Source organism: Phyllobates terribilis, unplaced genomic scaffold, assembly GCF_046119375.1.
Source record: "Phyllobates terribilis strain yellow unplaced genomic scaffold, ASM4611937v1 Scaffold_1__5_contigs__length_1240528914, whole genome shotgun sequence".
Classification (NCBI taxonomy): domain Eukaryota; kingdom Metazoa; phylum Chordata; class Amphibia; order Anura; family Dendrobatidae; genus Phyllobates; species Phyllobates terribilis.
The window spans coordinates 752,852,745-752,923,383 of record NW_027362761.1 but is presented as its reverse complement, the minus strand read 5'-3'; positions in this window follow the sequence as shown (position 1 = coordinate 752,923,383).

The window sequence follows — 70,639 nt, the reverse complement described above, 5'->3', positions numbered from 1 at the left end:
CCCTTGGAAGAGCCGTGGAGGTCACAGTAGCTTAACAAGACAGTTTTAATGCCCCTTGGAAGAGTGGTGGAGGTCACAGTAGCTTAACAAGACGGTTTTAATGCCCTTGGAAGAGACGTGGAGGTCACAGTAGCTTAACAAGATGGTTTTAATGCCCCTTGGAAGAGACATGGAGGTCACAGTAGCTTAACAAGACAGTTTTAATGCCCCTTGGAAGAGTGGTGGAGGTCACAGTAGCTTAACAAGACAGTTTAAATGTCCCTTGGAAGAGCTGTGGAGTTCAGAGTGGTTTAACAAGACAGTTTTAATGCCCCTTGGAAGAGACGTGGAGGTCACAGTAGCTTAACAAGACAGTTTTAATGCCCCTTGGAAGAGTGGTGGAGGTCACAGTAGCTTAAAAAGACGGATTTAATGCCCCTTGGAAGAGTGGTGGAGGTCATAGTAGCTTAACAGGACAGTTTTAAAGCCCCTTGGAAGAGTGGTGGAGGTCATAGTAGCTTAACAAGACAGTTTTAATGCCCCTTGGAAGAGCTGTGGAGTTCAGAGTGGTTTAACAAGATGGTTTTAATGCCCCTTGGAAAAGACGTGGAGGTGACAGTAGCTAAACAAGACAGTTTTAATGCCCCTTGGAAGAGCTGTGGAGTACAGAGTGGTTAAACAAGACGGTTTTAATGCCCCTTTGAAGAGACGTGGAGGTCACAGTAGCTTAACAAGACAGTTTTAATGCCCCTTAGAAGAGTGGTGGAGGTCATAGTAGCTTAACAAGACAGTTTTAATGCCCCTTGTAAAAGCTGTGGAGTTCAGAGTGGTTTAACAAGACGGTTTTAATGCCCCTTGGAAGAGACGTGGAGGTCACAGTAGCTTAACAAGACGATTTTAATGCCCCTTGGAAGAGACGTGGAGGTCACAGTAGCTTAACAAGACGGTTTTAATGCCCCTTGGAAGAGACGTGGAGGTCACAGTAGCTTAACAAAATGGTTTTAATGCCCCTTGGAAGAGACGTGGAGGTCACAGTAGCTTAACAAGACAGTTTTAATGCCCCTTGGAAGAGTGGTGGAGGTCACAGTAGCTTAACAAGACAGTTTTAATGTCCCTTGGAAGAGCTGTGGAGTACAGAGTGGTTAAACAAGACGGTTTTAATGCCACTTGGAAGAGACGTGGAAGCCACAGTAGCTTCACAAGACAGTTTTAATGCCCCTTGGAAGAGTGTTGGAGGTCACAGTAGCTTAACAAGACAGTTTTAATGCCCCTTTGGAAGAGACGTGGAGGTCACAGTAGCTTAACAAGATGGTTTTAATGCCCCTTGGAAGAGACGTGGAGGTAACAGTAGCTTAACAAGACAGTTTTAATGCCCCATGGAAGAGCTGAGGAGTTCAGAGTGGTTTAACAACACAGTTTTAATGCCCCTTGGAAAAGTGGTGGAGGTCACAGTAGCTTAACAAGATATGTTTAATGCCCCTTGGAAGAGTATTGGAGGTCACAGTAGCTTAACAAGACAGTTTTAATGCCCCTTGGAAGAGACGTGGAGGTCACAGCAGCTTAACAAGATGATTTTAATGCCCCTTGGAAGAGACATGGAGGTCACAGTAGCTTAACAAGACAGTTTTAATGCCCCTTGGAAGAGTGGTGGAGGTCATAGTAGCTTAACAAGACAGTTTTAATGCCCCTTGGAAGAGCTGTGGAGTTCAGAGTGGTTTAACAAGACGGTTTTAATGCCCCTTGGAAGAGACGTGGAGGTCACAGTAGCTTAACAAGACAATTGTAATGCCCCTTGGAAGAGTGGTGGAGGTCACAGTAGCTTAACAAGATGGTTTTAATGCCCCTTGGAAGAGACGTGAAGGTCACAGTAGCTTAACAGGACAGTTTTAATGCCCCTTGGAAGAGACGTGGAGGTCACAGTAGCTTAACAAGATGGTTTTAATGCCCCTTGGAAGAGACGTGGAGGTCACAGTAGCTTAACAAGACAGTTTTAATGCCCCTTGGAAGAGCTGAGGAGTTCAGAGTGGTTTAACAAGACGGTTTTAATGCCCATTGGAAGAGTGGTGGAGGTCACAGTAGCTTAACAAGATGGTTTTAATGCCCCTTGGAAGAGTGTTGGAGGTCACAGTAGCTTAACAAGACAGTTTTAATGCCCCTTGGAAGAGACTTGGAGGTCACAGTGGCTTAACAAGATGGTTTTAATGCCCCTTGGAAGAGACGTGGAGGTCACAGTAGCTTAACAAGACAATTGTAATGCCCCTTGGAAGAGTGGTGGAGGTCACAGTAGCTTAACAAGATGGTTTTAATGCCCCTTGGAAGAGACGTGGAGGTCACAGTAGGTTAACAAAACGGTTTTAATGCCCCTTGAAAGAGACGTGGAGGTCACAGTAGCTTAACAAGACAGTTTTAATGCCCCTTGGAAGAGTGGTGAAGGTGACAGTAGCTTAACAAGACAGTTTTAATGTCCCTTGGAAGAGCTGTGGAGTTCAGAGTGGTTTAACAAAATGGTTTTAATGCCCCTTGGAAGAGACGTGGAGGTCACAATATCTTAACAAGACAATTTTAATGCCCCAAGGAAGAGTGGTGGAGGTCACAGTAGCTAAACAAGATGGTTTTAATTCCCCTTGGAAGAGTGGTGGAGGTCACAGTAGCTTAACAAGACAGTTTTAATGCCCCTTGGAAGAGCTGTGGAGTTCAGAGTGGTTTAACAAGACGGTTTTAATGCCCCTTGGAAGAGCCGTGGAGGTCACAGTAGCTTAACCAGACAGTTTTAATGCCCCTTGGAAGAGTGGTGGAGGTCACAGTAGCTTAACAAGACGGTTTTAATGCCCTTGGAAGAGACGTGGAGGTCACAGTAGCTTAACAAGATGGTTTTAATGCCCCTTGGAAGAGACGTGGAGGTCACAGTAGCTTAACAAGACAGTTTTAATGCCCCTTGGAAGAGTGGTGGAGGTCACAGTAGCTTAACAAGACAGTTTAAATGTCCCTTGGAAGAGCTGTGGAGTTCAGAGTGGTTTAACAAGACAGTTTTAATGCCCCTTGGAAGAGACGTGGAGGTCACAGTAGCTTAACAAGACAGTTTTAATGCCCCTTGGAAGAGTGGTGGAGGTCACAGTAGCTTAAAAAGACGGATTTAATGCCCCTTGGAAGAGTGGTTGAGGTCATAGTAGCTTAACAGGACAGTTTTAAAGCCCCTTGGAAGAGTGGTGGAGGTCATAGTAGCTTAACAAGACAGTTTTAATGCCCCTTGGAAGAGCTGTGGAGTTCAGAGTGGTTTAACAAGATGGTTTTAATGCCCCTTGGAAAAGACGTGGAGGTGACAGTAGCTAAACAAGACAGTTTTAATGCCCCTTGGAAGAGACGTGGAGGTCACAGTAGCTTAACAAGATGGTTTTAATGCCCCTTGGAAGAGACGTGGAGGTCACAGTAGCTTAACAAGACAGTTTTAATGCCCCTTGGAAGAGCTGAGGTGTTCAGAGTGGTTTAACAAGACGGTTTTAATGCCTATTGGAAGAGTGGTGGAGGTCACAGTAGCTTAACAAGATGGTTTTAATGCCCCTTGGAAGAGTGTTGGAGGTCACAGTAGCTTAACAAGACAGTTTTAATGCCCCTTGGAAGAGACTTGGAGGTCACAGTGGCTTAACAAGATGGTTTTAATGCCCCTTGGAAGAGACGTGGAGGTCACAGTAGCTTAACAAGACAATTGTAATGCCCCTTGGAAGAGTGGTGGAGGTCACAGTAGCTTAACAAGATGGTTTTAATGCCCCTTGGAAGAGACGTGGAGGTCACAGTAGCTTAACAAAACGGTTTTAATGCCCCTTGAAAGAGACGTGGAGGTCACAGTAGCTTAACAAGACAGTTTTAATGCCCCTTGGAAGAGTGGTGAAGGTGACAGTAGCTTAACAAGACAGTTTTAATGTCCCTTGGAAGAGCTGTGGAGTTCAGAGTGGTTTAACAAAATGGTTTTAATGCCCCTTGGAAGAGACGTGGAGGTCACAATATCTTAACAAGACAATTTTAATGCCCCAAGGAAGAGTGGTGGAGGTCACAGTAGCTAAACAAGATGGTTTTAATTCCCCTTGGAAGAGTGGTGGAGGTCACAGTAGCTTAACAAGACAGTTTTAATGTCCCTTGGAAGAGCTGTGGAGTACAGAGTGGTTAAACAAGACGGTTTTAATGCCACTTGGAAGAGACGTGGAAGCCACAGTAGCTTCACAAGACAGTTTTAATGCCCCTTGGAAGAGTGTTGGAGGTCACAGTAGCTTAACAAGACAGTTTTAATGCCCCTTTGGAAGAGACGTGGAGGTCACAGTAGCTTAACAAGATGGTTTTAATGCCCCTTGGAAGAGACGTGGAGGTAACAGTAGCTTAACAAGACAGTTTTAATGCCCCATGGAAGAGCTGAGGAGTTCAGAGTGGTTTAACAACACAGTTTTAATGCCCCTTGGAAAAGTGGTGGAGGTCACAGTAGCTTAACAAGATATGTTTAATGCCCCTTGGAAGAGTATTGGAGGTCACAGTAGCTTAACAAGACAGTTTTAATGCCCCTTGGAAGAGACGTGGAGGTCACAGCAGCTTAACAAGATGATTTTAATGCCCCTTGGAAGAGACATGGAGGTCACAGTAGCTTAACAAGACAGTTTTAATGCCCCTTGGAAGAGTGGTGGAGGTCATAGTAGCTTAACAAGACAGTTTTAATGCCCCTTGGAAGAGCTGTGGAGTTCAGAGTGGTTTAACAAGACGGTTTTAATGCCCCTTGGAAGAGACGTGGAGGTCACAGTAGCTTAACAAGACAATTGTAATGCCCCTTGGAAGAGTGGTGGAGGTCACAGTAGCTTAACAAGATGGTTTTAATGCCCCTTGGAAGAGACGTGAAGGTCACAGTAGCTTAACAGGACAGTTTTAATGCCCCTTGGAAGAGACGTGGAGGTCACAGTAGCTTAACAAGATGGTTTTAATGCCCCTTGGAAGAGACGTGGAGGTCACAGTAGCTTAACAAGACAGTTTTAATGCCCCTTGGAAGAGCTGAGGAGTTCAGAGTGGTTTAACAAGACGGTTTTAATGCCCATTGGAAGAGTGGTGGAGGTCACAGTAGCTTAACAAGATGGTTTTAATGCCCCTTGGAAGAGTGTTGGAGGTCACAGTAGCTTAACAAGACAGTTTTAATGCCCCTTGGAAGAGACTTGGAGGTCACAGTGGCTTAACAAGATGGTTTTAATGCCCCTTGGAAGAGACGTGGAGGTCACAGTAGCTTAACAAGACAATTGTAATGCCCCTTGGAAGAGTGGTGGAGGTCACAGTAGCTTAACAAGATGGTTTTAATGCCCCTTGGAAGAGACGTGGAGGTCACAGTAGGTTAACAAAACGGTTTTAATGCCCCTTGAAAGAGACGTGGAGGTCACAGTAGCTTAACAAGACAGTTTTAATGCCCCTTGGAAGAGTGGTGAAGGTGACAGTAGCTTAACAAGACAGTTTTAATGTCCCTTGGAAGAGCTGTGGAGTTCAGAGTGGTTTAACAAAATGGTTTTAATGCCCCTTGGAAGAGACGTGGAGGTCACAATATCTTAACAAGACAATTTTAATGCCCCAAGGAAGAGTGGTGGAGGTCACAGTAGCTAAACAAGATGGTTTTAATTCCCCTTGGAAGAGTGGTGGAGGTCACAGTAGCTTAACAAGACAGTTTTAATGCCCCTTGGAAGAGCTGTGGAGTTCAGAGTGGTTTAACAAGACGGTTTTAATGCCCCTTGGAAGAGCCGTGGAGGTCACAGTAGCTTAACCAGACAGTTTTAATGCCCCTTGGAAGAGTGGTGGAGGTCACAGTAGCTTAACAAGACGGTTTTAATGCCCTTGGAAGAGACGTGGAGGTCACAGTAGCTTAACAAGATGGTTTTAATGCCCCTTGGAAGAGACGTGGAGGTCACAGTAGCTTAACAAGACAGTTTTAATGCCCCTTGGAAGAGTGGTGGAGGTCACAGTAGCTTAACAAGACAGTTTAAATGTCCCTTGGAAGAGCTGTGGAGTTCAGAGTGGTTTAACAAGACAGTTTTAATGCCCCTTGGAAGAGACGTGGAGGTCACAGTAGCTTAACAAGACAGTTTTAATGCCCCTTGGAAGAGTGGTGGAGGTCACAGTAGCTTAAAAAGACGGATTTAATGCCCCTTGGAAGAGTGGTTGAGGTCATAGTAGCTTAACAGGACAGTTTTAAAGCCCCTTGGAAGAGTGGTGGAGGTCATAGTAGCTTAACAAGACAGTTTTAATGCCCCTTGGAAGAGCTGTGGAGTTCAGAGTGGTTTAACAAGATGGTTTTAATGCCCCTTGGAAAAGACGTGGAGGTGACAGTAGCTAAACAAGACAGTTTTAATGCCCCTTGGAAGAGACGTGGAGGTCACAGTAGCTTAACAAGATGGTTTTAATGCCCCTTGGAAGAGACGTGGAGGTCACAGTAGCTTAACAAGACAGTTTTAATGCCCCTTGGAAGAGCTGAGGTGTTCAGAGTGGTTTAACAAGACGGTTTTAATGCCTATTGGAAGAGTGGTGGAGGTCACAGTAGCTTAACAAGATGGTTTTAATGCCCCTTGGAAGAGTGTTGGAGGTCACAGTAGCTTAACAAGACAGTTTTAATGCCCCTTGGAAGAGACTTGGAGGTCACAGTGGCTTAACAAGATGGTTTTAATGCCCCTTGGAAGAGACGTGGAGGTCACAGTAGCTTAACAAGACAATTGTAATGCCCCTTGGAAGAGTGGTGGAGGTCACAGTAGCTTAACAAGATGGTTTTAATGCCCCTTGGAAGAGACGTGGAGGTCACAGTAGCTTAACAAAACGGTTTTAATGCCCCTTGAAAGAGACGTGGAGGTCACAGTAGCTTAACAAGACAGTTTTAATGCCCCTTGGAAGAGTGGTGAAGGTGACAGTAGCTTAACAAGACAGTTTTAATGTCCCTTGGAAGAGCTGTGGAGTTCAGAGTGGTTTAACAAAATGGTTTTAATGCCCCTTGGAAGAGACGTGGAGGTCACAATATCTTAACAAGACAATTTTAATGCCCCAAGGAAGAGTGGTGGAGGTCACAGTAGCTAAACAAGATGGTTTTAATTCCCCTTGGAAGAGTGGTGGAGGTCACAGTAGCTTAACAAGACAGTTTTAATGCCCCTTGGAAGAGCTGTGGAGTTCAGAGTGGTTTAACAAGACGGTTTTAATGCCCCTTGGAAGAGCCGTGGAGGTCACAGTAGCTTAACAAGACAGTTTTAATGCCCCTTGGAAGAGTGGTGGAGGTCACAGTAGCTTAACAAGACGGTTTTAATGCCCTTGGAAGAGACGTGGAGGTCACAGTAGCTTAACAAGATGGTTTTAATGCCCCTTGGAAGAGACGTGGAGGTCACAGTAGCTTAACAAGACAGTTTTAATGCCCCTTGGAAGAGTGGTGGAGGTCACAGTAGCTTAACAAGACAGTTTAAATGTCCCTTGGAAGAGCTGTGGAGTTCAGAGTGGTTTAACAAGACAGTTTTAATGCCCCTTGGAAGAGACGTGGAGGTCACAGTAGCTTAACAAGACAGTTTTAATGCCCCTTGGAAGAGTGGTGGAGGTCACAGTAGCTTAAAAAGACGGATTTAATGCCCCTTGGAAGAGTGGTGGAGGTCATAGTAGCTTAACAGGACAGTTTTAAAGCCCCTTGGAAGAGTGGTGGAGGTCATAGTAGCTTAACAAGACAGTTTTAATGCCCCTTGGAAGAGCTGTGGAGTTCAGAGTGGTTTAACAAGATGGTTTTAATGCCCCTTGGAAAAGACGTGGAGGTGACAGTAGCTAAACAAGACAGTTTTAATGCCCCTTGGAAGAGCTGTGGAGTACAGAGTGGTTAAACAAGACGGTTTTAATGCCCCTTTGAAGAGACGTGGAGGTCACAGTAGCTTAACAAGACAGTTTTAATGCCCCTTAGAAGAGTGGTGGAGGTCATAGTAGCTTAACAAGACAGTTTTAATGCCCCTTGTAAAAGCTGTGGAGTTCAGAGTGGTTTAACAAGACGGTTTTAATGCCCCTTGGAAGAGACGTGGAGGTCACAGTAGCTTAACAAGACGATTTTAATGCCCCTTGGAAGAGACGTGGAGGTCACAGTAGCTTAACAAGACGGTTTTAATGCCCCTTGGAAGAGACGTGGAGGTCACAGTAGCTTAACAAAATGGTTTTAATGCCCCTTGGAAGAGACGTGGAGGTCACAGTAGCTTAACAAGACAGTTTTAATGCCCCTTGGAAGAGTGGTGGAGGTCACAGTAGCTTAACAAGACAGTTTTAATGTCCCTTGGAAGAGCTGTGGAGTACAGAGTGGTTAAACAAGACGGTTTTAATGCCACTTGGAAGAGACGTGGAAGCCACAGTAGCTTCACAAGACAGTTTTAATGCCCCTTGGAAGAGTGTTGGAGGTCACAGTAGCTTAACAAGACAGTTTTAATGCCCCTTTGGAAGAGACGTGGAGGTCACAGTAGCTTAACAAGATGGTTTTAATGCCCCTTGGAAGAGACGTGGAGGTAACAGTAGCTTAACAAGACAGTTTTAATGCCCCATGGAAGAGCTGAGGAGTTCAGAGTGGTTTAACAACACAGTTTTAATGCCCCTTGGAAAAGTGGTGGAGGTCACAGTAGCTTAACAAGATATGTTTAATGCCCCTTGGAAGAGTATTGGAGGTCACAGTAGCTTAACAAGACAGTTTTAATGCCCCTTGGAAGAGACGTGGAGGTCACAGCAGCTTAACAAGATGATTTTAATGCCCCTTGGAAGAGACATGGAGGTCACAGTAGCTTAACAAGACAGTTTTAATGCCCCTTGGAAGAGTGGTGGAGGTCATAGTAGCTTAACAAGACAGTTTTAATGCCCCTTGGAAGAGCTGTGGAGTTCAGAGTGGTTTAACAAGACGGTTTTAATGCCCCTTGGAAGAGACGTGGAGGTCACAGTAGCTTAACAAGACAATTGTAATGCCCCTTGGAAGAGTGGTGGAGGTCACAGTAGCTTAACAAGATGGTTTTAATGCCCCTTGGAAGAGACGTGAAGGTCACAGTAGCTTAACAGGACAGTTTTAATGCCCCTTGGAAGAGACGTGGAGGTCACAGTAGCTTAACAAGATGGTTTTAATGCCCCTTGGAAGAGACGTGGAGGTCACAGTAGCTTAACAAGACAGTTTTAATGCCCCTTGGAAGAGCTGAGGAGTTCAGAGTGGTTTAACAAGACGGTTTTAATGCCCATTGGAAGAGTGGTGGAGGTCACAGTAGCTTAACAAGATGGTTTTAATGCCCCTTGGAAGAGTGTTGGAGGTCACAGTAGCTTAACAAGACAGTTTTAATGCCCCTTGGAAGAGACTTGGAGGTCACAGTGGCTTAACAAGATGGTTTTAATGCCCCTTGGAAGAGACGTGGAGGTCACAGTAGCTTAACAAGACAATTGTAATGCCCCTTGGAAGAGTGGTGGAGGTCACAGTAGCTTAACAAGATGGTTTTAATGCCCCTTGGAAGAGACGTGGAGGTCACAGTAGGTTAACAAAACGGTTTTAATGCCCCTTGAAAGAGACGTGGAGGTCACAGTAGCTTAACAAGACAGTTTTAATGCCCCTTGGAAGAGTGGTGAAGGTGACAGTAGCTTAACAAGACAGTTTTAATGTCCCTTGGAAGAGCTGTGGAGTTCAGAGTGGTTTAACAAAATGGTTTTAATGCCCCTTGGAAGAGACGTGGAGGTCACAATATCTTAACAAGACAATTTTAATGCCCCAAGGAAGAGTGGTGGAGGTCACAGTAGCTAAACAAGATGGTTTTAATTCCCCTTGGAAGAGTGGTGGAGGTCACAGTAGCTTAACAAGACAGTTTTAATGCCCCTTGGAAGAGCTGTGGAGTTCAGAGTGGTTTAACAAGACGGTTTTAATGCCCCTTGGAAGAGCCGTGGAGGTCACAGTAGCTTAACCAGACAGTTTTAATGCCCCTTGGAAGAGTGGTGGAGGTCACAGTAGCTTAACAAGACGGTTTTAATGCCCTTGGAAGAGACGTGGAGGTCACAGTAGCTTAACAAGATGGTTTTAATGCCCCTTGGAAGAGACGTGGAGGTCACAGTAGCTTAACAAGACAGTTTTAATGCCCCTTGGAAGAGTGGTGGAGGTCACAGTAGCTTAACAAGACAGTTTAAATGTCCCTTGGAAGAGCTGTGGAGTTCAGAGTGGTTTAACAAGACAGTTTTAATGCCCCTTGGAAGAGACGTGGAGGTCACAGTAGCTTAACAAGACAGTTTTAATGCCCCTTGGAAGAGTGGTGGAGGTCACAGTAGCTTAAAAAGACGGATTTAATGCCCCTTGGAAGAGTGGTTGAGGTCATAGTAGCTTAACAGGACAGTTTTAAAGCCCCTTGGAAGAGTGGTGGAGGTCATAGTAGCTTAACAAGACAGTTTTAATGCCCCTTGGAAGAGCTGTGGAGTTCAGAGTGGTTTAACAAGATGGTTTTAATGCCCCTTGGAAAAGACGTGGAGGTGACAGTAGCTAAACAAGACAGTTTTAATGCCCCTTGGAAGAGCTGTGGAGTACAGAGTGGTTAAACAAGACGGTTTTAATGCCCCTTTGAAGAGACGTGGAGGTCACAGTAGCTTAACAAGACAGTTTTAATGCCCCTTAGAAGAGTGGTGGAGGTCATAGTAGCTTAACAAGACAGTTTTAATGCCCCTTGTAAAAGCTGTGGAGTTCAGAGTGGTTTAACAAGACGGTTTTAATGCCCCTTGGAAGAGACGTGGAGGTCACAGTAGCTTAACAAGACGATTTTAATGCCCCTTGGAAGAGACGTGGAGGTCACAGTAGCTTAACAAGACGGTTTTAATGCCCCTTGGAAGAGACGTGGAGGTCACAGTAGCTTAACAAAATGGTTTTAATGCCCCTTGGAAGAGACGTGGAGGTCACAGTAGCTTAACAAGACAGTTTTAATGCCCCTTGGAAGAGTGGTGGAGGTCACAGTAGCTTAACAAGACAGTTTTAATGTCCCTTGGAAGAGCTGTGGAGTACAGAGTGGTTAAACAAGACGGTTTTAATGCCACTTGGAAGAGACGTGGAAGCCACAGTAGCTTCACAAGACAGTTTTAATGCCCCTTGGAAGAGTGTTGGAGGTCACAGTAGCTTAACAAGACAGTTTTAATGCCCCTTTGGAAGAGACGTGGAGGTCACAGTAGCTTAACAAGATGGTTTTAATGCCCCTTGGAAGAGACGTGGAGGTCACAGTAGCTTAACAAGACAGTTTTAATGCCCCATGGAAGAGCTGAGGAGTTCAGAGTGGTTTAACAACACAGTTTTAATGCCCCTTGGAAAAGTGGTGGAGGTCACAGTAGCTTAACAAGATGGGTTTAATGCCCCTTGGAAGAGTATTGGAGGTCACAGTAGCTTAACAAGACAGTTTTAATGCCCCTTGGAAGAGACGTGGAGGTCACAGCAGCTTAACAAGATGATTTTAATGCCCCTTGGAAGAGACATGGAGGTCACAGTAGCTTAACAAGACAGTTTTAATGCCCCTTGGAAGAGTGGTGGAGGTCATAGTAGCTTAACAAGACAGTTTTAATGCCCCTTGAAAGAGCTGTGGAGTTCAGAGTGGTTTAACAAGACGGTTTTAATGCCCCTTGGAAGAGACGTGGAGGTCACAGTAGCTTAACAAGACAATTGTAATGCCCCTTGGAAGAGTGGTGGAGGTCACAGTAGCTTAACAAGATGGTTTTAATGCCCCTTGGAAGAGACGTGGAGGTCACAGTAGCTTAACAAAACGGTTTTAATGCCCCTTGAAAAAGACGTGGAGGTCACAGTAGCTTAACAAGACAGTTTTAATGCCCCTTGGAAGAGTGGTGAAGGTGACAGTAGCTTAACAAGACAGTTTTAATGTCCCTTGGAAGAGCTGTGGAGTTCAGAGTGGTTTAACAAGATGGTTTTAATGCCCCTTGGAAGAGACGTGGAGGTCACAGTAGCTTAACAAGACGGTTTTAATGCCCCTTGGAAGAGACGTGGAGGTCACAGTAACTTAACAAGACGGTTTTAATGCGCCTTGGAAGAGTGGTGGAGGTCACAGTAGCTTAACAAGACGGTTTTAATGCCCCTTGGAAGAGACGTGGAGGTGACCGTAGCTTAACAAGACAGTTTTAATGCCCCTTGGAAGAGCTGTGGAGTACAGAGTGGTTAAACAAGACGGTTTTAATGCCCCTTGGAAGAGACGTGGAGGCCACAGTAGCTTCACAAGACAGTTTTAATACCCCTTGGAAGAGACGTGGAGGTCACAGTAGCTTAACAAGATGGTTTTAATGCCTCTTGGAAGAGACGTGGAGGTCACAGTAGCTTAACAAGACAGTTTTAATGCCCCTTGGAAGAGTGGTGGAGGTCAAAGTAGCTTAACAAGACAGTTTTATTGCCCCTTGGAAGAGCTGTGGAGTTCAGAGTGGTTTAACAAGACGGTTTTAATGCCCCTTGGAAGAGACGTGGAGGTCACAGTAGCTTAACAAGACAATTGTAATGCCCCTCGGAAAAGTGGTGGAGGTCACAGTAGCTTAACAAGATGGTTTTAATGCCTCTTGGAAGAGACGTGGAGGTCACAGTAGCTTAACAAAACGGTTTTAATGCCCCTTGAAAGAGACTTGGAGGTCACAGTAGCTTAACAAGACAGTTTTAATGCCCCTTGGAAGAGTGGTGGAGGTGACAGTAGCTTAAAAAGACAGTTTTAATGTCCCTTGGAAGAGCTGTGGAGTTCAGAGTGGTTTAACAAGATGGTTTTAATGCCCCTTGGAAGAGCCGTGGAGGTCACAGTAGCTTAACAGGACAGTTTTAATGCACCTTGGAAGAGTGGTGGAGGTCACAGTAGCTAAACAAGATGGTTTTAATGCCCCTTGGAAGAGTGGTGAAGGTCACAGTAGCTTAACAAGATGGTTTTAATGCCCCTTGGAAGAGACGAGGAGGTGACAGTAGCTTAACAAAACAGTTTTAATGCCCCTTGAAAGAGCTGTGGAGTACAGAGTGGTTAAACAAGACAGTTTTAATGCCCCTTGGAAGAGCTGTGGAGTACAGAGTGGTTAAACAAGACGGTTTTAATGCCCCTTGGAAGAGTGGTGGAGGTGACAGTAGCTTAAAAAGACAGTTTAATGTCCCTTGGAAGAGCTGTGGAGTTCAGAGTGGTTAAACAAGACGGTTTTTAAGCCCCTTGGAAGAGACGTTGAGGCCACAGTAGCTTCACAAGACAGTTTTAATGCCCCTTGGAAGAGTGTTGGAGGTCACAGTAGCTTAACAAGACAGTTTTAATGCCCCTTGGAAGAGACGTGGAGGCCACAGTAGCTTCATAAGACAGTTTTAATGCCCCTTGGAAGAGTGTTGGAGGTCACAGTAGCTTAACAAGACAGTTCTAATGCCCCTTGGAAGAGACGTGGAGGTCACAGTAGCTTAACAAGATTGTTTTAATGCCCCTTGGAAAAGACGTGGAGGTCACAGTAGCTTAACAAGACAGTTTTAATGCCCCTTGGAAGAGCTTAGGACTTCAGAGTGGTTTAACAAGACGGTTTTAATGCCCCTTGGAAGAGTGGTGGAGGTCACAGTAGCTTGACAAGACGGTTTTAATGCCCCTTGGAAGAGACGTGGAGGTCACAGTAGCTTAACAAGACGGTTTTAATGCCCCTTGGAAGAGATGTTGAGGTGACAGTAGCTTAACAAGACAGTTTTAATGCCCATTGGAAGAGCTGTGGAGTTCAGAGTGTTTTAACAAGACGGTTTTAATGCCCCTTGGAAGAGATGTGGAGGTCACAGTAGCTTAACAAGACAGTTTTAATGCCCCTTGGAAGAGTGTTGGAGGTCACAGTAGCTTAACAAGACAGTTTTAATGCCTCTTGGAAGAGCTGTGAACTTCAGAGTGGTTTAACAAGATGGTTTCAATGCCCCTTGGAAGAGACGTGGAGGTCACAGTAACTTAACAAGACGGTTTTAATGCGCCTTGGAAGAGTGGTGGAGGTCACAGTAGCTTAACAAGATGGTTTTAATGCCCCTTGGAAGAGACGTGGAGGTGACAGTAGCTTAACAAGACAGTTTTAATGCCCCTTGGAAGAGCTGTGGAGTACAGAGTGGTTAAACAAGACGGTTTTAATGCCCCTTGGAAAAGATGTGGAGGCCACAGTAGCTTCACAAGACAGTTTTAATGCCCCTTGGAAGAGTGTTGGAGGTCATAGTAGCTTAACAAGACAGTTTTAATGCCCCTTGGAAGAGACGTGGAGGTCACAGTAGCTTAACAAGATGGTTTTAATGCCCCTTGGAAGAGACGTGAAGGTCACAGTAGCTTAACAGGACAGTTTTAATGCCCCTTGGAAGAGACGTGGAGGTCACAGTAGCTTAACAAGATGGTTTTAATGCCCCTTGGAAGAGACGTGGAGGTCACAGTAGCTTAACAAGACAGTTTTAATGCCCCTTGGAAGAGCTGAGGAGTTCAGAGTGGTTTAACAAGACGGTTTTAATGCCCATTGGAAGAGTGGTGGAGGTCACAGTAGCTTAACAAGATGGTTTTAATGCCCCTTGGAAGAGTGTTGGAGGTCACAGTAGCTTAACAAGACAGTTTTAATGCCCCTTGGAAGAGACTTGGAGGTCACAGTGGCTTAACAAGATGGTTTTAATGCCCCTTGGAAGAGACGTGGAGGTCACAGTAGCTTAACAAGACAATTGTAATGCCCCTTGGAAGAGTGGTGGAGGTCACAGTAGCTTAACAAGATGGTTTTAATGCCCCTTGGAAGAGACGTGGAGGTCACAGTAGCTTAACAAAACGGTTTTAATGCCCCTTGAAAGAGACGTGGAGGTCACAGTAGCTTAACAAGACAGTTTTAATGCCCCTTGGAAGAGTGGTGAAGGTGACAGTAGCTTAACAAGACAGTTTTAATGTCCCTTGGAAGAGCTGTGGAGTTCAGAGTGGTTTAACAAAATGGTTTTAATGCCCCTTGGAAGAGACGTGGAGGTCACAATATCTTAACAAGACAATTTTAATGCCCCAAGGAAGAGTGGTGGAGGTCACAGTAGCTAAACAAGATGGTTTTAATTCCCCTTGGAAGAGTGGTGGAGGTCACAGTAGCTTAACAAGACAGTTTTAATGCCCCTTGGAAGAGCTGTGGAGTTCAGAGTGGTTTAACAAGACGGTTTTAATGCCCCTTGGAAGAGCCGTGGAGGTCACAGTAGCTTAACAAGACAGTTTTAATGCCCCTTGGAAGAGTGGTGGAGGTCACAGTAGCTTAACAAGACGGTTTTAATGCCCTTGGAAGAGACGTGGAGGTCACAGTAGCTTAACAAGATGGTTTTAATGCCCCTTGGAAGAGACATGGAGGTCACAGTAGCTTAACAAGACAGTTTTAATGCCCCTTGGAAGAGTGGTGGAGGTCACAGTAGCTTAACAAGACAGTTTAAATGTCCCTTGGAAGAGCTGTGGAGTTCAGAGTGGTTTAACAAGACAGTTTTAATGCCCCTTGGAAGAGACGTGGAGGTCACAGTAGCTTAACAAGACAGTTTTAATGCCCCTTGGAAGAGTGGTGGAGGTCACAGTAGCTTAAAAAGACGGATTTAATGCCCCTTGGAAGAGTGGTGGAGGTCATAGTAGCTTAACAGGACAGTTTTAAAGCCCCTTGGAAGAGTGGTGGAGGTCATAGTAGCTTAACAAGACAGTTTTAATGCCCCTTGGAAGAGCTGTGGAGTTCAGAGTGGTTTAACAAGATGGTTTTAATGCCCCTTGGAAAAGACGTGGAGGTGACAGTAGCTAAACAAGACAGTTTTAATGCCCCTTGGAAGAGCTGTGGAGTACAGAGTGGTTAAACAAGACGGTTTTAATGCCCCTTTGAAGAGACGTGGAGGTCACAGTAGCTTAACAAGACAGTTTTAATGCCCCTTAGAAGAGTGGTGGAGGTCATAGTAGCTTAACAAGACAGTTTTAATGCCCCTTGTAAAAGCTGTGGAGTTCAGAGTGGTTTAACAAGACGGTTTTAATGCCCCTTGGAAGAGACGTGGAGGTCACAGTAGCTTAACAAGACGATTTTAATGCCCCTTGGAAGAGACGTGGAGGTCACAGTAGCTTAACAAGACGGTTTTAATGCCCCTTGGAAGAGACGTGGAGGTCACAGTAGCTTAACAAAATGGTTTTAATGCCCCTTGGAAGAGACGTGGAGGTCACAGTAGCTTAACAAGACAGTTTTAATGCCCCTTGGAAGAGTGGTGGAGGTCACAGTAGCTTAACAAGACAGTTTTAATGTCCCTTGGAAGAGCTGTGGAGTACAGAGTGGTTAAACAAGACGGTTTTAATGCCACTTGGAAGAGACGTGGAAGCCACAGTAGCTTCACAAGACAGTTTTAATGCCCCTTGGAAGAGTGTTGGAGGTCACAGTAGCTTAACAAGACAGTTTTAATGCCCCTTTGGAAGAGACGTGGAGGTCACAGTAGCTTAACAAGATGGTTTTAATGCCCCTTGGAAGAGACGTGGAGGTAACAGTAGCTTAACAAGACAGTTTTAATGCCCCATGGAAGAGCTGAGGAGTTCAGAGTGGTTTAACAACACAGTTTTAATGCCCCTTGGAAAAGTGGTGGAGGTCACAGTAGCTTAACAAGATATGTTTAATGCCCCTTGGAAGAGTATTGGAGGTCACAGTAGCTTAACAAGACAGTTTTAATGCCCCTTGGAAGAGACGTGGAGGTCACAGCAGCTTAACAAGATGATTTTAATGCCCCTTGGAAGAGACATGGAGGTCACAGTAGCTTAACAAGACAGTTTTAATGCCCCTTGGAAGAGTGGTGGAGGTCATAGTAGCTTAACAAGACAGTTTTAATGCCCCTTGGAAGAGCTGTGGAGTTCAGAGTGGTTTAACAAGACGGTTTTAATGCCCCTTGGAAGAGACGTGGAGGTCACAGTAGCTTAACAAGACAATTGTAATGCCCCTTGGAAGAGTGGTGGAGGTCACAGTAGCTTAACAAGATGGTTTTAATGCCCCTTGGAAGAGACGTGAAGGTCACAGTAGCTTAACAGGACAGTTTTAATGCCCCTTGGAAGAGACGTGGAGGTCACAGTAGCTTAACAAGATGGTTTTAATGCCCCTTGGAAGAGACGTGGAGGTCACAGTAGCTTAACAAGACAGTTTTAATGCCCCTTGGAAGAGCTGAGGAGTTCAGAGTGGTTTAACAAGACGGTTTTAATGCCCATTGGAAGAGTGGTGGAGGTCACAGTAGCTTAACAAGATGGTTTTAATGCCCCTTGGAAGAGTGTTGGAGGTCACAGTAGCTTAACAAGACAGTTTTAATGCCCCTTGGAAGAGACTTGGAGGTCACAGTGGCTTAACAAGATGGTTTTAATGCCCCTTGGAAGAGACGTGGAGGTCACAGTAGCTTAACAAGATGGTTTTAATGCCCCTTGGAAGAGACGTGAAGGTCACAGTAGCTTAACAGGACAGTTTTAATGCCCCTTGGAAGAGACGTGGAGGTCACAGTAGCTTAACAAGATGGTTTTAATGCCCCTTGGAAGAGACGTGGAGGTCACAGTAGCTTAACAAGACAGTTTTAATGCCCCTTGGAAGAGCTGAGGAGTTCAGAGTGGTTTAACAAGACGGTTTTAATGCCCATTGGAAGAGTGGTGGAGGTCACAGTAGCTTAACAAGATGGTTTTAATGCCCCTTGGAAGAGTGTTGGAGGTCACAGTAGCTTAACAAGACAGTTTTAATGCCCCTTGGAAGAGACTTGGAGGTCACAGTGGCTTAACAAGATGGTTTTAATGCCCCTTGGAAGAGACGTGGAGGTCACAGTAGCTTAACAAGACAATTGTAATGCCCCTTGGAAGAGTGGTGGAGGTCACAGTAGCTTAACAAGATGGTTTTAATGCCCCTTGGAAGAGACGTGGAGGTCACAGTAGGTTAACAAAACGGTTTTAATGCCCCTTGAAAGAGACGTGGAGGTCACAGTAGCTTAACAAGACAGTTTTAATGCCCCTTGGAAGAGTGGTGAAGGTGACAGTAGCTTAACAAGACAGTTTTAATGTCCCTTGGAAGAGCTGTGGAGTTCAGAGTGGTTTAACAAAATGGTTTTAATGCCCCTTGGAAGAGACGTGGAGGTCACAATATCTTAACAAGACAATTTTAATGCCCCAAGGAAGAGTGGTGGAGGTCACAGTAGCTAAACAAGATGGTTTTAATTCCCCTTGGAAGAGTGGTGGAGGTCACAGTAGCTTAACAAGACAGTTTTAATGCCCCTTGGAAGAGCTGTGGAGTTCAGAGTGGTTTAACAAGACGGTTTTAATGCCCCTTGGAAGAGCCGTGGAGGTCACAGTAGCTTAACCAGACAGTTTTAATGCCCCTTGGAAGAGTGGTGGAGGTCACAGTAGCTTAACAAGACGGTTTTAATGCCCTTGGAAGAGACGTGGAGGTCACAGTAGCTTAACAAGATGGTTTTAATGCCCCTTGGAAGAGACGTGGAGGTCACAGTAGCTTAACAAGACAGTTTTAATGCCCCTTGGAAGAGTGGTGGAGGTCACAGTAGCTTAACAAGACAGTTTAAATGTCCCTTGGAAGAGCTGTGGAGTTCAGAGTGGTTTAACAAGACAGTTTTAATGCCCCTTGGAAGAGACGTGGAGGTCACAGTAGCTTAACAAGACAGTTTTAATGCCCCTTGGAAGAGTGGTGGAGGTCACAGTAGCTTAAAAAGACGGATTTAATGCCCCTTGGAAGAGTGGTTGAGGTCATAGTAGCTTAACAGGACAGTTTTAAAGCCCCTTGGAAGAGTGGTGGAGGTCATAGTAGCTTAACAAGACAGTTTTAATGCCCCTTGGAAGAGCTGTGGAGTTCAGAGTGGTTTAACAAGATGGTTTTAATGCCCCTTGGAAAAGACGTGGAGGTGACAGTAGCTAAACAAGACAGTTTTAATGCCCCTTGGAAGAGCTGTGGAGTACAGAGTGGTTAAACAAGACGGTTTTAATGCCCCTTTGAAGAGACGTGGAGGTCACAGTAGCTTAACAAGACAGTTTTAATGCCCCTTAGAAGAGTGGTGGAGGTCATAGTAGCTTAACAAGACAGTTTTAATGCCCCTTGTAAAAGCTGTGGAGTTCAGAGTGGTTTAACAAGACGGTTTTAATGCCCCTTGGAAGAGACGTGGAGGTCACAGTAGCTTAACAAGACGATTTTAATGCCCCTTGGAAGAGACGTGGAGGTCACAGTAGCTTAACAAGACGGTTTTAATGCCCCTTGGAAGAGACGTGGAGGTCACAGTAGCTTAACAAAATGGTTTTAATGCCCCTTGGAAGAGACGTGGAGGTCACAGTAGCTTAACAAGACAGTTTTAATGCCCCTTGGAAGAGTGGTGGAGGTCACAGTAGCTTAACAAGACAGTTTTAATGTCCCTTGGAAGAGCTGTGGAGTACAGAGTGGTTAAACAAGACGGTTTTAATGCCACTTGGAAGAGACGTGGAAGCCACAGTAGCTTCACAAGACAGTTTTAATGCCCCTTGGAAGAGTGTTGGAGGTCACAGTAGCTTAACAAGACAGTTTTAATGCCCCTTTGGAAGAGACGTGGAGGTCACAGTAGCTTAACAAGATGGTTTTAATGCCCCTTGGAAGAGACGTGGAGGTCACAGTAGCTTAACAAGACAGTTTTAATGCCCCATGGAAGAGCTGAGGAGTTCAGAGTGGTTTAACAACACAGTTTTAATGCCCCTTGGAAAAGTGGTGGAGGTCACAGTAGCTTAACAAGATGGGTTTAATGCCCCTTGGAAGAGTATTGGAGGTCACAGTAGCTTAACAAGACAGTTTTAATGCCCCTTGGAAGAGACGTGGAGGTCACAGCAGCTTAACAAGATGATTTTAATGCCCCTTGGAAGAGACATGGAGGTCACAGTAGCTTAACAAGACAGTTTTAATGCCCCTTGGAAGAGTGGTGGAGGTCATAGTAGCTTAACAAGACAGTTTTAATGCCCCTTGAAAGAGCTGTGGAGTTCAGAGTGGTTTAACAAGACGGTTTTAATGCCCCTTGGAAGAGACGTGGAGGTCACAGTAGCTTAACAAGACAATTGTAATGCCCCTTGGAAGAGTGGTGGAGGTCACAGTAGCTTAACAAGATGGTTTTAATGCCCCTTGGAAGAGACGTGGAGGTCACAGTAGCTTAACAAAACGGTTTTAATGCCCCTTGAAAAAGACGTGGAGGTCACAGTAGCTTAACAAGACAGTTTTAATGCCCCTTGGAAGAGTGGTGAAGGTGACAGTAGCTTAACAAGACAGTTTTAATGTCCCTTGGAAGAGCTGTGGAGTTCAGAGTGGTTTAACAAGATGGTTTTAATGCCCCTTGGAAGAGACGTGGAGGTCACAGTAGCTTAACAAGACGGTTTTAATGCCCCTTGGAAGAGACGTGGAGGTCACAGTAACTTAACAAGACGGTTTTAATGCGCCTTGGAAGAGTGGTGGAGGTCACAGTAGCTTAACAAGACGGTTTTAATGCCCCTTGGAAGAGACGTGGAGGTGACCGTAGCTTAACAAGACAGTTTTAATGCCCCTTGGAAGAGCTGTGGAGTACAGAGTGGTTAAACAAGACGGTTTTAATGCCCCTTGGAAGAGACGTGGAGGCCACAGTAGCTTCACAAGACAGTTTTAATACCCCTTGGAAGAGACGTGGAGGTCACAGTAGCTTAACAAGATGGTTTTAATGCCTCTTGGAAGAGACGTGGAGGTCACAGTAGCTTAACAAGACAGTTTTAATGCCCCTTGGAAGAGTGGTGGAGGTCAAAGTAGCTTAACAAGACAGTTTTATTGCCCCTTGGAAGAGCTGTGGAGTTCAGAGTGGTTTAACAAGACGGTTTTAATGCCCCTTGGAAGAGACGTGGAGGTCACAGTAGCTTAACAAGACAATTGTAATGCCCCTCGGAAAAGTGGTGGAGGTCACAGTAGCTTAACAAGATGGTTTTAATGCCTCTTGGAAGAGACGTGGAGGTCACAGTAGCTTAACAAAACGGTTTTAATGCCCCTTGAAAGAGACTTGGAGGTCACAGTAGCTTAACAAGACAGTTTTAATGCCCCTTGGAAGAGTGGTGGAGGTGACAGTAGCTTAAAAAGACAGTTTTAATGTCCCTTGGAAGAGCTGTGGAGTTCAGAGTGGTTTAACAAGATGGTTTTAATGCCCCTTGGAAGAGCCGTGGAGGTCACAGTAGCTTAACAGGACAGTTTTAATGCACCTTGGAAGAGTGGTGGAGGTCACAGTAGCTAAACAAGATGGTTTTAATGCCCCTTGGAAGAGTGGTGAAGGTCACAGTAGCTTAACAAGATGGTTTTAATGCCCCTTGGAAGAGACGAGGAGGTGACAGTAGCTTAACAAAACAGTTTTAATGCCCCTTGAAAGAGCTGTGGAGTACAGAGTGGTTAAACAAGACAGTTTTAATGCCCCTTGGAAGAGCTGTGGAGTACAGAGTGGTTAAACAAGACGGTTTTAATGCCCCTTGGAAGAGTGGTGGAGGTGACAGTAGCTTAAAAAGACAGTTTAATGTCCCTTGGAAGAGCTGTGGAGTTCAGAGTGGTTAAACAAGACGGTTTTTAAGCCCCTTGGAAGAGACGTTGAGGCCACAGTAGCTTCACAAGACAGTTTTAATGCCCCTTGGAAGAGTGTTGGAGGTCACAGTAGCTTAACAAGACAGTTTTAATGCCCCTTGGAAGAGACGTGGAGGCCACAGTAGCTTCATAAGACAGTTTTAATGCCCCTTGGAAGAGTGTTGGAGGTCACAGTAGCTTAACAAGACAGTTCTAATGCCCCTTGGAAGAGACGTGGAGGTCACAGTAGCTTAACAAGATTGTTTTAATGCCCCTTGGAAAAGACGTGGAGGTCACAGTAGCTTAACAAGACAGTTTTAATGCCCCTTGGAAGAGCTTAGGACTTCAGAGTGGTTTAACAAGACGGTTTTAATGCCCCTTGGAAGAGTGGTGGAGGTCACAGTAGCTTGACAAGACGGTTTTAATGCCCCTTGGAAGAGACGTGGAGGTCACAGTAGCTTAACAAGACGGTTTTAATGCCCCTTGGAAGAGATGTTGAGGTGACAGTAGCTTAACAAGACAGTTTTAATGCCCATTGGAAGAGCTGTGGAGTTCAGAGTGTTTTAACAAGACGGTTTTAATGCCCCTTGGAAGAGATGTGGAGGTCACAGTAGCTTAACAAGACAGTTTTAATGCCCCTTGGAAGAGTGTTGGAGGTCACAGTAGCTTAACAAGACAGTTTTAATGCCTCTTGGAAGAGCTGTGAACTTCAGAGTGGTTTAACAAGATGGTTTCAATGCCCCTTGGAAGAGACGTGGAGGTCACAGTAACTTAACAAGACGGTTTTAATGCGCCTTGGAAGAGTGGTGGAGGTCACAGTAGCTTAACAAGATGGTTTTAATGCCCCTTGGAAGAGACGTGGAGGTGACAGTAGCTTAACAAGACAGTTTTAATGCCCCTTGGAAGAGCTGTGGAGTACAGAGTGGTTAAACAAGACGGTTTTAATGCCCCTTGGAAAAGATGTGGAGGCCACAGTAGCTTCACAAGACAGTTTTAATGCCCCTTGGAAGAGTGTTGGAGGTCATAGTAGCTTAACAAGACAGTTTTAATGCCCCTTGGAAGAGACGTGGAGGTCACAGTAGCTTAACAAGATGGTTTTAATGCCCCTTGGAAGAGACGTGAAGGTCACAGTAGCTTAACAGGACAGTTTTAATGCCCCTTGGAAGAGACGTGGAGGTCACAGTAGCTTAACAAGATGGTTTTAATGCCCCTTGGAAGAGACGTGGAGGTCACAGTAGCTTAACAAGACAGTTTTAATGCCCCTTGGAAGAGCTGAGGAGTTCAGAGTGGTTTAACAAGACGGTTTTAATGCCCATTGGAAGAGTGGTGGAGGTCACAGTAGCTTAACAAGATGGTTTTAATGCCCCTTGGAAGAGTGTTGGAGGTCACAGTAGCTTAACAAGACAGTTTTAATGCCCCTTGGAAGAGACTTGGAGGTCACAGTGGCTTAACAAGATGGTTTTAATGCCCCTTGGAAGAGACGTGGAGGTCACAGTAGCTTAACAAGACAATTGTAATGCCCCTTGGAAGAGTGGTGGAGGTCACAGTAGCTTAACAAGATGGTTTTAATGCCCCTTGGAAGAGACGTGGAGGTCACAGTAGCTTAACAAAACGGTTTTAATGCCCCTTGAAAGAGACGTGGAGGTCACAGTAGCTTAACAAGACAGTTTTAATGCCCCTTGGAAGAGTGGTGAAGGTGACAGTAGCTTAACAAGACAGTTTTAATGTCCCTTGGAAGAGCTGTGGAGTTCAGAGTGGTTTAACAAAATGGTTTTAATGCCCCTTGGAAGAGACGTGGAGGTCACAATATCTTAACAAGACAATTTTAATGCCCCAAGGAAGAGTGGTGGAGGTCACAGTAGCTAAACAAGATGGTTTTAATTCCCCTTGGAAGAGTGGTGGAGGTCACAGTAGCTTAACAAGACAGTTTTAATGCCCCTTGGAAGAGCTGTGGAGTTCAGAGTGGTTTAACAAGACGGTTTTAATGCCCCTTGGAAGAGCCGTGGAGGTCACAGTAGCTTAACAAGACAGTTTTAATGCCCCTTGGAAGAGTGGTGGAGGTCACAGTAGCTTAACAAGACGGTTTTAATGCCCTTGGAAGAGACGTGGAGGTCACAGTAGCTTAACAAGATGGTTTTAATGCCCCTTGGAAGAGACATGGAGGTCACAGTAGCTTAACAAGACAGTTTTAATGCCCCTTGGAAGAGTGGTGGAGGTCACAGTAGCTTAACAAGACAGTTTAAATGTCCCTTGGAAGAGCTGTGGAGTTCAGAGTGGTTTAACAAGACAGTTTTAATGCCCCTTGGAAGAGACGTGGAGGTCACAGTAGCTTAACAAGACAGTTTTAATGCCCCTTGGAAGAGTGGTGGAGGTCACAGTAGCTTAAAAAGACGGATTTAATGCCCCTTGGAAGAGTGGTTGAGGTCATAGTAGCTTAACAGGACAGTTTTAAAGCCCCTTGGAAGAGTGGTGGAGGTCATAGTAGCTTAACAAGACAGTTTTAATGCCCCTTGGAAGAGCTGTGGAGTTCAGAGTGGTTTAACAAGATGGTTTTAATGCCCCTTGGAAAAGACGTGGAGGCGACAGTAGCTAAACAAGACAGTTTTAATGCCCCTTGGAAGAGCTGTGGAGTACAGAGTGGTTAAACAAGACGGTTTTAATGCCCCTTTGAAGAGACGTGGAGGTCACAGTAGCTTAACAAGACAGTTTTAATGCCCCTTGTAAAAGCTGTGGAGTTCAGAGTGGTTTAACAAGACGGTTTTAATGCCCCTTGGAAGAGACGTGGAGGTCACAGTAGCTTAACAAGACGATTTTAATGCCCCTTGGAAGAGACGTGGAGGTCACAGTAGCTTAACAAGACGGTTTTAATGCCCATTGGAAGAGACGTGGAGGTCACAGTAGCTTAACAAAATGGTTTTAATGCCCCTTGAAAGAGACGTGGAGGTCACAGTAGCTTAACAAGACAGTTTTAATGCCCCTTGGAAGAGTGGTGGAGGTCACAGTAGCTTAACAAGACAGTTTTAATGTCCCTTGGAAGAGCTGTGGAGTACAGAGTGGTTAAACAAGACGGTTTTAATGCCACTTGGAAGAGACGTGGAAGCCACAGTAGCTTCACAAGACAGTTTTAATGACCCTTGGAAGAGTGTTGGAGGTCACAGTAGCTTAACAAGACAGTTTTAATGCCCCTTTGGAAGAGACGTGGAGGTCACAGTAGCTTAACAAGATGGTTTTAATGCCCCTTGGAAGAGACGTGGAGGTCACAGTAGCTTAACAAGACAGTTTTAATGCCCCATGGAAGAGCTGAGGAGTTCAGAGTGGTTTAACAACACAGTTTTAATGCCCCTTGGAAAAGTGGTGGAGGTCACAGTAGCTTAACAACATGGGTTTAATGCCCCTTGGAAGAGTATTGGAGGTCACAGTAGCTTAACAAGACAGTTTTAATGCCCCTTGGAAGAGACGTGGAGGTCACAGCAGCTTAACAAGATGATTTTAATGCCCCTTGGAAGAGACATGGAGGTCACAGTAGCTTAACAAGACAGTTTTAATGCCCCTTGGAAGAGTGGTGGAGGTCATAGAAGCTTAACAAGACAGTTTTAATGCCCCTTGGAAGAGCTGTGGAGTTCAGAGTGGTTTAACAAGACGGTTTTAATGCCCCTTGGAAGAGACGTGGAGGTCACAGTAGCTTAACAAAACAATTGTAATGCCCCTTGGAAGAGTGGTGGAGGTCACAGTAGCTTAACAAGATGGTTTTAATGCCCCTTGGAAGAGACGTGGAGGTCACAGTAGCTTAACAAAACGGTTTTAATGCCCCTTGAAAGAGACGTGGAGGTCACAGTAGCTTAACAAGACAGTTTTAATGCCCCTTGGAAGAGTGGTGAAGGTGACAGTAGCTTAACAAGACAGTTTTAATGTCCCTTGGAAGAGCTGTGGAGTTCAGAGTGGTTTAACAAGATGGTTTTAATGCCCCTTGGAAGAGACGTGGAGGTCACAGTTGCTTAACAAGACGGTTTTAATGCCCCTTGGAAGAGACGTGGAGGTCACAGTAACTTAACAAGACGGTTTTAATGCGCCTTGGAAGAGTGGTGGAGGTCACAGTAGCTTAACAAGATGGTTTTAATGCCCCTTGGAAGAGACGTGGAGGCCACAGTAGCTTCACAAGACAGTTTTAATACAACTTGGAAGAGACGTGGAGGTCACAGTAGCTTAACAAGATGGTTTTAATGCCCCTTGGAAGAGACGTGGAGGTCACAGTAGCTTAACAAGACAGTTTTAATGCCCCTTGGAAGAGTGGTGGAGGTCACAGTAGCATAACAAGATGGTTTTAATGCCCCTTGGAAGAGTGTTGGAGGTCATAGTAGCTTAACAAGACAGTTTTAATGCCCCTTGGAAGAGACTTGGAGGTCACAGTAGCTTAACAAGATGGTTTTAATACCCCTTGGAAGAGACGTGGAGGTCACAGTAGCTTAACAAGATGGTTTTAATGCCTCTTGGAAGAGACGTGGAGGTCACAGTAGCTTAACAAGACAGTTTTAATGCCCCTTGGAAGAGACGTGGAGGTCACAGTAGCTTAACAAGATGGTTTTAATGCCCCTTGGAAGAGACGTGGAGGTCACAGTAGCTTAACAAGACAGTTTTAATGCCCCTTGGAAGAGTGGTGGAGGTCACAGTAGCATAACAAGATGGTTTTAATGCCCCTTGGAAGAGTGTTGGAGGTCATAGTAGCTTAACAAGACAGTTTTAATGCCCCTTGGAAGAGACTTGGAGGTCACAGTAGCTTAACAAGATGGTTTTAATGCCCCTTGGAAGAGACGTGGAGGTCACTGTAGCTTAATAAGACAGTTTTAATGCCCCTTGGAAGAGCTTAGGACTTCAGAGTGGTTTAACAAGACGGTTTTAATGCCCCTTGGAAGAGTGATGGAGGTCACAGTAGCTTGACAAGACGGTTTTAATGCCCCTTGGAAGAGAAGTGGAGGTCACAGTAGCTTAACAAGACGGTTTTAATGCCCCTTGGAAGAGACGTTGAGGTGACAGTAGCTTAACAAGACAGTTTTAATGCCCCTTGGAAGAGCTGTGGAGTTCAGAGTGTTTTAACAAGACGGTTTTAATGCCCCTTGGAAGAGATGTGGAGGTCACAGTAGCTTAACAAGACAGTTTTAATGCCCCTTGGAAGAGTGTTGGAGGTCACAGTAGCTTAACAAGACAGTTTTAATGCCTCTTGGAAGAGCTGTGAAGTTCAGAGTGGTTTAACAAGATGGTTTCAATGCCCCTTGGAAGAGACGTGGAGGTCACAGTAACTTAACAAGACGGTTTTAATGCGCCTTGGAAGAGTGGTGGAGGTCACAGTAGCTTAACAAGACGGTTTTAATGCCCCTTGGAAGAGACGTGGAGGTGACAGTAGCTTAACAAGACAGTTTTAATGCCCCTTGGAAGAGCTGTGGAGTACAGAGTGGTTAAACAAGACGGTTTTAATGCCCCTTGGAAAAGATGTGGAGGCCACAGTAGCTTCACAAGACAGTTTTAATGCCCCTTGGAAGAGTGTTGGAGGTCACAGTAGCTTAACAAGACAGTTTTAATGCCCCTTGGAAGAGACGTGGAGGTCACAGTAGCTTAACAAGATGGTTTTAATGCCCCTTGGAAGAGACGTGAAGGTCACAGTAGCTTAACAGGACAGTTTTAATGCCCCTTGGAAGAGACGTGGAGGTCACAGTAGCTTAACAAGATGGTTTTAATGCCCCTTGGAAGAGACGTGGAGGTCACAGTAGCTTAACAAGACAGTTTTAATGCCCCTTGGAAGAGCTGAGGTGTTCAGAGTGGTTTAACAAGACGGTTTTAATGCCCATTGGAAGAGTGGTGGAGGTCACAGTAGCTTAACAAGATGGTTTTAATGCCCCTTGGAAGAGTGTTGGAGGTCACAGTAGCTTAACAAGACAGTTTTAATGCCCCTTGGAAGAGACTTGGAGGTCACAGTGGCTTAACAAGATGGTTTTAATGCCCCTTGGAAGAGACGTGGAGGTCACAGTAGCTTAACAAGACAATTGTAATGCCCCTTGGAAGAGTGGTGGAGGTCACAGTAGCTTAACAAGATGGTTTTAATGCCCCTTGGAAGAGACGTGGAGGTCACAGTAGCTTAACAAAACGGTTTTAATGCCCCTTGAAAGAGACGTGGAGGTCACAGTAGCTTAACAAGACAGTTTTAATGCCCCTTGGAAGAGTGGTGAAGGTGACAGTAGCTTAACAAGACAGTTTTAATGCCCCTTGGAAGAGCTGTGGAGTTCAGAGTGTTTTAACAAGACGGTTTTAATGCCCCTTGGAAGAGATGTGGAGGTCACAGTAGCTTAACAAGACAGTTTTAATGCCCCTTGGAAGAGTGTTGGAGGTCACAGTAGCTTAACAAGACAGTTTTAATGCCTCTTGGAAGAGCTGTGAAGTTCAGAGTGGTTTAACAAGATGGTTTCAATGCCCCTTGGAAGAGACGTGGAGGTCACAGTAAGTTAACAAGACGGTTTTAATGCGCCTTGGAAGAGTGGTGGAGGTCACAGTAGCTTAACAAGACGGTTTTAATGCCCCTTGGAAGAGACGTGGAGGTGACAGTAGCTTAACAAGACAGTTTTAATGCCCCTTGGAAGAGCTGTGGAGTACAGAGTGGTTAAACAAGACGGTTTTAATGCCCCTTGGAAAAGATGTGGAGGCCACAGTAGCTTCACAAGACAGTTTTAATGCCCCTTGGAAGAGTGTTGGAGGTCACAGTAGCTTAACAAGACAGTTTTAATGCCCCTTGGAAGAGACGTGGAGGTCACAGTAGCTTAACAAGATGGTTTTAATGCCCCTTGGAAGAGACGTGAAGGTCACAGTAGCTTAACAGGACAGTTTTAATGCCCCTTGGAAGAGACGTGGAGGTCACAGTAGCTTAACAAGATGGTTTTAATGCCCCTTGGAAGAGACGTGGAGGTCACAGTAGCTTAACAAGACAGTTTTAATGCCCCTTGGAAGAGCTGAGGTGTTCAGAGTGGTTTAACAAGACGGTTTTAATGCCTATTGGAAGAGTGGTGGAGGTCACAGTAGCTTAACAAGATGGTTTTAATGCCCCTTGGAAGAGTGTTGGAGGTCACAGTAGCTTAACAAGACAGTTTTAATGCCCCTTGGAAGAGACTTGGAGGTCACAGTGGCTTAACAAGATGGTTTTAATGCCCCTTGGAAGAGACGTGGAGGTCACAGTAGCTTAACAAGACAATTGTAATGCCCCTTGGAAGAGTGGTGGAGGTCACAGTAGCTTAACAAGATGGTTTTAATGCCCCTTGGAAGAGACGTGGAGGTCACAGTAGCTTAACAAAACGGTTTTAATGCCCCTTGAAAGAGACGTGGAGGTCACAGTAGCTTAACAAGACAGTTTTAATGCCCCTTGGAAGAGTGGTGAAGGTGACAGTAGCTTAACAAGACAGTTTTAATGTCCCTTGGAAGAGCTGTGGAGTTCAGAGTGGTTTAACAAAATGGTTTTAATGCCCCTTGGAAGAGACGTGGAGGTCACAATATCTTAACAAGACAATTTTAATGCCCCAAGGAAGAGTGGTGGAGGTCACAGTAGCTAAACAAGATGGTTTTAATTCCCCTTGGAAGAGTGGTGGAGGTCACAGTAGCTTAACAAGACAGTTTTAATGCCCCTTGGAAGAGCTGTGGAGTTCAGAGTGGTTTAACAAGACGGTTTTAATGCCCCTTGGAAGAGCCGTGGAGGTCACAGTAGCTTAACAAGACAGTTTTAATGCCCCTTGGAAGAGTGGTGGAGGTCACAGTAGCTTAACAAGACGGTTTTAATGCCCTTGGAAGAGACGTGGAGGTCACAGTAGCTTAACAAGATGGTTTTAATGCCCCTTGGAAGAGACGTGGAGGTCACAGTAGCTTAACAAGACAGTTTTAATGCCCCTTGGAAGAGTGGTGGAGGTCACAGTAGCTTAACAAGACAGTTTAAATGTCCCTTGGAAGAGCTGTGGAGTTCAGAGTGGTTTAACAAGACAGTTTTAATGCCCCTTGGAAGAGACGTGGAGGTCACAGTAGCTTAACAAGACAGTTTTAATGCCCCTTGGAAGAGTGGTGGAGGTCACAGTAGCTTAAAAAGACGGATTTAATGCCCCTTGGAAGAGTGGTGGAGGTCATAGTAGCTTAACAGGACAGTTTTAAAGCCCCTTGGAAGAGTGGTGGAGGTCATAGTAGCTTAACAAGACAGTTTTAATGCCCCTTGGAAGAGCTGTGGAGTTCAGAGTGGTTTAACAAGATGGTTTTAATGCCCCTTGGAAAAGACGTGGAGGTGACAGTAGCTAAACAAGACAGTTTTAATGCCCCTTGGAAGAGCTGTGGAGTACAGAGTGGTTAAACAAGACGGTTTTAATGCCCCTTTGAAGAGACGTGGAGGTCACAGTAGCTTAACAAGACAGTTTTAATGCCCCTTAGAAGAGTGGTGGAGGTCATAGTAGCTTAACAAGACAGTTTTAATGCCCCTTGTAAAAGCTGTGGAGTTCAGAGTGGTTTAACAAGACGGTTTTAATGCCCCTTGGAAGAGACGTGGAGGTCACAGTAGCTTAACAAGACGATTTTAATGCCCCTTGGAAGAGACGTGGAGGTCACAGTAGCTTAACAAGACGGTTTTAATGCCCCTTGGAAGAGACGTGGAGGTCACAGTAGCTTAACAAAATGGTTTTAATGCCCCTTGGAAGAGACGTGGAGGTCACAGTAGCTTAACAAGACAGTTTTAATGCCCCTTGGAAGAGTGGTGGAGGTCACAGTAGCTTAACAAGACAGTTTTAATGTCCCTTGGAAGAGCTGTGGAGTACAGAGTGGTTAAACAAGACGGTTTTAATGCCACTTGGAAGAGACGTGGAAGCCACAGTAGCTTCACAAGACAGTTTTAATGCCCCTTGGAAGAGTGTTGGAGGTCACAGTAGCTTAACAAGACAGTTTTAATGCCCCTTTGGAAGAGACGTGGAGGTCACAGTAGCTTAACAAGATGGTTTTAATGCCCCTTGGAAGAGACGTGGAGGTAACAGTAGCTTAACAAGACAGTTTTAATGCCCCATGGAAGAGCTGAGGAGTTCAGAGTGGTTTAACAACACAGTTTTAATGCCCCTTGGAAAAGTGGTGGAGGTCACAGTAGCTTAACAAGATATGTTTAATGCCCCTTGGAAGAGTATTGGAGGTCACAGTAGCTTAACAAGACAGTTTTAATGCCCCTTGGAAGAGACGTGGAGGTCACAGCAGCTTAACAAGATGATTTTAATGCCCCTTGGAAGAGACATGGAGGTCACAGTAGCTTAACAAGACAGTTTTAATGCCCCTTGGAAGAGTGGTGGAGGTCATAGTAGCTTAACAAGACAGTTTTAATGCCCCTTGGAAGAGCTGTGGAGTTCAGAGTGGTTTAACAAGACGGTTTTAATGCCCCTTGGAAGAGACGTGGAGGTCACAGTAGCTTAACAAGACAATTGTAATGCCCCTTGGAAGAGTGGTGGAGGTCACAGTAGCTTAACAAGATGGTTTTAATGCCCCTTGGAAGAGACGTGAAGGTCACAGTAGCTTAACAGGACAGTTTTAATGCCCCTTGGAAGAGACGTGGAGGTCACAGTAGCTTAACAAGATGGTTTTAATGCCCCTTGGAAGAGACGTGGAGGTCACAGTAGCTTAACAAGACAGTTTTAATGCCCCTTGGAAGAGCTGAGGAGTTCAGAGTGGTTTAACAAGACGGTTTTAATGCCCATTGGAAGAGTGGTGGAGGTCACAGTAGCTTAACAAGATGGTTTTAATGCCCCTTGGAAGAGTGTTGGAGGTCACAGTAGCTTAACAAGACAGTTTTAATGCCCCTTGGAAGAGACTTGGAGGTCACAGTGGCTTAACAAGATGGTTTTAATGCCCCTTGGAAGAGACGTGGAGGTCACAGTAGCTTAACAAGACAATTGTAATGCCCCTTGGAAGAGTGGTGGAGGTCACAGTAGCTTAACAAGATGGTTTTAATGCCCCTTGGAAGAGACGTGGAGGTCACAGTAGCTTAACAAAACGGTTTTAATGCCCCTTGAAAGAGACGTGGAGGTCACAGTAGCTTAACAAGACAGTTTTAATGCCCCTTGGAAGAGTGGTGAAGGTGACAGTAGCTTAACAAGACAGTTTTAATGTCCCTTGGAAGAGCTGTGGAGTTCAGAGTGGTTTAACAAAATGGTTTTAATGCCCCTTGGAAGAGACGTGGAGGTCACAATATCTTAACAAGACAATTTTAATGCCCCAAGGAAGAGTGGTGGAGGTCACAGTAGCTAAACAAGATGGTTTTAATTCCCCTTGGAAGAGTGGTGGAGGTCACAGTAGCTTAACAAGACAGTTTTAATGCCCCTTGGAAGAGCTGTGGAGTTCAGAGTGGTTTAACAAGACGGTTTTAATGCCCCTTGGAAGAGCCGTGGAGGTCACAGTAGCTTAACCAGACAGTTTTAATGCCCCTTGGAAGAGTGGTGGAGGTCACAGTAGCTTAACAAGACGGTTTTAATGCCCTTGGAAGAGACGTGGAGGTCACAGTAGCTTAACAAGATGGTTTTAATGCCCCTTGGAAGAGACGTGGAGGTCACAGTAGCTTAACAAGACAGTTTTAATGCCCCTTGGAAGAGTGGTGGAGGTCACAGTAGCTTAACAAGACAGTTTAAATGTCCCTTGGAAGAGCTGTGGAGTTCAGAGTGGTTTAACAAGACAGTTTTAATGCCCCTTGGAAGAGACGTGGAGGTCACAGTAGCTTAACAAGACAGTTTTAATGCCCCTTGGAAGAGTGGTGGAGGTCACAGTAGCTTAAAAAGACGGATTTAATGCCCCTTGGAAGAGTGGTTGAGGTCATAGTAGCTTAACAGGACAGTTTTAAAGCCCCTTGGAAGAGTGGTGGAGGTCATAGTAGCTTAACAAGACAGTTTTAATGCCCCTTGGAAGAGCTGTGGAGTTCAGAGTGGTTTAACAAGATGGTTTTAATGCCCCTTGGAAAAGACGTGGAGGTGACAGTAGCTAAACAAGACAGTTTTAATGCCCCTTGGAAGAGCTGTGGAGTACAGAGTGGTTAAACAAGACGGTTTTAATGCCCCTTTGAAGAGACGTGGAGGTCACAGTAGCTTAACAAGACAGTTTTAATGCCCCTTAGAAGAGTGGTGGAGGTCATAGTAGCTTAACAAGACAGTTTTAATGCCCCTTGTAAAAGCTGTGGAGTTCAGAGTGGTTTAACAAGACGGTTTTAATGCCCCTTGGAAGAGACGTGGAGGTCACAGTAGCTTAACAAGACGATTTTAATGCCCCTTGGAAGAGACGTGGAGGTCACAGTAGCTTAACAAGACGGTTTTAATGCCCCTTGGAAGAGACGTGGAGGTCACAGTAGCTTAACAAAATGGTTTTAATGCCCCTTGGAAGAGACGTGGAGGTCACAGTAGCTTAACAAGACAGTTTTAATGCCCCTTGGAAGAGTGGTGGAGGTCACAGTAGCTTAACAAGACAGTTTTAATGTCCCTTGGAAGAGCTGTGGAGTACAGAGTGGTTAAACAAGACGGTTTTAATGCCACTTGGAAGAGACGTGGAAGCCACAGTAGCTTCACAAGACAGTTTTAATGCCCCTTGGAAGAGTGTTGGAGGTCACAGTAGCTTAACAAGACAGTTTTAATGCCCCTTTGGAAGAGACGTGGAGGTCACAGTAGCTTAACAAGATGGTTTTAATGCCCCTTGGAAGAGACGTGGAGGTCACAGTAGCTTAACAAGACAGTTTTAATGCCCCATGGAAGAGCTGAGGAGTTCAGAGTGGTTTAACAACACAGTTTTAATGCCCCTTGGAAAAGTGGTGGAGGTCACAGTAGCTTAACAAGATGGGTTTAATGCCCCTTGGAAGAGTATTGGAGGTCACAGTAGCTTAACAAGACAGTTTTAATGCCCCTTGGAAGAGACGTGGAGGTCACAGCAGCTTAACAAGATGATTTTAATGCCCCTTGGAAGAGACATGGAGGTCACAGTAGCTTAACAAGACAGTTTTAATGCCCCTTGGAAGAGTGGTGGAGGTCATAGTAGCTTAACAAGACAGTTTTAATGCCCCTTGAAAGAGCTGTGGAGTTCAGAGTGGTTTAACAAGACGGTTTTAATGCCCCTTGGAAGAGACGTGGAGGTCACAGTAGCTTAACAAGACAATTGTAATGCCCCTTGGAAGAGTGGTGGAGGTCACAGTAGCTTAACAAGATGGTTTTAATGCCCCTTGGAAGAGACGTGGAGGTCACAGTAGCTTAACAAAACGGTTTTAATGCCCCTTGAAAAAGACGTGGAGGTCACAGTAGCTTAACAAGACAGTTTTAATGCCCCTTGGAAGAGTGGTGAAGGTGACAGTAGCTTAACAAGACAGTTTTAATGTCCCTTGGAAGAGCTGTGGAGTTCAGAGTGGTTTAACAAGATGGTTTTAATGCCCCTTGGAAGAGACGTGGAGGTCACAGTAGCTTAACAAGACGGTTTTAATGCCCCTTGGAAGAGACGTGGAGGTCACAGTAACTTAACAAGACGGTTTTAATGCGCCTTGGAAGAGTGGTGGAGGTCACAGTAGCTTAACAAGACGGTTTTAATGCCCCTTGGAAGAGACGTGGAGGTGACCGTAGCTTAACAAGACAGTTTTAATGCCCCTTGGAAGAGCTGTGGAGTACAGAGTGGTTAAACAAGACGGTTTTAATGCCCCTTGGAAGAGACGTGGAGGCCACAGTAGCTTCACAAGACAGTTTTAATACCCCTTGGAAGAGACGTGGAGGTCACAGTAGCTTAACAAGATGGTTTTAATGCCTCTTGGAAGAGACGTGGAGGTCACAGCAGCTTAACAAGACAGTTTTAATGCCCCTTGGAAGAGTGGTGGAGGTCAAAGTAGCTTAACAAGACAGTTTTATTGCCCCTTGGAAGAGCTGTGGAGTTCAGAGTGGTTTAACAAGACGGTTTTAATGCCCCTTGGAAGAGACGTGGAGGTCACAGTAGCTTAACAAGACAATTGTAATGCCCCTCGGAAAAGTGGTGGAGGTCACAGTAGCTTAACAAGATGGTTTTAATGCCTCTTGGAAGAGACGTGGAGGTCACAGTAGCTTAACAAAACGGTTTTAATGCCCCTTGAAAGAGACTTGGAGGTCACAGTAGCTTAACAAGACAGTTTTAATGCCCCTTGGAAGAGTGGTGGAGGTGACAGTAGCTTAAAAAGACAGTTTTAATGTCCCTTGGAAGAGCTGTGGAGTTCAGAGTGGTTTAACAAGATGGTTTTAATGCCCCTTGGAAGAGCCGTGGAGGTCACAGTAGCTTAACAGGACAGTTTTAATGCACCTTGGAAGAGTGGTGGAGGTCACAGTAGCTAAACAAGATGGTTTTAATGCCCCTTGGAAGAGTGGTGAAGGTCACAGTAGCTTAACAAGATGGTTTTAATGCCCCTTGGAAGAGACGAGGAGGTGACAGTAGCTTAACAAAACAGTTTTAATGCCCCTTGAAAGAGCTGTGGAGTACAGAGTGGTTAAACAAGACAGTTTTAATGCCCCTTGGAAGAGCTGTGGAGTACAGAGTGGTTAAACAAGACGGTTTTAATGCCCCTTGGAAGAGTGGTGGAGGTGACAGTAGCTTAAAAAGACAGTTTAATGTCCCTTGGAAGAGCTGTGGAGTTCAGAGTGGTTAAACAAGACGGTTTTTAAGCCCCTTGGAAGAGACGTTGAGGCCACAGTAGCTTCACAAGACAGTTTTAATGCCCCTTGGAAGAGTGTTGGAGGTCACAGTAGCTTAACAAGACAGTTTTAATGCCCCTTGGAAGAGACGTGGAGGCCACAGTAGCTTCATAAGACAGTTTTAATGCCCCTTGGAAGAGTGTTGGAGGTCACAGTAGCTTAACAAGACAGTTCTAATGCCCCTTGGAAGAGACGTGGAGGTCACAGTAGCTTAACAAGATTGTTTTAATGCCCCTTGGAAAAGACGTGGAGGTCACAGTAGCTTAACAAGACAGTTTTAATGCCCCTTGGAAGAGCTTAGGACTTCAGAGTGGTTTAACAAGACGGTTTTAATGCCCCTTGGAAGAGTGGTGGAGGTCACAGTAGCTTGACAAGACGGTTTTAATGCCCCTTGGAAGAGACGTGGAGGTCACAGTAGCTTAACAAGACGGTTTTAATGCCCCTTGGAAGAGATGTTGAGGTGACAGTAGCTTAACAAGACAGTTTTAATGCCCATTGGAAGAGCTGTGGAGTTCAGAGTGTTTTAACAAGACGGTTTTAATGCCCCTTGGAAGAGATGTGGAGGTCACAGTAGCTTAACAAGACAGTTTTAATGCCCCTTGGAAGAGTGTTGGAGGTCACAGTAGCTTAACAAGACAGTTTTAATGCCTCTTGGAAGAGCTGTGAACTTCAGAGTGGTTTAACAAGATGGTTTCAATGCCCCTTGGAAGAGACGTGGAGGTCACAGTAACTTAACAAGACGGTTTTAATGCGCCTTGGAAGAGTGGTGGAGGTCACAGTAGCTTAACAAGATGGTTTTAATGCCCCTTGGAAGAGACGTGGAGGTGACAGTAGCTTAACAAGACAGTTTTAATGCCCCTTGGAAGAGCTGTGGAGTACAGAGTGGTTAAACAAGACGGTTTTAATGCCCCTTGGAAAAGATGTGGAGGCCACAGTAGCTTCACAAGACAGTTTTAATGCCCCTTGGAAGAGTGTTGGAGGTCATAGTAGCTTAACAAGACAGTTTTAATGCCCCTTGGAAGAGACGTGGAGGTCACAGTAGCTTAACAAGATGGTTTTAATGCCCCTTGGAAGAGACGTGAAGGTCACAGTAGCTTAACAGGACAGTTTTAATGCCCCTTGGAAGAGACGTGGAGGTCACAGTAGCTTAACAAGATGGTTTTAATGCCCCTTGGAAGAGACGTGGAGGTCACAGTAGCTTAACAAGACAGTTTTAATGCCCCTTGGAAGAGCTGAGGAGTTCAGAGTGGTTTAACAAGACGGTTTTAATGCCCATTGGAAGAGTGGTGGAGGTCACAGTAGCTTAACAAGATGGTTTTAATGCCCCTTGGAAGAGTGTTGGAGGTCACAGTAGCTTAACAAGACAGTTTTAATGCCCCTTGGAAGAGACTTGGAGGTCACAGTGGCTTAACAAGATGGTTTTAATGCCCCTTGGAAGAGACGTGGAGGTCACAGTAGCTTAACAAGACAATTGTAATGCCCCTTGGAAGAGTGGTGGAGGTCACAGTAGCTTAACAAGATGGTTTTAATGCCCCTTGGAAGAGACGTGGAGGTCACAGTAGCTTAACAAAACGGTTTTAATGCCCCTTGAAAGAGACGTGGAGGTCACAGTAGCTTAACAAGACAGTTTTAATGCCCCTTGGAAGAGTGGTGAAGGTGACAGTAGCTTAACAAGACAGTTTTAATGTCCCTTGGAAGAGCTGTGGAGTTCAGAGTGGTTTAACAAAATGGTTTTAATGCCCCTTGGAAGAGACGTGGAGGTCACAATATCTTAACAAGACAATTTTAATGCCCCAAGGAAGAGTGGTGGAGGTCACAGTAGCTAAACAAGATGGTTTTAATTCCCCTTGGAAGAGTGGTGGAGGTCACAGTAGCTTAACAAGACAGTTTTAATGCCCCTTGGAAGAGCTGTGGAGTTCAGAGTGGTTTAACAAGACGGTTTTAATGCCCCTTGGAAGAGCCGTGGAGGTCACAGTAGCTTAACAAGACAGTTTTAATGCCCCTTGGAAGAGTGGTGGAGGTCACAGTAGCTTAACAAGACGGTTTTAATGCCCTTGGAAGAGACGTGGAGGTCACAGTAGCTTAACAAGATGGTTTTAATGCCCCTTGGAAGAGACATGGAGGTCACAGTAGCTTAACAAGACAGTTTTAATGCCCCTTGGAAGAGTGGTGGAGGTCACAGTAGCTTAACAAGACAGTTTAAATGTCCCTTGGAAGAGCTGTGGAGTTCAGAGTGGTTTAACAAGACAGTTTTAATGCCCCTTGGAAGAGACGTGGAGGTCACAGTAGCTTAACAAGACAGTTTTAATGCCCCTTGGAAGAGTGGTGGAGGTCACAGTAGCTTAAAAAGACGGATTTAATGTCCCTTGGAAGAGTGGTTGAGGTCATAGTAGCTTAACAGGACAGTTTTAAAGCCCCTTGGAAGAGTGGTGGAGGTCATAGTAGCTTAACAAGACAGTTTTAATGCCCCTTGGAAGAGCTGTGGAGTTCAGAGTGGTTTAACAAGATGGTTTTAATGCCCCTTGGAAAAGACGTGGAGGCGACAGTAGCTAAACAAGACAGTTTTAATGCCCCTTGGAAGAGCTGTGGAGTACAGAGTGGTTAAACAAGACGGTTTTAATGCCCCTTTGAAGAGACGTGGAGGTCACAGTAGCTTAACAAGACAGTTTTAATGCCCCTTGTAAAAGCTGTGGAGTTCAGAGTGGTTTAACAAGACGGTTTTAATGCCCCTTGGAAGAGACGTGGAGGTCACAGTAGCTTAACAAGACGATTTTAATGCCCCTTGGAAGAGACGTGGAGGTCACAGTAGCTTAACAAGACGGTTTTAATGCCCATTGGAAGAGACGTGGAGGTCACAGTAGCTTAACAAAATGGTTTTAATGCCCCTTGAAAGAGACGTGGAGGTCACAGTAGCTTAACAAGACAGTTTTAATGCCCCTTGGAAGAGTGGTGGAGGTCACAGTAGCTTAACAAGACAGTTTTAATGTCCCTTGGAAGAGCTGTGGAGTACAGAGTGGTTAAACAAGACGGTTTTAATGCCACTTGGAAGAGACGTGGAAGCCACAGTAGCTTCACAAGACAGTTTTAATGACCCTTGGAAGAGTGTTGGAGGTCACAGTAGCTTAACAAGACAGTTTTAATGCCCCTTTGGAAGAGACGTGGAGGTCACAGTAGCTTAACAAGATGGTTTTAATGCCCCTTGGAAGAGACGTGGAGGTCACAGTAGCTTAACAAGACAGTTTTAATGCCCCATGGAAGAGCTGAGGAGTTCAGAGTGGTTTAACAACACAGTTTTAATGCCCCTTGGAAAAGTGGTGGAGGTCACAGTAGCTTAACAACATGGGTTTAATGCCCCTTGGAAGAGTATTGGAGGTCACAGTAGCTTAACAAGACAGTTTTAATGCCCCTTGGAAGAGACGTGGAGGTCACAGCAGCTTAACAAGATGATTTTAATGCCCCTTGGAAGAGACATGGAGGTCACAGTAGCTTAACAAGACAGTTTTAATGCCCCTTGGAAGAGTGGTGGAGGTCATAGAAGCTTAACAAGACAGTTTTAATGCCCCTTGGAAGAGCTGTGGAGTTCAGAGTGGTTTAACAAGACGGTTTTAATGCCCCTTGGAAGAGACGTGGAGGTCACAGTAGCTTAACAAGACAATTGTAATGCCCCTTGGAAGAGTGGTGGAGGTCACAGTAGCTTAACAAGATGGTTTTAATGCCCCTTGGAAGAGACGTGGAGGTCACAGTAGCTTAACAAAACGGTTTTAATGCCCCTTGAAAGAGACGTGGAGGTCACAGTAGCTTAACAAGACAGTTTTAATGCCCCTTGGAAGAGTGGTGAAGGTGACAGTAGCTTAACAAGACAGTTTTAATGTCCCTTGGAAGAGCTGTGGAGTTCAGAGTGGTTTAACAAGATGGTTTTAATGCCCCTTGGAAGAGACGTGGAGGTCACAGTTGCTTAACAAGACGGTTTTAATGCCCCTTGGAAGAGACGTGGAGGTCACAGTAACTTAACAAGACGGTTTTAATGCGCCTTGGAAGAGTGGTGGAGGTCACAGTAGCTTAACAAGATGGTTTTAATGCCCCTTGGAAGAGACGTGGAGGCCACAGTAGCTTCACAAGACAGTTTTAATACAACTTGGAAGAGACGTGGAGGTCACAGTAGCTTAACAAGATGGTTTTAATGCCTCTTGGAAGAGACGTGGAGGTCACAGTAGCTTAACAAGACAGTTTTAATGCCCCTTGGAAGAGACGTGGAGGTCACAGTAGCTTAACAAGATGGTTTTAATGCCCCTTGGAAGAGACGTGGAGGTCACAGTAGCTTAACAAGACAGTTTTAATGCCCCTTGGAAGAGTGGTGGAGGTCACAGTAGCATAACAAGATGGTTTTAATGCCCCTTGGAAGAGTGTTGGAGGTCATAGTAGCTTAACAAGACAGTTTTAATGCCCCTTGGAAGAGACTTGGAGGTCACAGTAGCTTAACAAGATGGTTTTAATACCCCTTGGAAGAGACGTGGAGGTCACAGTAGCTTAACAAGATGGTTTTAATGCCTCTTGGAAGAGACGTGGAGGTCACAGTAGCTTAACAAGACAGTTTTAATGCCCCTTGGAAGAGACGTGGAGGTCACAGTAGCTTAACAAGATGGTTTTAATGCCCCTTGGAAGAGACGTGGAGGTCACAGTAGCTTAACAAGACAGTTTTAATGCCCCTTGGAAGAGTGGTGGAGGTCACAGTAGCATAACAAGATGGTTTTAATGCCCCTTGGAAGAGTGTTGGAGGTCATAGTAGCTTAACAAGACAGTTTTAATGCCCCTTGGAAGAGACTTGGAGGTCACAGTAGCTTAACAAGATGGTTTTAATGCCCCTTGGAAGAGACGTGGAGGTCACTGTAGCTTAATAAGACAGTTTTAATGCCCCTTGGAAGAGCTTAGGACTTCAGAGTGGTTTAACAAGACGGTTTTAATGCCCCTTGGAAGAGTGATGGAGGTCACAGTAGCTTGACAAGACGGTTTTAATGCCCCTTGGAAGAGAAGTGGAGGTCACAGTAGCTTAACAAGACGGTTTTAATGCCCCTTGGAAGAGACGTTGAGGTGACAGTAGCTTAACAAGACAGTTTTAATGCCCCTTGGAAGAGCTGTGGAGTTCAGAGTGTTTTAACAAGACGGTTTTAATGCCCCTTGGAAGAGATGTGGAGGTCACAGTAGCTTAACAAGACAGTTTTAATGCCCCTTGGAAGAGTGTTGGAGGTCACAGTAGCTTAACAAGACAGTTTTAATGCCTCTTGGAAGAGCTGTGAAGTTCAGAGTGGTTTAACAAGATGGTTTCAATGCCCCTTGGAAGAGACGTGGAGGTCACAGTAACTTAACAAGACGGTTTTAATGCGCCTTGGAAGAGTGGTGGAGGTCACAGTAGCTTAACAAGACGGTTTTAATGCCCCTTGGAAGAGACGTGGAGGTGACAGTAGCTTAACAAGACAGTTTTAATGCCCCTTGGAAGAGCTGTGGAGTACAGAGTGGTTAAACAAGACGGTTTTAATGCCCCTTGGAAAAGATGTGGAGGCCACAGTAGCTTCACAAGACAGTTTTAATGCCCCTTGGAAGAGTGTTGGAGGTCACAGTAGCTTAACAAGACAGTTTTAATGCCCCTTGGAAGAGACGTGGAGGTCACAGTAGCTTAACAAGATGGTTTTAATGCCCCTTGGAAGAGACGTGAAGGTCACAGTAGCTTAACAGGACAGTTTTAATGCCCCTTGGAAGAGACGTGGAGGTCACAGTAGCTTAACAAGATGGTTTTAATGCCCCTTGGAAGAGACGTGGAGGTCACAGTAGCTTAACAAGACAGTTTTAATGCCCCTTGGAAGAGCTGAGGTGTTCAGAGTGGTTTAACAAGACGGTTTTAATGCCCATTGGAAGAGTGGTGGAGGTCACAGTAGCTTAACAAGATGGTTTTAATGCCCCTTGGAAGAGTGTTGGAGGTCACAGTAGCTTAACAAGACAGTTTTAATGCCCCTTGGAAGAGACTTGGAGGTCACAGTGGCTTAACAAGATGGTTTTAATGCCCCTTGGAAGAGACGTGGAGGTCACAGTAGCTTAACAAGACAATTGTAATGCCCCTTGGAAGAGTGGTGTAGGTCACAGTAGCTTAACAAGATGGTTTTAATGCCCCTTGGAAGAGACGTGGAGGTCACAGTAGCTTAACAAAACGGTTTTAATGCCCCTTGAAAGAGACGTGGAGGTCACAGTAGCTTAACAAGACAGTTTTAATGCCCCTTGGAAGAGTGGTGAAGGTGACAGTAGCTTAACAAGACAGTTTTAATGCCCCTTGGAAGAGCTGTGGAGTTCAGAGTGTTTTAACAAGACGGTTTTAATGCCCCTTGGAAGAGATGTGGAGGTCACAGTAGCTTAACAAGACAGTTTTAATGCCCCTTGGAAGAGTGTTGGAGGTCACAGTAGCTTAACAAGACAGTTTTAATGCCTCTTGGAAGAGCTGTGAAGTTCAGAGTGGTTTAACAAGATGGTTTCAATGCCCCTTGGAAGAGACGTGGAGGTCACAGTAAGTTAACAAGACGGTTTTAATGCGCCTTGGAAGAGTGGTGGAGGTCACAGTAGCTTAACAAGACGGTTTTAATGCCCCTTGGAAGAGACGTGGAGGTGACAGTAGCTTAACAAGACAGTTTTAATGCCCCTTGGAAGAGCTGTGGAGTACAGAGTGGTTAAACAAGACGGTTTTAATGCCCCTTGGAAAAGATGTGGAGGCCACAGTAGCTTCACAAGACAGTTTTAATGCCCCTTGGAAGAGTGTTGGAGGTCACAGTAGCTTAACAAGACAGTTTTAATGCCCCTTGGAAGAGACGTGGAGGTCACAGTAGCTTAACAAGATGGTTTTAATGCCCCTTGGAAGAGACGTGAAGGTCACAGTAGCTTAACAGGACAGTTTTAATGCCCCTTGGAAGAGACGTGGAGGTCACAGTAGCTTAACAAGATGGTTTTAATGCCCCTTGGAAGAGACGTGGAGGTCACAGTAGCTTAACAAGACAGTTTTAATGCCCCTTGGAAGAGCTGAGGTGTTCAGAGTGGTTTAACAAGACGGTTTTAATGCCTATTGGAAGAGTGGTGGAGGTCACAGTAGCTTAACAAGATGGTTTTAATGCCCCTTGGAAGAGTGTTGGAGGTCACAGTAGCTTAACAAGACAGTTTTAATGCCCCTTGGAAGAGACTTGGAGGTCACAGTGGCTTAACAAGATGGTTTTAATGCCCCTTGGAAGAGACGTGGAGGTCACAGTAGCTTAACAAGACAATTGTAATGCCCCTTGGAAGAGTGGTGGAGGTCACAGTAGCTTAACAAGATGGTTTTAATGCCCCTTGGAAGAGACGTGGAGGTCACAGTAGCTTAACAAAACGGTTTTAATGCCCCTTGAAAGAGACGTGGAGGTCACAGTAGCTTAACAAGACAGTTTTAATGCCCCTTGGAAGAGTGGTGAAGGTGACAGTAGCTTAACAAGACAGTTTTAATGTCCCTTGGAAGAGCTGTGGAGTTCAGAGTGGTTTAACAAAATGGTTTTAATGCCCCTTGGAAGAGACGTGGAGGTCACAATATCTTAACAAGACAATTTTAATGCCCCAAGGAAGAGTGGTGGAGGTCACAGTAGCTAAACAAGATGGTTTTAATTCCCCTTGGAAGAGTGGTGGAGGTCACAGTAGCTTAACAAGACAGTTTTAATGCCCCTTGGAAGAGCTGTGGAGTTCAGAGTGGTTTAACAAGACGGTTTTAATGCCCCTTGGAAGAGCCGTGGAGGTCACAGTAGCTTAACAAGACAGTTTTAATGCCCCTTGGAAGAGTGGTGGAGGTCACAGTAGCTTAACAAGACGGTTTTAATGCCCTTGGAAGAGACGTGGAGGTCACAGTAGCTTAACAAGATGGTTTTAATGCCCCTTGGAAGAGACGTGGAGGTCACAGTAGCTTAACAAGACAGTTTTAATGCCCCTTGGAAGAGTGGTGGAGGTCACAGTAGCTTAACAAGACAGTTTAAATGTCCCTTGGAAGAGCTGTGGAGTTCAGAGTGGTTTAACAAGACAGTTTTAATGCCCCTTGGAAGAGACGTGGAGGTCACAGTAGCTTAACAAGACAGTTTTAATGCCCCTTGGAAGAGTGGTGGAGGTCACAGTAGCTTAAAAAGACGGATTTAATGCCCCTTGGAAGAGTGGTGGAGGTCATAGTAGCTTAACAGGACAGTTTTAAAGCCCCTTGGAAGAGTGGTGGAGGTCATAGTAGCTTAACAAGACAGTTTTAATGCCCCTTGGAAGAGCTGTGGAGTTCAGAGTGGTTTAACAAGATGGTTTTAATGCCCCTTGGAAAAGACGTGGAGGTGACAGTAGCTAAACAAGACAGTTTTAATGCCCCTTGGAAGAGCTGTGGAGTACAGAGTGGTTAAACAAGACGGTTTTAATGCCCCTTTGAAGAGACGTGGAGGTCACAGTAGCTTAACAAGACAGTTTTAATGCCCCTTAGAAGAGTGGTGGAGGTCATAGTAGCTTAACAAGACAGTTTTAATGCCCCTTGTAAAAGCTGTGGAGTTCAGAGTGGTTTAACAAGACGGTTTTAATGCCCCTTGGAAGAGACGTGGAGGTCACAGTAGCTTAACAAGACGATTTTAATGCCCCTTGGAAGAGACGTGGAGGTCACAGTAGCTTAACAAGACGGTTTTAATGCCCCTTGGAAGAGACGTGGAGGTCACAGTAGCTTAACAAAATGGTTTTAATGCCCCTTGGAAGAGACGTGGAGGTCACAGTAGCTTAACAAGACAGTTTTAATGCCCCTTGGAAGAGTGGTGGAGGTCACAGTAGCTTAACAAGACAGTTTTAATGTCCCTTGGAAGAGCTGTGGAGTACAGAGTGGTTAAACAAGACGGTTTTAATGCCACTTGGAAGAGACGTGGAAGCCACAGTAGCTTCACAAGACAGTTTTAATGCCCCTTGGAAGAGTGTTGGAGGTCACAGTAGCTTAACAAGACAGTTTTAATGCCCCTTTGGAAGAGACGTGGAGGTCACAGTAGCTTAACAAGATGGTTTTAATGCCCCTTGGAAGAGACGTGGAGGTAACAGTAGCTTAACAAGACAGTTTTAATGCCCCATGGAAGAGCTGAGGAGTTCAGAGTGGTTTAACAACACAGTTTTAATGCCCCTTGGAAAAGTGGTGGAGGTCACAGTAGCTTAACAAGATATGTTTAATGCCCCTTGGAAGAGTATTGGAGGTCACAGTAGCTTAACAAGACAGTTTTAATGCCCCTTGGAAGAGACGTGGAGGTCACAGCAGCTTAACAAGATGATTTTAATGCCCCTTGGAAGAGACATGGAGGTCACAGTAGCTTAACAAGACAGTTTTAATGCCCCTTGGAAGAGTGGTGGAGGTCATAGTAGCTTAACAAGACAGTTTTAATGCCCCTTGGAAGAGCTGTGGAGTTCAGAGTGGTTTAACAAGACGGTTTTAATGCCCCTTGGAAGAGACGTGGAGGTCACAGTAGCTTAACAAGACAATTGTAATGCCCCTTGGAAGAGTGGTGGAGGTCACAGTAGCTTAACAAGATGGTTTTAATGCCCCTTGGAAGAGACGTGAAGGTCACAGTAGCTTAACAGGACAGTTTTAATGCCCCTTGGAAGAGACGTGGAGGTCACAGTAGCTTAACAAGATGGTTTTAATGCCCCTTGGAAGAGACGTGGAGGTCACAGTAGCTTAACAAGACAGTTTTAATGCCCCTTGGAAGAGCTGAGGAGTTCAGAGTGGTTTAACAAGACGGTTTTAATGCCCATTGGAAGAGTGGTGGAGGTCACAGTAGCTTAACAAGATGGTTTTAATGCCCCTTGGAAGAGTGTTGGAGGTCACAGTAGCTTAACAAGACAGTTTTAATGCCCCTTGGAAGAGACTTGGAGGTCACAGTGGCTTAACAAGATGGTTTTAATGCCCCTTGGAAGAGACGTGGAGGTCACAGTAGCTTAACAAGACAATTGTAATGCCCCTTGGAAGAGTGGTGGAGGTCACAGTAGCTTAACAAGATGGTTTTAATGCCCCTTGGAAGAGACGTGGAGGTCACAGTAGCTTAACAAAACGGTTTTAATGCCCCTTGAAAGAGACGTGGAGGTCACAGTAGCTTAACAAGACAGTTTTAATGCCCCTTGGAAGAGTGGTGAAGGTGACAGTAGCTTAACAAGACAGTTTTAATGTCCCTTGGAAGAGCTGTGGAGTTCAGAGTGGTTTAACAAAATGGTTTTAATGCCCCTTGGAAGAGACGTGGAGGTCACAATATCTTAACAAGACAATTTTAATGCCCCAAGGAAGAGTGGTGGAGGTCACAGTAGCTAAACAAGATGGTTTTAATTCCCCTTGGAAGAGTGGTGGAGGTCACAGTAGCTTAACAAGACAGTTTTAATGCCCCTTGGAAGAGCTGTGGAGTTCAGAGTGGTTTAACAAGACGGTTTTAATGCCCCTTGGAAGAGCCGTGGAGGTCACAGTAGCTTAACAAGACAGTTTTAATGCCCCTTGGAAGAGTGGTGGAGGTCACAGTAGCTTAACAAGACGGTTTTAATGCCCTTGGAAGAGACGTGGAGGTCACAGTAGCTTAACAAGATGGTTTTAATGCCCCTTGGAAGAGACGTGGAGGTCACAGTAGCTTAACAAGACAGTTTTAATGCCCCTTGGAAGAGTGGTGGAGGTCACAGTAGCTTAACAAGACAGTTTAAATGTCCCTTGGAAGAGCTGTGGAGTTCAGAGTGGTTTAACAAGACAGTTTTAATGCCCCTTGGAAGAGACGTGGAGGTCACAGTAGCTTAACAAGACAGTTTTAATGCCCCTTGGAAGAGTGGTGGAGGTCACAGTAGCTTAAAAAGACGGATTTAATGCCCCTTGGAAGAGTGGTTGAGGTCATAGTAGCTTAACAGGACAGTTTTAAAGCCCCTTGGAAGAGTGGTGGAGGTCATAGTAGCTTAACAAGACAGTTTTAATGCCCCTTGGAAGAGCTGTGGAGTTCAGAGTGGTTTAACAAGATGGTTTTAATGCCCCTTGGAAAAGACGTGGAGGTGACAGTAGCTAAACAAGACAGTTTTAATGCCCCTTGGAAGAGCTGTGGAGTACAGAGTGGTTAAACAAGACGGTTTTAATGCCCCTTTGAAGAGACGTGGAGGTCACAGTAGCTTAACAAGACAGTTTTAATGCCCCTTAGAAGAGTGGTGGAGGTCATAGTAGCTTAACAAGACAGTTTTAATGCCCCTTGTAAAAGCTGTGGAGTTCAGAGTGGTTTAACAAGACGGTTTTAATGCCCCTTGGAAGAGACGTGGAGGTCACAGTAGCTTAACAAGACGATTTTAATGCCCCTTGGAAGAGACGTGGAGGTCACAGTAGCTTAACAAGACGGTTTTAATGCCCCTTGGAAGAGACGTGGAGGTCACAGTAGCTTAACAAAATGGTTTTAATGCCCCTTGAAAGAGACGTGGAGGTCACAGTAGCTTAACAAGACAGTTTTAATGCCCCTTGGAAGAGTGGTGGAGGTCACAGTAGCTTAACAAGACAGTTTTAATGCCCCTTGGAAGAGCTGTGGAGTACAGAGTGGTTAAACAAGACGGTTTTAATGCCACTTGGAAGAGACGTGGAAGCCACAGTAGCTTCACAAGACAGTTTTAATGCCCCTTGGAAGAGTGTTGGAGGTCACAGTAGCTTAACAAGACAGTTTTAATGCCCCTTTGGAAGAGACGTGGAGGTCACAGTAGCTTAACAAGATGGTTTTAATGCCCCTTGGAAGAGACGTGGAGGTCACAGTAGCTTAACAAGACAGTTTTAATGCCCCATGGAAGAGCTGAGGAGTTCAGAGTGGTTTAACAACACAGTTTTAATGCCCCTTGGAAAAGTGGTGGAGGTCACAGTAGCTTAACAACATGGGTTTAATGCCCCTTGGAAGAGTATTGGAGGTCACAGTAGCTTAACAAGACAGTTTTAATGCCCCTTGGAAGAGACGTGGAGGTCACAGCAGCTTAACAAGATGATTTTAATGCCCCTTGGAAGAGACATGGAGGTCACAGTAGCTTAACAAGACAGTTTTAATGCCCCTTAGAAGAGTGGTGGAGGTCATAGTAGCTTAACAAGACAGTTTTAATGCCCCTTGTAAAAGCTGTGGAGTTCAGAGTGGTTTAACAAGACGGTTTTAATGCCCCTTGGAAGAGACGTGGAGGTCACAGTAGCTTAACAAGACGATTTTAATGCCCCTTGGAAGAGACGTGGAGGTCACAGTAGCTTAACAAGACGGTTTTAATGCCCCTTGGAAGAGACGTGGAGGTCACAGTAGCTTAACAAAATGGTTTTAATGCCCCTTGGAAGAGACGTGGAGGTCACAGTAGCTTAACAAGACAGTTTTAATGCCCCTTGGAAGAGTGGTGGAGGTCACAGTAGCTTAACAAGACAGTTTTAATGTCCCTTGGAAGAGCTGTGGAGTACAGAGTGGTTAAACAAGACGGTTTTAATGCCACTTGGAAGAGACGTGGAAGCCACAGTAGCTTCACAAGACAGTTTTAATGCCCCTTGGAAGAGTGTTGGAGGTCACAGTAGCTTAACAAGACAGTTTTAATGCCCCTTTGGAAGAGACGTGGAGGTCACAGTAGCTTAACAAGATGGTTTTAATGCCCCTTGGAAGAGACGTGGAGGTAACAGTAGCTTAACAAGACAGTTTTAATGCCCCATGGAAGAGCTGAGGAGTTCAGAGTGGTTTAACAACACAGTTTTAATGCCCCTTGGAAAAGTGGTGGAGGTCACAGTAGCTTAACAAGATATGTTTAATGCCCCTTGGAAGAGTATTGGAGGTCACAGTAGCTTAACAAGACAGTTTTAATGCCCCTTGGAAGAGACGTGGAGGTCACAGCAGCTTAACAAGATGATTTTAATGCCCCTTGGAAGAGACATGGAGGTCACAGTAGCTTAACAAGACAGTTTTAATGCCCCTTGGAAGAGTGGTGGAGGTCATAGTAGCTTAACAAGACAGTTTTAATGCCCCTTGGAAGAGCTGTGGAGTTCAGAGTGGTTTAACAAGACGGTTTTAATGCCCCTTGGAAGAGACGTGGAGGTCACAGTAGCTTAACAAGACAATTGTAATGCCCCTTGGAAGAGTGGTGGAGGTCACAGTAGCTTAACAAGATGGTTTTAATGCCCCTTGGAAGAGACGTGAAGGTCACAGTAGCTTAACAGGACAGTTTTAATGCCCCTTGGAAGAGACGTGGAGGTCACAGTAGCTTAACAAGATGGTTTTAATGCCCCTTGGAAGAGACGTGGAGGTCACAGTAGCTTAACAAGACAGTTTTAATGCCCCTTGGAAGAGCTGAGGAGTTCAGAGTGGTTTAACAAGACGGTTTTAATGCCCATTGGAAGAGTGGTGGAGGTCACAGTAGCTTAACAAGATGGTTTTAATGCCCCTTGGAAGAGTGTTGGAGGTCACAGTAGCTTAACAAGACAGTTTTAATGCCCCTTGGAAGAGACTTGGAGGTCACAGTGGCTTAACAAGATGGTTTTAATGCCCCTTGGAAGAGACGTGGAGGTCACAGTAGCTTAACAAGACAATTGTAATGCCCCTTGGAAGAGTGGTGGAGGTCACAGTAGCTTAACAAGATGGTTTTAATGCCCCTTGGAAGAGACGTGGAGGTCACAGTAGCTTAACAAAACGGTTTTAATGCCCCTTGAAAGAGACGTGGAGGTCACAGTAGCTTAACAAGACAGTTTTAATGCCCCTTGGAAGAGTGGTGAAGGTGACAGTAGCTTAACAAGACAGTTTTAATGTCCCTTGGAAGAGCTGTGGAGTTCAGAGTGGTTTAACAAAATGGTTTTAATGCCCCTTGGAAGAGACGTGGAGGTCACAATATCTTAACAAGACAATTTTAATGCCCCAAGGAAGAGTGGTGGAGGTCACAGTAGCTAAACAAGATGGTTTTAATTCCCCTTGGAAGAGTGGTGGAGGTCACAGTAGCTTAACAAGACAGTTTTAATGCCCCTTGGAAGAGCTGTGGAGTTCAGAGTGGTTTAACAAGACGGTTTTAATGCCCCTTGGAAGAGCCGTGGAGGTCACAGTAGCTTAACAAGACAGTTTTAATGCCCCTTGGAAGAGTGGTGGAGGTCACAGTAGCTTAACAAGACGGTTTTAATGCCCTTGGAAGAGACGTGGAGGTCACAGTAGCTTAACAAGATGGTTTTAATGCCCCTTGGAAGAGACGTGGAGGTCACAGTAGCTTAACAAGACAGTTTTAATGCCCCTTGGAAGAGTGGTGGAGGTCACAGTAGCTTAACAAGACAGTTTAAATGTCCCTTGGAAGAGCTGTGGAGTTCAGAGTGGTTTAACAAGACAGTTTTAATGCCCCTTGGAAGAGACGTGGAGGTCACAGTAGCTTAACAAGACAGTTTTAATGCCCCTTGGAAGAGTGGTGGAGGTCACAGTAGCTTAAAAAGACGGATTTAATGCCCCTTGGAAGAGTGGTTGAGGTCATAGTAGCTTAACAGGACAGTTTTAAAGCCCCTTGGAAGAGTGGTGGAGGTCATAGTAGCTTAACAAGACAGTTTTAATGCCCCTTGGAAGAGCTGTGGAGTTCAGAGTGGTTTAACAAGATGGTTTTAATGCCCCTTGGAAAAGACGTGGAGGTGACAGTAGCTAAACAAGACAGTTTTAATGCCCCTTGGAAGAGCTGTGGAGTACAGAGTGGTTAAACAAGACGGTTTTAATGCCCCTTTGAAGAGACGTGGAGGTCACAGTAGCTTAACAAGACAGTTTTAATGCCCCTTAGAAGAGTGGTGGAGGTCATAGTAGCTTAACAAGACAGTTTTAATGCCCCTTGTAAAAGCTGTGGAGTTCAGAGTGGTTTAACAAGACGGTTTTAATGCCCCTTGGAAGAGACGTGGAGGTCACAGTAGCTTAACAAGACGATTTTAATGCCCCTTGGAAGAGACGTGGAGGTCACAGTAGCTTAACAAGACGGTTTTAATGCCCCTTGGAAGAGACGTGGAGGTCACAGTAGCTTAACAAAATGGTTTTAATGCCCCTTGAAAGAGACGTGGAGGTCACAGTAGCTTAACAAGACAGTTTTAATGCCCCTTGGAAGAGTGGTGGAGGTCACAGTAGCTTAACAAGACAGTTTTAATGCCCCTTGGAAGAGCTGTGGAGTACAGAGTGGTTAAACAAGACGGTTTTAATGCCACTTGGAAGAGACGTGGAAGCCACAGTAGCTTCACAAGACAGTTTTAATGCCCCTTGGAAGAGTGTTGGAGGTCACAGTAGCTTAACAAGACAGTTTTAATGCCCCTTTGGAAGAGACGTGGAGGTCACAGTAGCTTAACAAGATGGTTTTAATGCCCCTTGGAAGAGACGTGGAGGTCACAGTAGCTTAACAAGACAGTTTTAATGCCCCATGGAAGAGCTGAGGAGTTCAGAGTGGTTTAACAACACAGTTTTAATGCCCCTTGGAAAAGTGGTGGAGGTCACAGTAGCTTAACAACATGGGTTTAATGCCCCTTGGAAGAGTATTGGAGGTCACAGTAGCTTAACAAGACAGTTTTAATGCCCCTTGGAAGAGACGTGGAGGTCACAGCAGCTTAACAAGATGATTTTAATGCCCCTTGGAAGAGACATGGAGGTCACAGTAGCTTAACAAGACAGTTTTAATGCCCCTTAGAAGAGTGGTGGAGGTCATAGTAGCTTAACAAGACAGTTTTAATGCCCCTTGTAAAAGCTGTGGAGTTCAGAGTGGTTTAACAAGACGGTTTTAATGCCCCTTGGAAGAGACGTGGAGGTCACAGTAGCTTAACAAGACGATTTTAATGCCCCTTGGAAGAGACGTGGAGGTCACAGTAGCTTAACAAGACGGTTTTAATGCCCCTTGGAAGAGACGTGGAGGTCACAGTAGCTTAACAAAATGGTTTTAATGCCCCTTGGAAGAGACGTGGAGGTCACAGTAGCTTAACAAGACAGTTTTAATGCCCCTTGGAAGAGTGGTGGAGGTCACAGTAGCTTAACAAGACAGTTTTAATGTCCCTTGGAAGAGCTGTGGAGTACAGAGTGGTTAAACAAGACGGTTTTAATGCCACTTGGAAGAGACGTGGAAGCCACAGTAGCTTCACAAGACAGTTTTAATGCCCCTTGGAAGAGTGTTGGAGGTCACAGTAGCTTAACAAGACAGTTTTAATGCCCCTTTGGAAGAGACGTGGAGGTCACAGTAGCTTAACAAGATGGTTTTAATGCCCCTTGGAAGAGACGTGGAGGTAACAGTAGCTTAACAAGACAGTTTTAATGCCCCATGGAAGAGCTGAGGAGTTCAGAGTGGTTTAACAACACAGTTTTAATGCCCCTTGGAAAAGTGGTGGAGGTCACAGTAGCTTAACAAGATATGTTTAATGCCCCTTGGAAGAGTATTGGAGGTCACAGTAGCTTAACAAGACAGTTTTAATGCCCCTTGGAAGAGACGTGGAGGTCACAGCAGCTTAACAAGATGATTTTAATGCCCCTTGGAAGAGACATGGAGGTCACAGTAGCTTAACAAGACAGTTTTAATGCCCCTTGGAAGAGTGGTGGAGGTCATAGTAGCTTAACAAGACAGTTTTAATGCCCCTTGGAAGAGCTGTGGAGTTCAGAGTGGTTTAACAAGACGGTTTTAATGCCCCTTGGAAGAGACGTGGAGGTCACAGTAGCTTAACAAGACAATTGTAATGCCCCTTGGAAGAGTGGTGGAGGTCACAGTAGCTTAACAAGATGGTTTTAATGCCCCTTGGAAGAGACGTGAAGGTCACAGTAGCTTAACAGGACAGTTTTAATGCCCCTTGGAAGAGACGTGGAGGTCACAGTAGCTTAACAAGATGGTTTTAATGCCCCTTGGAAGAGACGTGGAGGTCACAGTAGCTTAACAAGACAGTTTTAATGCCCCTTGGAAGAGCTGAGGAGTTCAGAGTGGTTTAACAAGACGGTTTTAATGCCCATTGGAAGAGTGGTGGAGGTCACAGTAGCTTAACAAGATGGTTTTAATGCCCCTTGGAAGAGTGTTGGAGGTCACAGTAGCTTAACAAGACAGTTTTAATGCCCCTTGGAAGAGACTTGGAGGTCACAGTGGCTTAACAAGATGGTTTTAATGCCCCTTGGAAGAGACGTGGAGGTCACAGTAGCTTAACAAGACAATTGTAATGCCCCTTGGAAGAGTGGTGGAGGTCACAGTAGCTTAACAAGATGGTTTTAATGCCCCTTGGAAGAGACGTGGAGGTCACAGTAGCTTAACAAAACGGTTTTAATGCCCCTTGAAAGAGACGTGGAGGTCACAGTAGCTTAACAAGACAGTTTTAATGCCCCTTGGAAGAGTGGTGAAGGTGACAGTAGCTTAACAAGACAGTTTTAATGTCCCTTGGAAGAGCTGTGGAGTTCAGAGTGGTTTAACAAAATGGTTTTAATGCCCCTTGGAAGAGACGTGGAGGTCACAATATCTTAACAAGACAATTTTAATGCCCCAAGGAAGAGTGGTGGAGGTCACAGTAGCTAAACAAGATGGTTTTAATTCCCCTTGGAAGAGTGGTGGAGGTCACAGTAGCTTAACAAGACAGTTTTAATGCCCCTTGGAAGAGCTGTGGAGTTCAGAGTGGTTTAACAAGACGGTTTTAATGCCCCTTGGAAGAGCCGTGGAGGTCACAGTAGCTTAACAAGACAGTTTTAATGCCCCTTGGAAGAGTGGTGGAGGTCACAGTAGCTTAACAAGACGGTTTTAATGCCCTTGGAAGAGACGTGGAGGTCACAGTAGCTTAACAAGATGGTTTTAATGCCCCTTGGAAGAGACGTGGAGGTCACAGTAGCTTAACAAGACAGTTTTAATGCCCCTTGGAAGAGTGGTGGAGGTCACAGTAGCTTAACAAGACAGTTTAAATGTCCCTTGGAAGAGCTGTGGAGTTCAGAGTGGTTTAACAAGACAGTTTTAATGCCCCTTGGAAGAGACGTGGAGGTCACAGTAGCTTAACAAGACAGTTTTAATGCCCCTTGGAAGAGTGGTGGAGGTCACAGTAGCTTAAAAAGACGGATTTAATGCCCCTTGGAAGAGTGGTTGAGGTCATAGTAGCTTAACAGGACAGTTTTAAAGCCCCTTGGAAGAGTGGTGGAGGTCATAGTAGCTTAACAAGACAGTTTTAATGCCCCTTGGAAGAGCTGTGGAGTTCAGAGTGGTTTAACAAGATGGTTTTAATGCCCCTTGGAAAAGACGTGGAGGTGACAGTAGCTAAACAAGACAGTTTTAATGCCCCTTGGAAGAGCTGTGGAGTACAGAGTGGTTAAACAAGACGGTTTTAATGCCCCTTTGAAGAGACGTGGAGGTCACAGTAGCTTAACAAGACAGTTTTAATGCCCCTTAGAAGAGTGGTGGAGGTCATAGTAGCTTAACAAGACAGTTTTAATGCCCCTTGTAAAAGCTGTGGAGTTCAGAGTGGTTTAACAAGACGGTTTTAATGCCCCTTGGAAGAGACGTGGAGGTCACAGTAGCTTAACAAGACGATTTTAATGCCCCTTGGAAGAGACGTGGAGGTCACAGTAGCTTAACAAGACGGTTTTAATGCCCCTTGGAAGAGACGTGGAAGCCACAGTAGCTTCACAAGACAGTTTTAATGCCCCTTGGAAGAGTGTTGGAGGTCACAGTAGCTTAACAAGACAGTTTTAATGCCCCTTTGGAAGAGACGTGGAGGTCACAGTAGCTTAACAAGATGGTTTTAATGCCCCTTGGAAGAGACGTGGAGGTAACAGTAGCTTAACAAGACAGTTTTAATGCCCCATGGAAGAGCTGAGGAGTTCAGAGTGGTTTAACAACACAGTTTTAATGCCCCTTGGAAAAGTGGTGGAGGTCACAGTAGCTTAACAAGATATGTTTAATGCCCCTTGGAAGAGTATTGGAGGTCACAGTAGCTTAACAAGACAGTTTTAATGCCCCTTGGAAGAGACGTGGAGGTCACAGCAGCTTAACAAGATGATTTTAATGCCCCTTGGAAGAGACATGGAGGTCACAGTAGCTTAACAAGACAGTTTTAATGCCCCTTGGAAGAGTGGTGGAGGTCATAGTAGCTTAACAAGACAGTTTTAATGCCCCTTGGAAGAGCTGTGGAGTTCAGAGTGGTTTAACAAGACGGTTTTAATGCCCCTTGGAAGAGACGTGGAGGTCACAGTAGCTTAACAAGACAATTGTAATGCCCCTTGGAAGAGTGGTGGAGGTCACAGTAGCTTAACAAGATGGTTTTAATGCCCCTTGGAAGAGACGTGAAGGTCACAGTAGCTTAACAGGACAGTTTTAATGCCCCTTGGAAGAGACGTGGAGGTCACAGTAGCTTAACAAGATGGTTTTAATGCCCCTTGGAAGAGACGTGGAGGTCACAGTAGCTTAACAAGACAGTTTTAATGCCCCTTGGAAGAGCTGAGGAGTTCAGAGTGGTTTAACAAGACGGTTTTAATGCCCATTGGAAGAGTGGTGGAGGTCACAGTAGCTTAACAAGATGGTTTTAATGCCCCTTGGAAGAGTGTTGGAGGTCACAGTAGCTTAACAAGACAGTTTTAATGCCCCTTGGAAGAGACTTGGAGGTCACAGTGGCTTAACAAGATGGTTTTAATGCCCCTTGGAAGAGACGTGGAGGTCACAGTAGCTTAACAAGACAATTGTAATGCCCCTTGGAAGAGTGGTGGAGGTCACAGTAGCTTAACAAGATGGTTTTAATGCCCCTTGGAAGAGACGTGGAGGTCACAGTAGCTTAACAAAACGGTTTTAATGCCCCTTGAAAGAGACGTGGAGGTCACAGTAGCTTAACAAGACAGTTTTAATGCCCCTTGGAAGAGTGGTGAAGGTGACAGTAGCTTAACAAGACAGTTTTAATGTCCCTTGGAAGAGCTGTGGAGTTCAGAGTGGTTTAACAAAATGGTTTTAATGCCCCTTGGAAGAGACGTGGAGGTCACAATATCTTAACAAGACAATTTTAATGCCCCAAGGAAGAGTGGTGGAGGTCACAGTAGCTAAACAAGATGGTTTTAATTCCCCTTGGAAGAGTGGTGGAGGTCACAGTAGCTTAACAAGACAGTTTTAATGCCCCTTGGAAGAGCTGTGGAGTTCAGAGTGGTTTAACAAGACGGTTTTAATGCCCCTTGGAAGAGCCGTGGAGGTCACAGTAGCTTAACCAGACAGTTTTAATGCCCCTTGGAAGAGTGGTGGAGGTCACAGTAGCTTAACAAGACGGTTTTAATGCCCTTGGAAGAGACGTGGAGGTCACAGTAGCTTAACAAGATGGTTTTAATGCCCCTTGGAAGAGACGTGGAGGTCACAGTAGCTTAACAAGACAGTTTTAATGCCCCTTGGAAGAGTGGTGGAGGTCACAGTAGCTTAACAAGACAGTTTAAATGTCCCTTGGAAGAGCTGTGGAGTTCAGAGTGGTTTAACAAGACAGTTTTAATGCCCCTTGGAAGAGACGTGGAGGTCACAGTAGCTTAACAAGACAGTTTTAATGCCCCTTGGAAGAGTGGTGGAGGTCACAGTAGCTTAAAAAGACGGATTTAATGCCCCTTGGAAGAGTGGTTGAGGTCATAGTAGCTTAACAGGACAGTTTTAAAGCCCCTTGGAAGAGTGGTGGAGGTCATAGTAGCTTAACAAGACAGTTTTAATGCCCCTTGGAAGAGCTGTGGAGTTCAGAGTGGTTTAACAAGATGGTTTTAATGCCCCTTGGAAAAGACGTGGAGGTGACAGTAGCTAAACAAGACAGTTTTAATGCCCCTTGGAAGAGCTGTGGAGTACAGAGTGGTTAAACAAGACGGTTTTAATGCCCCTTTAAAGAGACGTGGAGGTCACAGTAGCTTAACAACACAGTTTTAATGCCCCTTAGAAGAGTGGTGGAGGTCATAGTAGCTTAACAAGACAGTTTTAATGCCCCTTGTAAAAGCTGTGGAGTTCAGAGTGGTTTAACAAGACGGTTTTAATGCCCCTTGGAAGAGACGTGGAGGTCACAGTAGCTTAACAAGACGATTTTAATGCCCCTTGGAAGAGACGTGGAGGTCACAGTAGCTTAACAAGACGGTTTTAATGCCCCTTGGAAGAGACGTGGAGGTCACAGTAGCTTAACAAAATGGTTTTAATGCCCCTTGGAAGAGACGTGGAGGTCACAGTAGCTTAACAAGACAGTTTTAATGCCCCTTGGAAGAGTGGTGGAGGTCACAGTAGCTTAACAAGACAGTTTTAATGTCCCTTGGAAGAGCTGTGGAGTACAGAGTGGTTAAACAAGACGGTTTTAATGCCACTTGGAAGAGACGTGGAAGCCACAGTAGCTTCACAAGACAGTTTTAATGCCCCTTGGAAGAGTGTTGGAGGTCACAGTAGCTTAACAAGACAGTTTTAATGCCCCTTTGGAAGAGACGTGGAGGTCACAGTAGCTTAACAAGACAGTTTTAATGCCCCATGGAAGAGCTGAGGAGTTCAGAGTGGTTTAACAACACAGTTTTAATGCCCCTTGGAAAAGTGGTGGAGGTCACAGTAGCTTAACAAGATGGGTTTAATGCCCCTTGGAAGAGTATTGGAGGTCACAGTAGCTTAACAAGACAGTTTTAATGCCCCTTGGAAGAGACGTGGAGGTCACAGCAGCTTAACAAGATGATTTTAATGCCCCTTGGAAGAGACATGGAGGTCACAGTAGCTTAACAAGACAGTTTTAATGCCCCTTGGAAGAGTGGTGGAGGTCATAGTAGCTTAACAAGACAGTTTTAATGCCCCTTGAAAGAGCTGTGGAGTTCAGAGTGGTTTAACAAGACGGTTTTAATGCCCCTTGGAAGAGACGTGGAGGTCACAGTAGCTTAACAAGACAATTGTAATGCCCCTTGGAAGAGTGGTGGAGGTCACAGTAGCTTAACAAGATGGTTTTAATGCCCCTTGGAAGAGACGTGGAGGTCACAGTAGCTTAACAAAACGGTTTTAATGCCCCTTGAAAAAGACGTGGAGGTCACAGTAGCTTAACAAGACAGTTTTAATGCCCCTTGGAAGAGTGGTGAAGGTGACAGTAGCTTAACAAGACAGTTTTAATGTCCCTTGGAAGAGCTGTGGAGTTCAGAGTGGTTTAACAAGATGGTTTTAATGCCCCTTGGAAGAGACGTGGAGGTCACAGTAGCTTAACAAGACGGTTTTAATGCCCCTTGGAAGAGACGTGGAGGTCACAGTAACTTAACAAGACGGTTTTAATGCGCCTTGGAAGAGTGGTGGAGGTCACAGTAGCTTAACAAGACGGTTTTAATGCCCCTTGGAAGAGACGTGGAGGTGACCGTAGCTTAACAAGACAGTTTTAATGCCCCTTGGAAGAGCTGTGGAGTACAGAGTGGTTAAACAAGACGGTTTTAATGCCCCTTGGAAGAGACGTGGAGGCCACAGTAGCTTCACAAGACAGTTTTAATACCCCTTGGAAGAGACGTGGAGGTCACAGTAGCTTAACAAGATGGTTTTAATGCCTCTTGGAAGAGACGTGGAGGTCACAGTAGCTTAACAAGACAGTTTTAATGCCCCTTGGAAGAGTGGTGGAGGTCAAAGTAGCTTAACAAGACAGTTTTATTGCCCCTTGGAAGAGCTGTGGAGTTCAGAGTGGTTTAACAAGACGGTTTTAATGCCCCTTGGAAGAGACGTGGAGGTCACAGTAGCTTAACAAGACAATTGTAATGCCCCTCGGAAAAGTGGTGGAGGTCACAGTAGCTTAACAAGATGGTTTTAATGCCTCTTGGAAGAGACGTGGAGGTCACAGTAGCTTAACAAAACGGTTTTAATGCCCCTTGAAAGAGACTTGGAGGTCACAGTAGCTTAACAAGACAGTTTTAATGCCCCTTGGAAGAGTGGTGGAGGTGACAGTAGCTTAAAAAGACAGTTTTAATGTCCCTTGGAAGAGCTGTGGAGTTCAGAGTGGTTTAACAAGATGGTTTTAATGCCCCTTGGAAGAGCCGTGGAGGTCACAGTAGCTTAACAGGACAGTTTTAATGCACCTTGGAAGAGTGGTGGAGGTCACAGTAGCTAAACAAGATGGTTTTAATGCCCCTTGGAAGAGTGGTGAAGGTCACAGTAGCTTAACAAGATGGTTTTAATGCCCCTTGGAAGAGACGAGGAGGTGACAGTAGCTTAACAAAACAGTTTTAATGCCCCTTGAAAGAGCTGTGGAGTACAGAGTGGTTAAACAAGACAGTTTTAATGCCCCTTGGAAGAGCTGTGGAGTACAGAGTGGTTAAACAAGACGGTTTTAATGCCCCTTGGAAGAGTGGTGGAGGTGACAGTAGCTTAAAAAGACAGTTTAATGTCCCTTGGAAGAGCTGTGGAGTTCAGAGTGGTTAAACAAGACGGTTTTTAAGCCCCTTGGAAGAGACGTTGAGGCCACAGTAGCTTCACAAGACAGTTTTAATGCCCCTTGGAAGAGTGTTGGAGGTCACAGTAGCTTAACAAGACAGTTTTAATGCCCCTTGGAAGAGACGTGGAGGCCACAGTAGCTTCATAAGACAGTTTTAATGCCCCTTGGAAGAGTGTTGGAGGTCACAGTAGCTTAACAAGACAGTTCTAATGCCCCTTGGAAGAGACGTGGAGGTCACAGTAGCTTAACAAGATTGTTTTAATGCCCCTTGGAAAAGACGTGGAGGTCACAGTAGCTTAACAAGACAGTTTTAATGCCCCTTGGAAGAGCTTAGGACTTCAGAGTGGTTTAACAAGACGGTTTTAATGCCCCTTGGAAGAGTGGTGGAGGTCACAGTAGCTTGACAAGACGGTTTTAATGCCCCTTGGAAGAGACGTGGAGGTCACAGTAGCTTAACAAGACGGTTTTAATGCCCCTTGGAAGAGATGTTGAGGTGACAGTAGCTTAACAAGACAGTTTTAATGCCCATTGGAAGAGCTGTGGAGTTCAGAGTGTTTTAACAAGACGGTTTTAATGCCCCTTGGAAGAGATGTGGAGGTCACAGTAGCTTAACAAGACAGTTTTAATGCCCCTTGGAAGAGTGTTGGAGGTCACAGTAGCTTAACAAGACAGTTTTAATGCCTCTTGGAAGAGCTGTGAACTTCAGAGTGGTTTAACAAGATGGTTTCAATGCCCCTTGGAAGAGACGTGGAGGTCACAGTAACTTAACAAGACGGTTTTAATGCGCCTTGGAAGAGTGGTGGAGGTCACAGTAGCTTAACAAGATGGTTTTAATGCCCCTTGGAAGAGACGTGGAGGTGACAGTAGCTTAACAAGACAGTTTTAATGCCCCTTGGAAGAGCTGTGGAGTACAGAGTGGTTAAACAAGACGGTTTTAATGCCCCTTGGAAAAGATGTGGAGGTCACAGTAGCTTCACAAGACAGTTTTAATGCCCCTTGGAAGAGTGTTGGAGGTCATAGTAGCTTAACAAGACAGTTTTAATGCCCCTTGGAAGAGACGTGGAGGTCACAGTAGCTTAACAAGATGGTTTTAATGCCCCTTGGAAGAGACGTGAAGGTCACAGTAGCTTAACAGGACAGTTTTAATGCCCCTTGGAAGAGACGTGGAGGTCACAGTAGCTTAACAAGATGGTTTTAATGCCCCTTGGAAGAGACGTGGAGGTCACAGTAGCTTAACAAGACAGTTTTAATGCCCCTTGGAAGAGCTGAGGAGTTCAGAGTGGTTTAACAAGACGGTTTTAATGCCCATTGGAAGAGTGGTGGAGGTCACAGTAGCTTAACAAGATGGTTTTAATGCCCCTTGGAAGAGTGTTGGAGGTCACAGTAGCTTAACAAGACAGTTTTAATGCCCCTTGGAAGAGACTTGGAGGTCACAGTGGCTTAACAAGATGGTTTTAATGCCCCTTGGAAGAGACGTGGAGGTCACAGTAGCTTAACAAGACAATTGTAATGCCCCTTGGAAGAGTGGTGGAGGTCACAGTAGCTTAACAAGATGGTTTTAATGCCCCTTGGAAGAGACGTGGAGGTCACAGTAGCTTAACAAAACGGTTTTAATGCCCCTTGAAAGAGACGTGGAGGTCACAGTAGCTTAACAAGACAGTTTTAATGCCCCTTGGAAGAGTGGTGAAGGTGACAGTAGCTTAACAAGACAGTTTTAATGTCCCTTGGAAGAGCTGTGGAGTTCAGAGTGGTTTAACAAAATGGTTTTAATGCCCCTTGGAAGAGACGTGGAGGTCACAATATCTTAACAAGACAATTTTAATGCCCCAAGGAAGAGTGGTGGAGGTCACAGTAGCTAAACAAGATGGTTTTAATTCCCCTTGGAAGAGTGGTGGAGGTCACAGTAGCTTAACAAGACAGTTTTAATGCCCCTTGGAAGAGCTGTGGAGTTCAGAGTGGTTTAACAAGACGGTTTTAATGCCCCTTGGAAGAGCCGTGGAGGTCACAGTAGCTTAACAAGACAGTTTTAATGCCCCTTGGAAGAGTGGTGGAGGTCACAGTAGCTTAACAAGACGGTTTTAATGCCCTTGGATGAGACGTGGAGGTCACAGTAGCTTAACAAGATGGTTTTAATGCCCCTTGGAAGAGACATGGAGGTCACAGTAGCTTAACAAGACAGTTTTAATGCCCCTTGGAAGAGTGGTGGAGGTCACAGTAGCTTAACAAGACAGTTTAAATGTCCCTTGGAAGAGCTGTGGAGTTCAGAGTGGTTTAACAAGACAGTTTTAATGCCCCTTGGAAGAGACGTGGAGGTCACAGTAGCTTAACAAGACAGTTTTAATGCCCCTTGGAAGAGTGGTGGAGGTCACAGTAGCTTAAAAAGACGGATTTAATGTCCCTTGGAAGAGTGGTTGAGGTCATAGTAGCTTAACAGGACAGTTTTAAAGCCCCTTGGAAGAGTGGTGGAGGTCATAGTAGCTTAACAAGACAGTTTTAATGCCCCTTGGAAGAGCTGTGGAGTTCAGAGTGGTTTAACAAGATGGTTTTAATGCCCCTTGGAAAAGACGTGGAGGCGACAGTAGCTAAACAAGACAGTTTTAATGCCCCTTGGAAGAGCTGTGGAGTACAGAGTGGTTAAACAAGACGGTTTTAATGCCCCTTTGAAGAGACGTGGAGGTCACAGTAGCTTAACAAGACAGTTTTAATGCCCCTTGTAAAAGCTGTGGAGTTCAGAGTGGTTTAACAAGACGGTTTTAATGCCCCTTGGAAGAGACGTGGAGGTCACAGTAGCTTAACAAGACGATTTTAATGCCCCTTGGAAGAGACGTGGAGGTCACAGTAGCTTAACAAGACGGTTTTAATGCCCATTGGAAGAGACGTGGAGGTCACAGTAGCTTAACAAAATGGTTTTAATGCCCCTTGAAAGAGACGTGGAGGTCACAGTAGCTTAACAAGACAGTTTTAATGCCCCTTGGAAGAGTGGTGGAGGTCACAGTAGCTTAACAAGACAGTTTTAATGTCCCTTGGAAGAGCTGTGGAGTACAGAGTGGTTAAACAAGACGGTTTTAATGCCACTTGGAAGAGACGTGGAAGCCACAGTAGCTTCACAAGACAGTTTTAATGACCCTTGGAAGAGTGTTGGAGGTCACAGTAGCTTAACAAGACAGTTTTAATGCCCCTTTGGAAGAGACGTGGAGGTCACAGTAGCTTAACAAGATGGTTTTAATGCCCCTTGGAAGAGACGTGGAGGTCACAGTAGCTTAACAAGACAGTTTTAATGCCCCATGGAAGAGCTGAGGAGTTCAGAGTGGTTTAACAACACAGTTTTAATGCCCCTTGGAAAAGTGGTGGAGGTCACAGTAGCTTAACAACATGGGTTTAATGCCCCTTGGAAGAGTATTGGAGGTCACAGTAGCTTAACAAGACAGTTTTAATGCCCCTTGGAAGAGACGTGGAGGTCACAGCAGCTTAACAAGATGATTTTAATGCCCCTTGGAAGAGACATGGAGGTCACAGTAGCTTAACAAGACAGTTTTAATGCCCCTTGGAAGAGTGGTGGAGGTCATAGAAGCTTAACAAGACAGTTTTAATGCCCCTTGGAAGAGCTGTGGAGTTCAGAGTGGTTTAACAAGACGGTTTTAATGCCCCTTGGAAGAGACGTGGAGGTCACAGTAGCTTAACAAGACAATTGTAATGCCCCTTGGAAGAGTGGTGGAGGTCACAGTAGCTTAACAAGATGGTTTTAATGCCCCTTGGAAGAGACGTGGAGGTCACAGTAGCTTAACAAAACGGTTTTAATGCCCCTTGAAAGAGACGTGGAGGTCACAGTAGCTTAACAAGACAGTTTTAATGCCCCTTGGAAGAGTGGTGAAGGTGACAGTAGCTTAACAAGACAGTTTTAATGTCCCTTGGAAGAGCTGTGGAGTTCAGAGTGGTTTAACAAGATGGTTTTAATGCCCCTTGGAAGAGACGTGGAGGTCACAGTTGCTTAACAAGACGGTTTTAATGCCCCTTGGAAGAGACGTGGAGGTCACAGTAACTTAACAAGACGGTTTTAATGCGCCTTGGAAGAGTGGTGGAGGTCACAGTAGCTTAACAAGATGGTTTTAATGCCCCTTGGAAGAGACGTGGAGGCCACAGTAGCTTCACAAGACAGTTTTAATACAACTTGGAAGAGACGTGGAGGTCACAGTAGCTTAACAAGATGGTTTTAATGCCTCTTGGAAGAGACGTGGAGGTCACAGTAGCTTAACAAGACAGTTTTAATGCCCCTTGGAAGAGACGTGGAGGTCACAGTAGCTTAACAAGATGGTTTTAATGCCCCTTGGAAGAGACGTGGAGGTCACAGTAGCTTAACAAGACAGTTTTAATGCCCCTTGGAAGAGTGGTGGAGGTCACAGTAGCATAACAAGATGGTTTTAATGCCCCTTGGAAGAGTGTTGGAGGTCATAGTAGCTTAACAAGACAGTTTTAATGCCCCTTGGAAGAGACTTGGAGGTCACAGTAGCTTAACAAGATGGTTTTAATACCCCTTGGAAGAGACGTGGAGGTCACAGTAGCTTAACAAGATGGTTTTAATGCCTCTTGGAAGAGACGTGGAGGTCACAGTAGCTTAACAAGACAGTTTTAATGCCCCTTGGAAGAGACGTGGAGGTCACAGTAGCTTAACAAGATGGTTTTAATGCCCCTTGGAAGAGACGTGGAGGTCACAGTAGCTTAACAAGACAGTTTTAATGCCCCTTGGAAGAGTGGTGGAGGTCACAGTAGCATAACAAGATGGTTTTAATGCCCCTTGGAAGAGTGTTGGAGGTCATAGTAGCTTAACAAGACAGTTTTAATGCCCCTTGGAAGAGACTTGGAGGTCACAGTAGCTTAACAAGATGGTTTTAATGCCCCTTGGAAGAGACGTGGAGGTCACTGTAGCTTAATAAGACAGTTTTAATGCCCCTTGGAAGAGCTTAGGACTTCAGAGTGGTTTAACAAGACGGTTTTAATGCCCCTTGGAAGAGTGATGGAGGTCACAGTAGCTTGACAAGACGGTTTTAATGCCCCTTGGAAGAGAAGTGGAGGTCACAGTAGCTTAACAAGACGGTTTTAATGCCCCTTGGAAGAGACGTTGAGGTGACAGTAGCTTAACAAGACAGTTTTAATGCCCCTTGGAAGAGCTGTGGAGTTCAGAGTGTTTTAACAAGACGGTTTTAATGCCCCTTGGAAGAGATGTGGAGGTCACAGTAGCTTAACAAGACAGTTTTAATGCCCCTTGGAAGAGTGTTGGAGGTCACAGTAGCTTAACAAGACAGTTTTAATGCCTCTTGGAAGAGCTGTGAAGTTCAGAGTGGTTTAACAAGATGGTTTCAATGCCCCTTGGAAGAGACGTGGAGGTCACAGTAACTTAACAAGACGGTTTTAATGCGCCTTGGAAGAGTGGTGGAGGTCACAGTAGCTTAACAAGACGGTTTTAATGCCCCTTGGAAGAGACGTGGAGGTGACAGTAGCTTAACAAGACAGTTTTAATGCCCCTTGGAAGAGCTGTGGAGTACAGAGTGGTTAAACAAGACGGTTTTAATGCCCCTTGGAAAAGATGTGGAGGCCACAGTAGCTTCACAAGACAGTTTTAATGCCCCTTGGAAGAGTGTTGGAGGTCACAGTAGCTTAACAAGACAGTTTTAATGCCCCTTGGAAGAGACGTGGAGGTCACAGTAGCTTAACAAGATGGTTTTAATGCCCCTTGGAAGAGACGTGAAGGTCACAGTAGCTTAACAGGACAGTTTTAATGCCCCTTGGAAGAGACGTGGAGGTCACAGTAGCTTAACAAGATGGTTTTAATGCCCCTTGGAAGAGACGTGGAGGTCACAGTAGCTTAACAAGACAGTTTTAATGCCCCTTGGAAGAGCTGAGGTGTTCAGAGTGGTTTAACAAGACGGTTTTAATGCCCATTGGAAGAGTGGTGGAGGTCACAGTAGCTTAACAAGATGGTTTTAATGCCCCTTGGAAGAGTGTTGGAGGTCACAGTAGCTTAACAAGACAGTTTTAATGCCCCTTGGAAGAGACTTGGAGGTCACAGTGGCTTAACAAGATGGTTTTAATGCCCCTTGGAAGAGACGTGGAGGTCACAGTAGCTTAACAAGACAATTGTAATGCCCCTTGGAAGAGTGGTGGAGGTCACAGTAGCTTAACAAGATGGTTTTAATGCCCCTTGGAAGAGACGTGGAGGTCACAGTAGCTTAACAAAACGGTTTTAATGCCCCTTGAAAGAGACGTGCAGGTCACAGTAGCTTAACAAGACAGTTTTAATGCCCCTTGGAAGAGTGGTGAAGGTGACAGTAGCTTAACAAGACAGTTTTAATGCCCCTTGGAAGAGCTGTGGAGTTCAGAGTGTTTTAACAAGACGGTTTTAATGCCCCTTGGAAGAGATGTGGAGGTCACAGTAGCTTAACAAGACAGTTTTAATGCCCCTTGGAAGAGTGTTGGAGGTCACAGTAGCTTAACAAGACAGTTTTAATGCCTCTTGGAAGAGCTGTGAAGTTCAGAGTGGTTTAACAAGATGGTTTCAATGCCCCTTGGAAGAGACGTGGAGGTCACAGTAAGTTAACAAGACGGTTTTAATGCGCCTTGGAAGAGTGGTGGAGGTCACAGTAGCTTAACAAGACGGTTTTAATGCCCCTTGGAAGAGACGTGGAGGTGACAGTAGCTTAACAAGACAGTTTTAATGCCCCTTGGAAGAGCTGTGGAGTACAGAGTGGTTAAACAAGACGGTTTTAATGCCCCTTGGAAAAGATGTGGAGGCCACAGTAGCTTCACAAGACAGTTTTAATGCCCCTTGGAAGAGTGTTGGAGGTCACAGTAGCTTAACAAGACAGTTTTAATGCCCCTTGGAAGAGACGTGGAGGTCACAGTAGCTTAACAAGATGGTTTTAATGCCCCTTGGAAGAGACGTGAAGGTCACAGTAGCTTAACAGGACAGTTTTAATGCCCCTTGGAAGAGACGTGGAGGTCACAGTAGCTTAACAAGATGGTTTTAATGCCCCTTGGAAGAGACGTGGAGGTCACAGTAGCTTAACAAGACAGTTTTAATGCCCCTTGGAAGAGCTGAGGTGTTCAGAGTGGTTTAACAAGACGGTTTTAATGCCTATTGGAAGAGTGGTGGAGGTCACAGTAGCTTAACAAGATGGTTTTAATGCCCCTTGGAAGAGTGTTGGAGGTCACAGTAGCTTAACAAGACAGTTTTAATGCCCCTTGGAAGAGACTTGGAGGTCACAGTGGCTTAACAAGATGGTTTTAATGCCCCTTGGAAGAGACGTGGAGGTCACAGTAGCTTAACAAGACAATTGTAATGCCCCTTGGAAGAGTGGTGGAGGTCACAGTAGCTTAACAAGATGGTTTTAATGCCCCTTGGAAGAGACGTGGAGGTCACAGTAGCTTAACAAAACGGTTTTAATGCCCCTTGAAAGAGACGTGGAGGTCACAGTAGCTTAACAAGACAGTTTTAATGCCCCTTGGAAGAGTGGTGAAGGTGACAGTAGCTTAACAAGACAGTTTTAATGTCCCTTGGAAGAGCTGTGGAGTTCAGAGTGGTTTAACAAAATGGTTTTAATGCCCCTTGGAAGAGACGTGGAGGTCACAATATCTTAACAAGACAATTTTAATGCCCCAAGGAAGAGTGGTGGAGGTCACAGTAGCTAAACAAGATGGTTTTAATTCCCCTTGGAAGAGTGGTGGAGGTCACAGTAGCTTAACAAGACAGTTTTAATGCCCCTTGGAAGAGCTGTGGAGTTCAGAGTGGTTTAACAAGACGGTTTTAATGCCCCTTGGAAGAGCCGTGGAGGTCACAGTAGCTTAACAAGACAGTTTTAATGCCCCTTGGAAGAGTGGTGGAGGTCACAGTAGCTTAACAAGACGGTTTTAATGCCCTTGGAAGAGACGTGGAGGTCACAGTAGCTTAACAAGATGGTTTTAATGCCCCTTGGAAGAGACGTGGAGGTCACAGTAGCTTAACAAGACAGTTTTAATGCCCCTTGGAAGAGTGGTGGAGGTCACAGTAGCTTAACAAGACAGTTTAAATGTCCCTTGGAAGAGCTGTGGAGTTCAGAGTGGTTTAACAAGACAGTTTTAATGCCCCTTGGAAGAGACGTGGAGGTCACAGTAGCTTAACAAGACAGTTTTAATGCCCCTTGGAAGAGTGGTGGAGGTCACAGTAGCTTAAAAAGACGGATTTAATGCCCCTTGGAAGAGTGGTGGAAGTCATAGTAGCTTAACAGGACAGTTTTAAAGCCCCTTGGAAGAGTGGTGGAGGTCATAGTAGCTTAACAAGACAGTTTTAATGCCCCTTGGAAGAGCTGTGGAGTTCAGAGTGGTTTAACAAGATGGTTTTAATGCCCCTTGGAAAAGACGTGGAGGTGACAGTAGCTAAACAAGACAGTTTTAATGCCCCTTGGAAGAGCTGTGGAGTACAGAGTGGTTAAACAAGACGGTTTTAATGCCCCTTTGAAGAGACGTGGAGGTCACAGTAGCTTAACAAGACAGTTTTAATGCCCCTTAGAAGAGTGGTGGAGGTCATAGTAGCTTAACAAGACAGTTTTAATGCCCCTTGTAAAAGCTGTGGAGTTCAGAGTGGTTTAACAAGACGGTTTTAATGCCCCTTGGAAGAGACGTGGAGGTCACAGTAGCTTAACAAGATGATTTTAATGCCCCTTGGAAGAGACGTGGAGGTCACAGTAGCTTAACAAGACGGTTTTAATGCCCCTTGGAAGAGACGTGGAGGTCACAGTAGCTTAACAAAATGGTTTTAATGCCCCTTGGAAGAGACGTGGAGGTCACAGTAGCTTAACAAGACAGTTTTAATGCCCCTTGGAAGAGTGGTGGAGGTCACAGTAGCTTAACAAGACAGTTTTAATGTCCCTTGGAAGAGCTGTGGAGTACAGAGTGGTTAAACAAGACGGTTTTAATGCCACTTGGAAGAGACGTGGAAGCCACAGTAGCTTCACAAGACAGTTTTAATGCCCCTTGGAAGAGTGTTGGAGGTCACAGTAGCTTAACAAGACAGTTTTAATGCCCCTTTGGAAGAGACGTGGAGGTCACAGTAGCTTAACAAGATGGTTTTAATGCCCCTTGGAAGAGACGTGGAGGTAACAGTAGCTTAACAAGACAGTTTTAATGCCCCATGGAAGAGCTGAGGAGTTCAGAGTGGTTTAACAACACAGTTTTAATGCCCCTTGGAAAAGTGGTGGAGGTCACAGTAGCTTAACAAGATATGTTTAATGCCCCTTGGAAGAGTATTGGAGGTCACAGTAGCTTAACAAGACAGTTTTAATGCCCCTTGGAAGAGACGTGGAGGTCACAGCAGCTTAACAAGATGATTTTAATGCCCCTTGGAAGAGACATGGAGGTCACAGTAGCTTAACAAGACAGTTTTAATGCCCCTTGGAAGAGTGGTGGAGGTCATAGTAGCTTAACAAGACAGTTTTAATGCCCCTTGGAAGAGCTGTGGAGTTCAGAGTGGTTTAACAAGACGGTTTTAATGCCCCTTGGAAGAGACGTGGAGGTCACAGTAGCTTAACAAGACAATTGTAATGCCCCTTGGAAGAGTGGTGGAGGTCACAGTAGCTTAACAAGATGGTTTTAATGCCCCTTGGAAGAGACGTGAAGGTCACAGTAGCTTAACAGGACAGTTTTAATGCCCCTTGGAAGAGACGTGGAGGTCACAGTAGCTTAACAAGATGGTTTTAATGCCCCTTGGAAGAGACGTGGAGGTCACAGTAGCTTAACAAGACAGTTTTAATGCCCCTTGGAAGAGCTGAGGAGTTCAGAGTGGTTTAACAAGACGGTTTTAATGCCCATTGGAAGAGTGGTGGAGGTCACAGTAGCTTAACAAGATGGTTTTAATGCCCCTTGGAAGAGTGTTGGAGGTCACAGTAGCTTAACAAGACAGTTTTAATGCCCCTTGGAAGAGACTTGGAGGTCACAGTGGCTTAACAAGATGGTTTTAATGCCCCTTGGAAGAGACGTGGAGGTCACAGTAGCTTAACAAGACAATTGTAATGCCCCTTGGAAGAGTGGTGGAGGTCACAGTAGCTTAACAAGATGGTTTTAATGCCCCTTGGAAGAGACGTGGAGGTCACAGTAGCTTAACAAAACGGTTTTAATGCCCCTTGAAAGAGACGTGGAGGTCACAGTAGCTTAACAAGACAGTTTTAATGCCCCTTGGAAGAGTGGTGAAGGTGACAGTAGCTTAACAAGACAGTTTTAATGTCCCTTGGAAGAGCTGTGGAGTTCAGAGTGGTTTAACAAAATGGTTTTAATGCCCCTTGGAAGAGACGTGGAGGTCACAATATCTTAACAAGACAATTTTAATGCCCCAAGGAAGAGTGGTGGAGGTCACAGTAGCTAAACAAGATGGTTTTAATTCCCCTTGGAAGAGTGGTGGAGGTCACAGTAGCTTAACAAGACAGTTTTAATGCCCCTTGGAAGAGCTGTGGAGTTCAGAGTGGTTTAACAAGACGGTTTTAATGCCCCTTGGAAGAGCCGTGGAGGTCACAGTAGCTTAACAAGACAGTTTTAATGCCCCTTGGAAGAGTGGTGGAGGTCACAGTAGCTTAACAAGACGGTTTTAATGCCCTTGGAAGAGACGTGGAGGTCACAGTAGCTTAACAAGATGGTTTTAATGCCCCTTGGAAGAGACGTGGAGGTCACAGTAGCTTAACAAGACAGTTTTAATGCCCCTTGGAAGAGTGGTGGAGGTCACAGTAGCTTAACAAGACAGTTTAAATGTCCCTTGGAAGAGCTGTGGAGTTCAGAGTGGTTTAACAAGACAGTTTTAATGCCCCTTGGAAGAGACGTGGAGGTCACAGTAGCTTAACAAGACAGTTTTAATGCCCCTTGGAAGAGTGGTGGAGGTCACAGTAGCTTAAAAAGACGGATTTAATGCCCCTTGGAAGAGTGGTTGAGGTCATAGTAGCTTAACAGGACAGTTTTAAAGCCCCTTGGAAGAGTGGTGGAGGTCATAGTAGCTTAACAAGACAGTTTTAATGCCCCTTGGAAGAGCTGTGGAGTTCAGAGTGGTTTAACAAGATGGTTTTAATGCCCCTTGGAAAAGACGTGGAGGTGACAGTAGCTAAACAAGACAGTTTTAATGCCCCTTGGAAGAGCTGTGGAGTACAGAGTGGTTAAACAAGACGGTTTTAATGCCCCTTTGAAGAGACGTGGAGGTCACAGTAGCTTAACAAGACAGTTTTAATGCCCCTTAGAAGAGTGGTGGAGGTCATAGTAGCTTAACAAGACAGTTTTAATGCCCCTTGTAAAAGCTGTGGAGTTCAGAGTGGTTTAACAAGACAGTTTTAATGCCCCTTGGAAGAGACGTGGAGGTCACAGTAGCTTAACAAGACGATTTTAATGCCCCTTGGAAGAGACGTGGAGGTCACAGTAGCTTAACAAGACGGTTTTAATGCCCCTTGGAAGAGACGTGGAGGTCACAGTAGCTTAACAAAATGGTTTTAATGCCCCTTGAAAGAGACGTGGAGGTCACAGTAGCTTAACAAGACAGTTTTAATGCCCCTTGGAAGAGTGGTGGAGGTCACAGTAGCTTAACAAGACAGTTTTAATGCCCCTTGGAAGAGCTGTGGAGTACAGAGTGGTTAAACAAGACGGTTTTAATGCCACTTGGAAGAGACGTGGAAGCCACAGTAGCTTCACAAGACAGTTTTAATGCCCCTTGGAAGAGTGTTGGAGGTCACAGTAGCTTAACAAGACAGTTTTAATGCCCCTTTGGAAGAGACGTGGAGGTCACAGTAGCTTAACAAGATGGTTTTAATGCCCCTTGGAAGAGACGTGGAGGTCACAGTAGCTTAACAAGACAGTTTTAATGCCCCATGGAAGAGCTGAGGAGTTCAGAGTGGTTTAACAACACAGTTTTAATGCCCCTTGGAAAAGTGGTGGAGGTCACAGTAGCTTAACAACATGGGTTTAATGCCCCTTGGAAGAGTATTGGAGGTCACAGTAGCTTAACAAGACAGTTTTAATGCCCCTTGGAAGAGACGTGGAGGTCACA